Source organism: Mastacembelus armatus, chromosome 21 (assembly GCF_900324485.2).
Source record: "Mastacembelus armatus chromosome 21, fMasArm1.2, whole genome shotgun sequence".
Classification (NCBI taxonomy): Eukaryota; Metazoa; Chordata; class Actinopteri; order Synbranchiformes; family Mastacembelidae; genus Mastacembelus; species Mastacembelus armatus.
Genome location: NC_046653.1, coordinates 10,971,569 through 11,043,657, shown reverse-complemented (window position 1 = coordinate 11,043,657; position 72,089 = coordinate 10,971,569). Strand labels below are relative to the sequence as shown.

Below are 72,089 nucleotides of genomic sequence, written 5' to 3'. Positions count from 1 at the left end.
AACGCAGGCCAAAATAACTTGAAAACCTGAATAATGTAGTTTTTTCTCGATTACATAGTTTTTGTGAACGTTGAGATCCGAAATCAAAATCAAAATCAAAATCAAAATTCGATTAATTGCACAGCCCTAGGTTTACTCACTTAAACTTGAACATGATGAACTATTCTTGATCTTGTGTAAGGACAAAACCATTTAAAAAATTTTCTATTACTATTCTTGAGGGCCAGCTTTTCTAGGAGACATGCTGTCAATTTCTCTGGTGTACCACTGACAGGATGATGATACAATATCCATATAGCCTACAACTGCCCACATGGCACTGGATACACGCTTTTGTACTCGATTCAGAAAGTTGAAGCAAACACAGTGGGTGCAGTTTTGTTAGCCAATCTGCTAACATCAGCATTGATTTCTACAATATATTACTTTTTCTTCCATAGGTCCAGTTGTGGTATCAGGCAGGTTTAAGGTGCCCTTCTCTGTCAGAAACATCCTGACTTGACCAGTGGCTTGTGACTTCTCACCCTCATCTCCATAGTAACAATAGGACCAGGAGTGAGGGGGCTAACCCTTAACCTAATGTGTGGGTGTGGGTGTGGATGTGAGTGCCCATGTGTGTATTTGTGGGACTGGGGGATGGGACTGATGGGATTCCACTCATACACCATTGGGAATAGCAGTCAAGCTCCAAAGCTTGTTTAGGCTTTAACACCCATTACGCAGTCACCCTTTAAACTAAACAACATACACACACAAACTCATTGCACCATCTCCCTCAGCTGCCACCCTGACTCCATCCATCAACCAACCATCTGAGCCACCTCTGTCCATATCCAAAATGGACATAGACTGTCCATATCTGTATGAGCAGGATAAAGGCAAGGCCAAGGATGATACTAATGTGAGATCACTCAGGAGTAATTAGGGGAACACGGTAATGTATAGAAAGTACATATGAGGGACATGCTAAATTATTTTGATATGAGTGGGACTGCAAAGTGGGATTACTGGATCATCACATTATATCAATAACATGATCGTAAAAAGATGTTTTATGATTCTGAATTAATATCAACATGCCTAGCAAATAGCAAATAGCAAGTTATTTGATTTCCACTGCTGGCACTACAAAGATGCATATTCTGCCATTCACAGTTTAACCACAAAATAAGTTTTTCATTGAAAATCTTATCTTGCAGCTGTCATCACCATCCGCTGTTCATTTCATGAGACCAATCTGTTTCCCTGTGTTTTGATTGGATTATTCTTGTTTATAGTTTATTTTTAGTACCACTCCAATGTTTCAAAGAAGTGGAACAAATAAATATAGTTTCAGAGGCTTTTCAATGTTGACAAAAAACTCATCAACACAGTACACCTTGGCATGAAAATGGTCTAAGATTTTGAATACTGACTGTGGGCAGCTTCATTGCACACCATTCAGAATCCAATTGTGCCTTGTGTCTACTAGAGAAAAACTGGCAACTGGGAAACATGCAAAAAAGAATAGAAACAGATGAATGCATATAGGCTTGTATACACACATCTGTGCAAACTTGTGCACACAGACACACGCACAAAACACCACAATTCCCAAAACATTCCAGGAGGCAAAGAGAACAACCATCTAGCTTTAACTACGTCTTAAATGACAGTGCACTCGTGTGTGTGTGTGTGTGTGTGTGTGTGTGAGGAAGGCTTCATTATGTGGTAAGGCTGAAATTAATTAAGTTCTCTTCACATGAACTTCAGAGAAAAAGCAAGAGGAAGATGAGAAAGAATGCATAAAGAGCAACAGAGGAAAAAAGATGTTTGCAAATGTTCACTTGACAATTTGCATTGAAAAAGGTTGAGAAGGCAGAGAGATCTCTCTCACACAAACACACACATAAATACTCAGAGAGAGACAAATGTGTCCAGAGGAGAGAAGAAAAAAAAAACTTGATAAATAAAAACTTGAGAAGATGAATTGTTTGTGTGTCTGTGTAGCTGTGTGGGTGCATGTACTATATGTGTCAGGCCTTCATTTAGTATTTATGAAGTGAGGGGGTAATGTGGAGGTAATGACTGAGAGCTTGTTGTTTACTGCCAGAAATCTGCACTTTACAAGGCTAATGAATGTGAATGAATGTGCATGCACGTCTGGATGTGTGTGCACTGTATGTGAGTGTATCTTTATCTAAGAAGAACCACAGGAAAAAGAGGCTTTCTCACACTGTGTTATTGTAAAGGTGTGGAAGGAATGAATTTTTTTGAAAGTGATGACATTTAGGTCAAATTTACTTCTTGGAAAAAACTTGGATTTAGGGTTAAGGTTAAGTCCTTGTGTGTGCATGTGTGTGTTTGTGTACATTCCTAGTTCACTATAATACAAAAGAAAGGTTCACAGGATCATTGCAGGGATTGATAACAGGCTGTTTCCTTTTTGGAACCCCTACTTAATTATCACACACACGCACACACACACACACACACACGCATGGGAATGACTGGGCAAGGTAATGTCTAGCACCGGAGATGAAAGCAGGTGGCGTTTTTGCTCCAGCGGGTTGCCATGGTAACCTTGGGCGTCACCAAAGCAACCTCCAGGTAAATACAGGTAAGGGAGAAGATCAAGGGTTGAGACCATTGTGAGTCACTGCTTTCACGGAAATTAGACAAGCAGAGTCTACACGGCAAAGCCCCACAATATCACAAATGTTTTTCACAGTTGAGCGGGCTGTTTTTTCCTATCGGTCATGTAATTATAAAATAATTAGAAGCACAAGTGTAAATCCCAAGGAGCTAAATATCTTATGACAAAACTGTGTGTGCTCAGAAAGGGAACTAGCCAACTTGGGCAGGAGACAGGGTACACTCTGGACACATCACCAGTCTATCACAGGGCTTAACACAGCCACACCTACAGGCACCAACTGACCTAAACTGTCTTTGGACCGTTTTAAGAAGCCTGAGTACCCAGACAAAACTCACCACATCAGTGTTGCTTTAATGGTCAAAAATGATTAAAATGTAAGTTATACACTAAATATGAGTTGGATGAATAGATAAATAAGCTCCATGAATATGTAACAGAACCTTGGGTTTGTTACTAAGGTGAAAATGAGAAAGCTTGTAATCAATAGGCCTCCACATCCCACCCCATCACCAACACTGCAACACTGCAAAAACAATGCACTCCATAACACATACCTGCAACTTCTGTCCAGCCAAGGTCTGTAAAAATTCATGGATCGCTAAGTCATCCATCAGTCATTGCTAGCTATTGATTTACCAACATTTTAATGCGTCTGTTATTTGCAGTCTTGAATATTTGCCTGCCATTAAATCTGTTTCTATTTCTGCATGCTGTGCTGACGTAAAGCATTGCAAAGCACTGTATTGAGGTACCTACATGCAGGATATTTGCTTCAATGCATTACTCTAGAATATGATCTGGCAACACTGCATTGTGCAAAAATGAGACCGTCACTGTGTAAATATTACAAATATTCTCCTCCATTCAAAATGGTTTTCCCATTTGTCCAGGGCCTTTGTTTGGCAGTAAATGTGGGGGGATGACATATGGCACAAAGACAGCTAAAACAGAAAAAAAGGCTCACTTTGAAGTGTTTTCCCTGTGAGCACAAAAACAATTACACAAACTGGGAATTCAAATGTTTGTAGAATCTCTAAGATTGTAGAGACCTCTACCAAGACTGCTTAATCCAAGAAATGTGTTAAAAATTAAAAAAAAATGTATTAAAGTCATCAGAATACACAAATTAAGTGACAATTGTGGCATTTCTGTCTTAAAAGCTGGTGCAGTGCTTCATGAGAATAGAGAAAACACATTTACTTGCCATGTTAGGAAATACTAATTACTTTATCCCTACACCATGGCCTAATATGCCACTAGATTTAGCTGAAATGGGATAGGACAAACAAACAGGGCAAAAAACAAAACCTCCTTGGCAGATGTAACATGAACAGACTACAGAAGGTGTGCAGTGTCAGCCATTACTAAAGACATGGAATAATCTGGAAAATAATCACATGACTCACCAGTGTAACATCAGGAATAACTGATTCATTCTGTTTTACTTTAATACCCCCTCATGTGTGACAAATTGTTTACTGCAGTCTAAATCTGCTGAAAATACATGTGGTTCTGCACAATCTGTATTTTGCTCTCTAGCTCAAACAACAATGCAAGAATTAGGAGGAGGACTGGATAAAAAAAACAGAACTAACTATGTTCTATGGAATCAGATTTTCTAAACTATAAATATAACCAGTCTCATCATATGAACATCATGTTTGACTTACAGAGATTCATTTCTGATCAACCCCTCATCCTAGTCTGCAAAAAAACCTTATTTATTTTCACACAAACATACCGCAGTCAAATTATTCACTTTACCTGAGATTTTTACATAGTTAAAACAACATTTTATTTCTGCAACAGCTGATTTGCAAGTTCAGCTGAGGGACTAGGGTTGGTAAAGTCATCAACTGGTAACAGGCTCCACATTTCTCCTTTGAAGTAAAAGAGTAAATATTAAAACCAGCAACTCAGCCCTTGACCCAGAAATTATTCAGCACAGAAAACAGCACTAAATAGATAAGATGAAAAATTCCTATGAAAATCTGAGTGGGTATTTTACTTTACTACCTCTTGGAAAATTATCACTCACTGAGAATTTAATTTTTAATAGAGATTGGCAAAAGGAAATGATTGGTCTTGGTAAACTCAGTGGTCAAAGCACAAAGTCAGAGGAGTGAAGCTCAAAGAGCAGAGACAGCCGAGGCAAAAGCTCTTACTGCTGAGTCAGCATGTCTGTCTTTCCTTACATTTCCATAGCAACACATTCATTCTCATCTATGACCCTTAACACCTGATGTAGACTGTTCTGTTTGACCTGTTTGACTCTGTCAATAACTGTGTGTGTGGTAGTACTGCACGAGTGTGGTACTCAAACAGATTTGCAAGAGCATTGTGCAGGGGCATGCATGTGTACACGCACACACAAACACACATGCACTGTTAGAGGAGATTAATTCACACTTTCATCACCAGGCCTTAGTCCCAAGGGAGCCTGGAGGAGACGTGGTCAAAGTGACTGCAGGGCATTGCAGAGGGTAATGGGTTATCGGTGTGTGTGTGTGTGTGTGTGTGTGTGTGTGTGCATGTTCATTGGCAATAAAGGATAAGTCCACAGTGGAGTGCTCTCCCCATGGGGTCCTAAAACACAGACTGCCCACCACTAAGAATTGAGTGTGCAATGTGTGCATTGTTGTGTTTTTTGTATGAGTGTGTGTGCGATCACATGCATGCTTTCCCCCCTGTAAGGTTAACACAACAACAAAAACAGAGTAACTAATTAATCAATTAGTGAATAAATGATTTACAGTGAAAAAAATGTTCCATATTTTTCAGTGTAAAAATCTAATTAAATTAAGACGTCACTTTGGTCTCTAGAAAGTTATCACAACCATTTGTCTAAAACCTATAGCTTCTACTGTTAACACCATGTTGTGTGTGTGTGTGTGTTTTCTTCATGTAGCACACATTAAAGTGCCCTGTAGGGACAGGTAAAGTTTATTGAGTGTATTGAAATTGAGTGTTTCGTGTTAGTGAAAATGTCACTGAGCGTTTGAATTTCAGTTTATCGCCATAAATGAATGAGAGACTGCTCACTGCGGCTGCACTTCATCATACCAAAGCTCCATTGCTTCAGTCAATGGCCAGCATGTCTTATAAGTCTTGTTGTACTGAACAGGAGGGTGTAAAAGGTGACGGCAGTATCTTCTTTAGCCTGATCAGTCTTTCCGTCCCTCTTATTGGGGGACATCACTAAACTGCTGAGGGCGAACATGAACATACCTGTCCACCACTAACCCCGTGCACTCCGGCATTGAAAAATCCCAAGAAACGTACAACACAAGCTTCCCTTAGACAAATACAGTATATCCAGCTTAACAAGTCATAGCATGAAAAACTGAGCCTGGAAATCTTGTCTTTCTTCAAAGAAACAAGTAAAAAAAAAAAAGTGGGGTGAGGTAACAACCATTGTTTCTTCGTCCTTTACTTCAGATGAATCCAGTAGGTATATTACCACCTGGCTATGTGCAGGAATTGAGCACTTTCTTCTGCACAGTTTCTATTCGATTACATACCAGTCTTTTAAAAAAATACTATTGGTTCACATTGGTTGACAGTTGTTCTCTGTAGCTATATATTTTGCATCTCATGGTACCAAAGATTCAAGGAAACATCTTAAATTGGTGAAACGGCAGTAAAACTAGGCTTTTCTGTTACCCAGTGACGGCCAGAAAATGCCAGAATTCCAGCTGGAGCTTGGTGTTGATAAAAACACATGTTCAGCCTCATTGCTACATTACAGCCACATTCTTCAACACATCTGTCACAAGATAATGGACTGGATGCCCTGCACTGCGAGTAAACAAGGCTGTCCATTCCTCTCTCAGGTAGCTTGAGTTATGACGCCTCAAAATGCTGAAGCCTGTGTGGGCTTCATGTGCACTGTGGCAACACCAGTAACACGGGCTGGTGACCCTCTCAGCCTGTCCTCATGTCTCTCCTCCCTCACCATAGGTTCAGTGCACTTATGCCTCAGTGGCATCACAGGACAGACAAACCTCATAATGATGTCAAAGTAGTATATCACATCAGGGAATATCACAGGCACAGCTGGTGATAAATCATCAAAAACAATCAATAGACAACAATATGCATCAGTGGATAAATATCTGTGTGATTGGCAACAAGACCACATCGATGCGCTTCTGCCGTCCCATTTAATTAAATATTACGGCCGTAAGGAAACAACGTTGTCCTTCTTCCTTCTCCCTCACACCATGTGGCATAACTTGGACTGCGCTGCCAAGTGTTTTTTTTCCCCTCATCCTCAAACAATCTATGCTGTAATCAGTCTCCCTGCGTGACAATGCAGAGCACGGTCTACAAATGTGCGTGTGTGTGTAACCATACAACAGCGGTGAATACACTGTGTCCTATTTCCAGCGAGCGCCGGAGATAAACTGTGAAATTCGTCAGTGTCCCCAAAAGCTTCTTCCACCAAAACCTGCTGCCAAACCGGACAGCGGCGCAGACTGGAGACCGAGGTTGAAGTTGCTTTTAGGCTGTTTTGGAAACTGTCTCTTGACCGTTCCCAAAATATTTTAGTTAGTGTTTGTGCTTCAAGTATTTAGAAAAAGGAAAACAACATTTGAACATAGTGTGAGTGTTGAGCTCTACATAGAGAGACACAGGCTCATATCGTGGATGGTGGGAAAGTAACCAACCTTAACAGGGGAGCTCCGGGTGGCCACAGGGAGCTCTCTGATCGCACTGCCCGGGGAAGAAGCGGATATCCCGGCTGCGTAGCCCTGCAGCGAGCCCCCGGCTAGGGACTGCTTGCCGCCTGTTCCTACTCCTCCTCCGCCGCCTCGTTGGGGCCGCTGCTTGATACCGTCCAGGAGGCGAACCAGGAGGATATTAGCCGGCAGGTCGTCCACTCCGCAGTCCACCAGGATGCGGCACTCCGGGCAGCGGAGCTCGTTCCGGGAGCTGACAATGTTCTCCAGGCAGCGGCGGCAGAAGGTGTGCTGGCACGGCAGCACCTTGGCCGTGGTGTCCAGGCGCTCCAGGCACACCGAGCACTCCAGCAAATCCAGCAGCGACGAAGACTCGTCCATGTCGGAGGAGAGGGTGAGCATCTGGGCTTCAGTGTCCGTGGAGACGCCGCGGCGACTGGTTCGTGTACCGGAGAAATGAACCGGGGGCACAGAACATTCTGGGAGGCGGACCGGCGGGAAGCAGCCGACGCACGGACACCCCACCACGGAGTCCCCACGGGCCGTGCAGTTACCCCCGTGTTCTGAATACTCTCCGCCGCTCGGTAACTCTCCACGTCTCCGTCAGCGTGTCCCTGGGTCTCGCTTTCTCTCACTGAGTGTGCGTGTCTCTCCCTCTCTCCCGCAGCTGTGCAGAAAGCGGTGAGGTCACGCTCTCATCATCACCATCCGCGCGCCGATCACAAATGCACGCGCGCTCACGCACCAGAGACAGATTGACAGAGAGAGAGAGAGAGAGAGAGAGAGAGAGAGAGACGAGCTTACACCTCTACAGAGTCTGGTTAGAAAAGAAACGCTGCGCTGGTGTCGATCCTTTCTAACAAACCTCCTGTCACTGTTGAAAGGTTTTCTCCCTTTTGACTGGAAGATACTTTGAAGCCATAGCCACAAGTCTGAACCTATTCTGTGTCAAAGTTGTTTATAACGACTCTAAAATGAGCTATTTAAATTTAAAACTCTTGCAGTACACTACAGACTAAAACACACCAAAAGGCCAAAGCAAATCCAAAATGTCTCACAGATAGAACTGTGTCTTTTAAAGGGTTAAAATGTGAACCACTTAGCTTGCGTGTACAGAAAGCACCAAATCCAACTTCAAACTTGTACAAATTCATGTGGTGTCTCACTTGACAGGCGCAGATACCCTTTGTGTTATTACCTCATCAAATACAGCCAGTTGAAAATTGGTGATGGGCACAGTGGTTTCTGGCGACGCCTGGTGGCCACAGCTGACCTTTTTGTTTGTTTGTGTTTTGTTCCACTTGGCCTCCTGAAATTTCCCCTGGGTTGTAGACAATTTACACTTATCAGTGATGTAGATGGTAAACAGGTAAATTCACATAATATTATTCAAAACAATTTACAAAACATATGTTAGTAATAAAGGGATATATTTTGATTGATGATTATTGTGGTCAAGGCAAACTATATATATATATACACACACACATATATACTGCAGGAACTGTGTACAGCATGTTGTAATTACACGATACTATTAGTAGCCATAGCTTACTTGTATGTTTATTAACATGCAGATGTAGCAGGATTATGGAATAGTTGGATAAAGGTAAAAGTCACATTTCAAATGAATTATCACTTGAGGACAATACTCTTATGTGGTATCTGATGGACAGACAAAGAACAAGGAAATAAATGTGTGTGTGTGTGTGTGTGTGTGTGTGTGTGTGTGTTGTTTCTCAGCCATGACGCCAGGCTTGCTTTGCCTGTGCACCTGTTCAGACCTGCTCTACGCTCACATTCAGCCCCAGAGGGGTAGGGAATGATTAAGGCAAATGTGTGTGTGTTTGTCCCCGTGTGTAAGTGTGTGTATGTGACACAGTGACGCCTTCCTGGGTGAGGGGTGGGCCCACTATTTACCACCCACGATCACAAGCACAGGGTGGACTGGGGGGGGGGGGGGTATGTTGTACAACAATGATTATTTGGAATAAGATTTCAAAACAAAGTACTTACGCCACAGTATAGCAATAGCCTTTTTGTTTTATAATGACAATATTGTGCTATTGTGCTACATATACTTTAAGACTGAATGAAGGTTGAGACAAAAACAAGGCATAGTTAAAATACATGTAACACTGTAAAATGTAGCCTGAACTGAGACTGAAGTAGTAAGTAATTTACCTCTTTAGTACTTGTACTGTATATGGTACGTACATGTGTACGTACACATAGCAGCAACTCAGCAAAAACTGAATCTTTTCTAGTGGCTACAGATGAAAAAACAGGTCATAATACAGCAGGTTCCTAAAGTCCAGATAAAGATGTAGAGCCAATTCCTACTCATAACTGGAAAACACCCCACATCAGCTGAAAGAGAAGTCTTTTGCACCAATAATGGGCTAACTTGAACATTTCTGCACTTCTCAGCTCAGCAGTTACAGGAAGCTACTCTTGAATTTCATCTGCAGAGACCTGCCATTTCTTATTGGTCTATTTGAATCCCCATGGCTGCATAACATTGCAATGCTACAGCACATCAGCCACTACAATGCAATGTGTGTGTGTTGCTGTTGTCAAACCCTAATTTTGAATGCCTCACTAGCGCAGCAGCCCACAAGAGCTGGCAACAAGCCCAAACTCATGGTGTGTCTCTCTCTCTTTATCATACCCACTCATGTCCTCTGCCCAGTGTGTTTCATCTTCTTAATACAATTTTCCACAGCCAATGAATCAGAATTAGAGGAGAACTACAGGGAGAAACGAACAAAAATGATTATTGGATGAAAATCCCTCCAATCTATTTAAGCAGCATAGTCGGGGCTCCTTGTAGGACCAAGTGCTGTCAATAACAGACAAAAGGTGGATGCTTAAGTAGCAGACATGCCTGTTAGGGATGGAAACTAGCTTCTAGGACATCCATCCGTCCGTCCATCCATCCATCCATCCATCCATCCATCTACAGCCACTTATTCCTGCTTTCATATGAGGGTTAAATAGCTCTATGTGCAGAATAAAAGAATATATATTTGCAGTGAGGATCCTCATTAGGATCCTATTTGCTAAATTAGGCTTTTACATATATTTCATTCATATAATAATACACCAAAGTATTGGAATTGCATTGAGTTTTGTGTCTCAAATCTCAGTTTATCCTTGTGTTATATGTTTTCTTATCAAATTTTCATTCACCTTTCAGCAATTTGTTTTGTTGTGGCATAGCTGTGGAACTGCTCCCATTAAAGGTAACTTTTCCTAATTTATTCCCCTTAAAAATGTTCTATTGCATTTTTGTTTTTCATCCTAAGGATCCTAAGGTGAGTAGTAGCCAGTTTGCTAAATGCTTTGCAAGGTAAGTTAGGTAGGTCTCTAATGTGCTTTCAATGGGCCTTTTGTGTTTTATGCTGTGTATTATATTTTGTCTGGTACAGTACAACAATGTTTAGTTTAATAGTTGCCATAAAAAAAAACAAGCACAACTTTTATTATTGCAATGCAATTATTTTGTAATTAAATGTCATCCTTTGCCAAAACCTTTTGATGAACTATGAAAATAAACTTGAATTATTTTGACCTGGCTTCATTTAGTAAGTAATGACACTGTACCTTTCTCACTGCTATTTCCCTACAGGGTTCACTAAAGTTTTATATATTCCCATATCATCCTGGTCTTTATCAATACTAATTCTCTTTTGTTGCATTATTTCTCAGCAAACACAAGTGTGTGCCCATCCGTCTGCTCTGGAGAAAGATTAAAAAAATATTTGTTGAAATGTAAAGAATATTTAGTGTTTGTGTGAGTATGGAGCTTCTCTGTGCACCTTTACCATGCACCTCTCTCATTGACCAATGTCCTTCGTTTGTGTAAAAGTAGGTTAGCTGACATGGCAGTTACCATGGCAACCAGCTCTTTGCTTCCTTGCCGAAGAATAGTTCTCACAGACGGTGTACATGCGGGGATAATCACAGATACACTGACAAGGTCAAAGAGCCAGTCGTAGGCTCTAGTAGTTGTTCTTCTTCAAAACGCAGGCAAAACTCCTAAAAAAGAACTACCATGAGTAATATTTTAAATAGAATTACACCAAAACATGTGCCCAATGTAACGCTAGTTTGTACAAAGTGTTGTGTACCAGCGATGTGATGCATATGACTTGTAGTTTTTTCATATCTTATTTGTTCACTGGGAAGAAATGAACAGAAATAGCCAGCTACTGTATTTTTCTAGTTGATTTTTACATATATTGCTTATTATTGGTTTTACTGTTGAAAAGTACATCATCAGCCCATAGGAGTGAGTGTGAGTGTGTGAGGTTGTTTGTCTCTATGTGGCCCTGTGATGGACTGGTGACCTGTCCAGGGTGGACCCCTGCCTTTCACCCAAAGAGAGCTGGGATAGGCTCCAGCTGATCCCTGTGACCCTGGTTAAAGAATAAGCAGGTATAGAAAATGGATGGATGGATGGATGGAAGTACATAATCATTAAACCATATCTTCTTCTCCTCCAGGAGGGCACATAAAAGCAGGGGGAGGTTTGTTTTTAATAATTTTAACTTCATTAGACCAAAAAAAACAAAAAAAAACAAATTAGGCCTCCACTGACTGCTGTCATCTCTGAGCTTTGGCACTTTGATGTGGATAAAACAGAATAGAGAGTCTGTAATGGCTCCTGTTCACTGAATCTTTAACTATGATCTTCTACATTAATGCATGCAGACCTTAAACATTAAAAACTAACATACTGTCCAACATCATGACTCATAAACTTATTTGTATAACATTGTTTAATAAAAGGAAAGCCACAAAAGTGCAAACAAAACAGGTTGGCAGTAAAAGAAGACAATATATTCGGTAAACTAGAAATATTACTCACAATAAAGCTACTTCCCACGTCATGATACTTGTAGCACTGAGAAAAAAAACAGACATTGCAGTGAGTGATCATACATACTGATATGTTTCAATACGGCAACCAGTTGCGAAGCAACACTCTACAGATGGGTCGTGAATTTAAATAAAGTCAAAATACAGCAGCTTTTTTGGTAGCATAAATGTTACTAGTTTTCTTAGCCTATATGTTTTGTCTTCCTTATCAGATGTTCTGATATTTGATCACTGCATTTCATGCTCAAAGATTCACATTTTCCAACAGGGAAATTTTATTTCTTGCCATATCAGATTACCCATTATCTGATCTCTCGTTTAATCTCATTTGTAACATTGTATATCTCAGCTTGTCTGACTTTATTGTTTCATATATTATATATGCTGTATTATCTCAACATCTCTTATCTCACAACACCACATTTCATCTTACAAAGCTTGCATGTGTTTTTGTGATACCACATTCATTCTGGTAAATACAGGTTTGGCTTAATATGTGTTTTTGTCCGGTGTGTGACAGACCAGCCATCATTCTCTCAGCAGAACTCATCAGTCTTCTTGTTATCCTCACCTCATCCTCTCTTTATCCTCTTTTCTGATCTAATCTCTTCTCCTCTCATCCTCCTTTTCAGTCAGGAAGCCCCTGGATCGACATCAATGGGCCCCTGAAAGAGGGAGACAGACAGAGAGAGTGAAGGAAGAAAGAAAAAGAACGAGAAATAGAAAAGACGACAGAATGAGACAGGGACAAGAAAGTGAAAGAAGAGAGTGTGACCAAGAAAGAGAGAGATGGTGATAAGGAGAAAGAGAATAAGAGGGATAGAGAGAAAGACGGAACGGCAGAGACAGAGAGGGAAAGTGACTAATTACAGGACTCCCAGTGTTTTCAAAGCGTCTCTTTTATCTCACCCTTCCTGAGAAAAAGGAGAAGCAGCGGAAAGGGAGAGGACGAGGAGGAGGAGGAAGACTAAAGTCCAGCTTTAGTCCCACTCAGACAACAGGCACCAGTCATCCACATCACACACAGACACAGACAAACTAATTTATGGCTTCCAGTTCTTAAAAAGTTGTGTGTGCATGCAATAAATAGTAGTACAGAAGTAGTTGAGGTTTAGTAGTTGTAGTTTAGTCTAGTAGTAGTTGTAGCAATAGAAACAGTACTACCAGAAGGTGTCCCATTAGCAGCTGTGAAAAATAACTTACTAAATTTACTCCAAAAATGTACTTAAGTATAATTTTGACAGTAAGTCTTTCAATTTCACCTCAATAACTCCTGTTGTAGCAGAGTACGGGACTCTTTACTTTTACTACATTAATGTGACAATGTATTAATGTGAAAATCTTTATTAAAAAACATATGAGTTGTACAGATTAAATGGCCCAACAGTAAATCAAAATGTGTCTTACAGCTTACGGATAATAAAGGTATAACACTATAGCTCTGACAGCGACCATTTACTTTTGCAACTTTAAGTACATTTAATTAAACTAAAGTACTTGTACTTCTACTAAGATAATAGTTCCAGTCCAGGAGTTGTACTTGTGATATTGCATTGACTTAAACAGCCTACTATAAGTAGCACAGCAGTCTGATGGTAGTAGCAGTATTTGTGTATAAAGACTCCAGTGCTGTTTGTTGTGTATTAACAGAACACGTGCCTTATATAGCTTTAATAAACATTACTTAGCATGGGTAGTGTGATGTTTGACAGGAAGCACAAGCAAGGTGGTGCAAGCATAATGATTTGCATTAATCAGGTGCTTTTATTATGAGGATAGAGGACAGATGCTTTGCCACCACCACTAGATGGCGGGGTTGAGTTGTAGCCTGCAGCATTTTAATTGACTCCACAGAAAAGTCAGTGTACCTGGGACACGGTAATGTGTTTCTCATTCAGGGCGGAGAAATCTTTAGTTTTTTTTCTCATTAAGGAGGAGCCTGCAGATACACCGACATGCACCAAAGTGGAGGCTGACACACACAACTCCGGCTGTGTGGAGTGAAAACTCTCAGACAGCCAGTCCCCCCTCGGCGATGCTGATCAGACACCACGATAGAGATTGATCACCGATCGCGCAGGACCGATCGCCCGCCAGGTGATCCCGCAGTGCAGCGGAGAAGCCAGCCCAGTGTGCCCCCTACTCCGAGCTCCAGGTAAGACGTGGGAGCAGCTCCGCTCTCAGGAATGCAAAGACAGATTGCTGCAAGACTTCGGGGGAAATTCCTGAGCTGCACTTATTATGCCAAACAAACATGTGCTTTCTGTAATTTTACCTCTGAGAAAAATAAGCAGGAATTGTTACACTTTTTTTGCTTTGGGAACTATAGTCTTTGGAAGAGACACAGTAGTGACGCAAAGAACATACATCTAACATAGCTTGTGGGTGCTGTTTTCTGTCAAAATGTTCTAAAATGTCCCCAGAAATCTTTTCTGCATTCAACTTTATCTAACAGACTGATTCTACATCTGCAATCTGTATATCAAGTTTGATGTCAAGTGCATGAGACTGGAGGATTACATCTCCAGAGTTATTATATATATGTATGCCATCCACATATTGCATTCTGAGTACAGTCTATGTAAAAAGTATATCTCCAGATGTGAAGTATGTGACAGGTACTATACGTGTTGGTGCAGAGTTTTTAGCCCAAGGTGGTAGACAAATGAGATACTTTCTCATTTCTCACATCACTAGCTTTGTATTTGACGCCTCAGTTGCTTTGTGACGAGGCTATGACTTTGAATGCTAAGCATGCAGACCGCGACGCTGACATTATGCTGTGGTGGTGATTTTGGTCAACGTGAGCTGTGTTAGAAATGCAGTAGGCAGTACACAGGGGATTCAGGTTGTTCATTTCTTAACAGTCAGTATGCCTTTCATGTGTCTTATCAGCCTTATCATATGTTAGTGATTTGACCTGTGACACTATTTTCAGCTGTGTGTGTTTCAGCAAGTGACCTTGCACACCTTTCTCGTCTGTCTGCATAATTGTTTTCTTGGTGCCGCCTGACTGTCCCGGGCCCCAGGGCCCCCGGGGGAAGTCCTGCCCGCAGACAGGCAGCTCGGCCCGGCTGGGGACATGCCGGGTCCTGCCGAGCCTCTGAAGTCTGCTGGCTGGCTTTGAACTATAGCTGCTGGAGGTGGAAATCAATCCGTCTCTATCCCTCCTCTCTGTTTCCCTTTCTCACTCTTTCTACCTCTCTATCTGCGTCTGTCTAATTCCCCCTGAAGCCCCCAGTGCAGCCCACCTCCACCACCACTGGATCTTTCATGTTCACAGGTAGAAAGGCAAAGGAGACACAGAGAAGAAACAGAGGAGGGAGAGTAACTCATCTTCAAAAGAAGCTAATATGGTTTCTGAGGATTAAAGGGATGAAGGCAGAAAAACTCACAAAGCCAGTGCCTGTAGTTGTGATCATCCTACACTAGACTGAAGCAAATAGATAATTTGTTTACTTACTCGCCACTCTGCTGCTTCCTGCTGTTCTGCATTGGCATTCGCACAATAACCCTATTCATTTTGGAGTGATATCATAGGACAGAGAATGGATTCGTGTGTGCGTGTGTGCTTCTATTGTGAAAGTAATTGTTGAGATTTATGTTAGATGTCACAGCTGATTCCAATCCTCACAGCATATCCACTCCCCACCCCCCCCACTCTCCCGTGGAGAAATTTATAGAGCTCAGGAGGCCTGTTAGGGTTGAATGTTTCAAAATGCTTCACACCACTAAGATGAAATTCTACTAAACACATCATTCAGAGTTTACTTATGAAAGTGAAGTTATTTCAGCTCATTAGGTTACTGCATGTAATTTATGGCAGAGCCTTTTGTGGAGGCTTTTATCCAAACTGCCTTGCCAGAACCAGGACCATGTGCAGCTCAACAGCTCTAGTATTTTTGTACATTTGGTGTAATGTAAAGAACTGCAATAATTATCCAAAGGATGTAAGGTATTTTGACGTATAAGGATACTGAAGTAACCCAACAGATGATCATTCTAAGGAAGCTAAAATGTTGCTGTCAACTCAATCCCTACAGGAATCTTGATATTTATTTTATTTATTTTGATATCTTTAGAAATGGTGCAAGACTTTTTTTTCAGATACTTCTACTTCAGTTTGATAGTTTTCGGGTTTGATTTAGTTCAAATGCCATATTACAACAAAAATGTCTGTTTATAAAATATGCATTTAATAATTTAATAGAAAAAACGTTTCAAAGGGAGGAAGAAAATAGACAGTGGCCAAAGTAACTGACAAACATGTAGCGTCAATAAGCAAAATCAGAAAGATATGTTAAAGCGTTCTGTGCAGTAGTTATGTAAAATGCAACCTGAGTTGAACTACAGTCTTTAATGTTTTGTTACACTGAGCGTCTGCATGTGCTCAACACTGACACTATGTATAGCTCAAACTAATGCGCATTGTTCTTAAGTGAGGAAACAATGGGCTTTTCCTTCAATATTCCCTAACTGAGAGTGTTCTTAATCAATTACTCTCTGAGCTGTCTCCCTGGGCTCCATCACTAATTACTGCTCTATTACTCACAGACACCAGGACAGGACAAGGTAACAGATTAAGATAGCACAGTGGATCTCCAGCACTCCTGCAGGGCCTTCCAGGAGGTTCCTGGCAAAATGAGAGATAGCTGCATTTCATTATATTTTAATTTACGTGCAATAATCCTAGCAAAGCAAGATAAAAGGAATAAGCTTTTCTAATCATAGGTTTCACTCTCACCACTATTATTTCCCCATGCTCAGCACAGTTCAACAAACCAATGCTAAATTAACATTTGAAACCGCTCTATGTTTGCCCCAGGGAGAAAGTTTAATCAAATAGGGGTTTGCGGTCTAATTTGTGTCTACTTAAGAGTCCTGCATATGGGGAACCTACTTTAGTCAGCCATCAATTTCATCTATACAGTGTCTGTGGAGGGAGATCTGGCATTAATGTCTGACACTGTGGGAAAACAGAAATACCCAGTGAGCTCTTCAAAGCTATAGTTCATATCATACACACAAACATATGAGAGTTTGTACCACATTGTTGTGGGCCAGTAGAGGAATTCTTGCATATGGTTGTGGGTTTCGTCCCAAAGTGGGGCACTTATGGTTTGGTCAGTGAGACATATGGCAGATGGGAAGGTGATGAGGGATCATGTTGGTCGGGGCAGCAGTGCAGATGTGAGATCTGAGGGAACGGTGCGATCTGTACCAATGCTGAAATGATGCCCTTCTCGTGTTGCTAATAGTGGCAGGTGAAAATACACATTACCAGAATCAGGCTCTAATGCCACTGTTTACAAATTTCAGCCCTTTAAGTAAGCACTTAAATTCTTATCTCTTTACTATTTCAGTAGATTGACTAGGATTTGAGTCTTGAAGATTCCCCCGTCCTCACAACCAAATCTTTCCTACACGAAAAGCTGCTGCTTAGACAATAGGAATTATTCCTTTGCAAAAACATTCACAAATCCCACAGATTTGTTTAAAGATGATGAAAACACACCTACAGGATATTACTGTAATGGTCACAAACGGAAAAAGAGATTAAATACAGCTGAATTCTTGTTTGCTGATCACAGGAACAAATGCTCTGACCATGGAAATGCCATACAAGGTACAAAAATATATTCATGATTATATATAAACACCTCAGCTGGGAGAACTGCATTTTTCTGCCATGGCTTTACTGTAGGTATGAGTTAAAGGAAAGCAGTAAGACATACAGATGAATTCCAGGTCACAGATTAGGCTTCCCACCTACAACTGCTGCAAAACAAACAGAGACAGCGACGGAGAGGGAGATGTTCTGCTCCAGCAGAGCCAAAGAGGGGAACAAGGAATTGGGGAGAGGAGACGATGAAAGACAGATCACCGGCAGGCAGAGAATCAAAGCGCCTCCTGACTGACTGAAGCTGGGCTAGGTGTGTGTTACAAGACTGTGTGTGTGTGTGTGTATGTATGTGTGACTTCTTTTCATGTGCCCTAAGAGTTTGTTTTTCCTGCACACCAAGTGGGAAGCTGACAGTAAGTCTGTAATTAAAGCAATCAGAAGATAAAGAGAGATGAAGAAACATAACACACAGACTCACATAGACGTGCACACACGAAAGGACGCACGTTCATACAAAATGTAATTTTACTGCTCTGTCCATTAATGTAACTATTAGAGTTATTGAATTTGTCTTTTAATGTTGCCTTCAACAAAAGTAAATTATCTAAAGATGTTCTACCTGATGTCTTTCCATGAGGTGTGTCATCAAATCTTTTTTTTTTTCTATTACTGGCACATATTTAAATGAATCACAGTCTTCATACTGCTGAGGATATTTGAGCTTTTTCAACTCTTTGTGCGCCCCAGTTACAGTAGTATTCCAGTTGTTTTTGTCGGTAGAAATTCAAGTTGTTGGGAAGCATGTTTTGACACTGGTGAAAATATAGTTCATGCTGATAAGCCATGATGCTGCAGATGGATGGGATTGGAGGAAATGGATTTTAAGGAGACGAGAGTTAAGAGACCAAGGCCAGATGTCGTTTGAGGTTTGCGTCTGTCTCCAACGTTGGAAATCACTTTGATCATGGGTTTACTTTCACGTCAAACTTAGAGAGAGTACCCATGTTGCAAATTATACGTATTTATTTATGGCTCATTTAGTTCCTGATAACTGAACCATGATGGCTAGTGTGTTCAGTGAGCTTGACTTCCTTTAGCACTGATAAAGACCTGTAAATCTGGAAAAGAAAGGATATTGGGAATGAACGGTGTCAACAGTGCGTTGTGTGCAGGCCGTGCAAAAATCTGATTACGATTAATGTGTCTTACAACGATTTAACTCTTTTTCCAGTTAGTGATTTCTGTTGAACCTTTTTTTTTAGGATCTGATTCAGGTGAAGGTGAAAGTGATTGGTCTAATTTGACTGACAGGCCTGCCACCACCCCTCAATTTATTCTCCAGCTGCTTCCAAATTATAGAAAGGAAGTGAAATGCCAGCAGCACATTCCTTCTTCATAATTCACTTAAGAAAGAGACAGTAGGGACACTTAAAACTGGATTGGTCAAATTCTTGAACACACACTTGGAGGTACTACTGAGAGCCCGAGTACAATTATCGGCCTACTTGAACTGAGGTTGGGTTTTGATGCCTTTGAAGCAAATTGCAAACTAATTAGAAGCACAGATAGATGGTTATGGCTACTGTGCACTTAATAACATAGTATCACACTGAATTAAATTGTTTGATTAATATAATAATGTACAAAGAGCTTCTCTGTTTATAATATTGTTATAATTCATAAGAATTAGTGTCAGCAGTCACTTTATTAATGTTTCCACTGCGTTTAAGGCATTTAACATACACTTATCTGAGCAGAAAACCAGACATAAGGGTAGGTTTGGTGATTCCTTCCCAGATGCATTTTTATGACATTTCTCTAATTTCTCTTCTCATCCCAAAGACACTGAATAAATGAAATCCACTGACATCTTGAAAAAAAAAATCATCATATGTGGCAGCAGCAGGACTCAAACAATCCTGACCACTAATTGTATTTGACGGGAACAAAACCATTGGATGGCCTGCCTGCCAGTCTACCTACTTCCTACTTGTGTGCACTCTGCCCGTGCGCTAAACGTGCAAGCCAAGAATCTGCCACAAGGCGTTGCAGGCAGATGTGTTACCGCTCTAGCTATGGCACCAACAGCAGCTTTTGTTCACAAACAGAAAACGGCGTTTGAGAAAAGGAGTGAAAAGACGATGGAGGCTGCAAGAACTAAAACCAGACTTAATAGTAGTGTGTATTTTTAATGATGGTGGTGATGTGATCCTTTTCTCAATGTGAGGCAGTGTGCGTTCATGTGTTCTGGAGAAGTGGCTTTGTACAGAACTCAGAAGTGTGAGATTTCTTAGGTTGTCTCCTTTCAAAACCAGGCATCCTCTGGCTGTTACATTCTCCAAGATTGCCAGCTATACCTTTAAAGCAGACCAAAACAGAGGCACAGTCATGCAGTGTAAAGTTAAATATAATACATTTACATTTAACTTTTTTTTTTTTACTTTAGTTAAATAATTAATGCTAAAATTAGTCTTGAGGTGAGCTGGTGAAGGTAGATTGAAAGTGTCAGAGAATTAGTCTTTAACTTACATGATATCTCAGCATTTATTTAAATTTCTATAGTGCGAGCCAAGTGCATAGCGGCACTTTTTGCTAGTAGTTTATATTTATTAGTTACAAAGAGTCAAGAATACTCTGCTCTGGTATGGGTAGGCCGGATGTAGCGGGAACTTTAAATATACATTGTGTTTAAGTTCCCAAAGGAAATGATCTCCTATGTGCAGTGGTAATGGTGAGGTTGATATGTGTATTTACTTACTGTTTGTTTGGCTGGAAACTACAGGGTTTGATGTGTTGTCAGCACACACACACTCACAGGCACACACACACAGAAATGTAGTATTTAAGACAGTCTGACTATGTAACGTGTGTGAGATCTTTCTTGAATTTAGTAAATTGAGTCCTCATCTGTGAGGGCATAAAATTGTTAGCTTTTTGGAGCTAGAGCTCTGCAGCAGAACACCAATTTACTTCGGAGCGAGTTCGTGGTCTGGATTTAGAGGGCTGCTGCATGTGTTAGAGTCCAACAAGCAGATATCTGGATCATATATGGGGCTAAACTAGTCATTTTATTACATGTAGGACATCTGATTGTATGTTTGATGGATATGATTTGTTTGATTACCTATTTGGCCTCAAATTGATCAGTACTGCACTAATTCTGCATGAGCAAACTTTACCTTGAACTTATGCTAATGTTAGTTGTGTCATTATAATTATTACTATGCTGGTGTGACTGACAATTTAGGTATTTAGCCAATGACACACTAAAGCCTTGTATTGTTATATAATGTATATAATGATGAAAACTATCAAATATTGCCAAAGAGAATCAGCTAGTCATAGCTTCAATCAAACAGTTTCAGTATTAGCAGTCCAGTGCTAAATGCAGTTTTATTTGTATAACAAGAAGTTAGATAGCATGTATATATTATATCATTTAAAATATCAGATGGAGGGCAGGTTAAGAGATTCATTGAAAGAAAGAAATAAGTAAGATGAGAAGGTGAAAGATTTTGATTCAAAACAGGTTCTCCTTTTAGGAGTACCAGAACCAGGATGGCAGGATGGCAGAAATCCTTGGCTACTGATTTATTTGTGATCTGATATTAAATGCTCTGCAAGAGCCCACAAACCATTCTCCAACCTCGTTGCTCGTCTTCTACATTGGTTTGCTTACTGGCTGGGCTCCCTGGCTACTGACTGGCCTATTATTTAATTGCCATAATGAATATGTTTCATGATGTCAAACACTGATGGTGAAAAACTATTTCCCACACACACTGGTACTGAACGACAGAGGTAGGAGAACATAAAAGGATGCATAGAAAGAGACATACTGTATGTGACATATTTCCCAGTGAAATGAAATGAGCATAGAGACACATATCAAGAGCAATGTAACGTCAACACTGTTACATTATTATTTGTTCTAGTAAAACAACACAACATACAGTGTCAAAGTTGGCAACAACTATGTGTCTCTAGTGACCTTAACTGGCTGAATGGAGACCATTACCATTATGCCTCACAGAGCAAGGATCTGTTTTTTCCAAACATATAATTTCAGTTTTTTATGTTGCATATCACTCCATTTGTGACATAGTGCTTCTGGCTGGGATATTGTCCTCTGGAGTTAGCAACAACAGAGACTGCATTGGCTAGGCAATTATGTATCCCACCCTGGCGAGCAAAAGGAGAAAAATGAGGTAACCACAACATAATCATTCAGTAAATGTCTTATTAAAGACCAAAGCATATTTGTCAGTGTAATTGTCATTCCAGAGATGTGACTGTTATTTTCAAGTAATGACCAATGATGAATAACTCGTTTCCCATAAGAAACAATTAACCAACCGCGACAAACATAAGCTTATTAGTGGACTCGGGGCAGTCTTGGTTTTCACAGTGTTAAATGCTCTATTTATAGAAAACAGCACACGGCATGATTGTACAGTAAGGGCTAAAGCACTACCACAAAGAACACAAACACAAGGATGAATAACAAGAGACTGAGTGGCAGTTACGGGAGGAAGCCTGCTCCGAGTGCCAAAAAATGAAGGAAGAGCATAAAGAGTGAGGCAGTGTCTGTCTAATGTATATGTTTGTTTGAACTGATCTATGGGAATTTCCATATGGCGACCCCTCCTTTCACCTACAGGCTCTAAACATCCTCAGACTGGGAGCTACATCTGTCATATTTGAAGTTCTGCTCTTGATTCATAAAAACATTACGGCATTATACTTAGCCTTGTTTCCAGGAATTGATGAAAGAGCATCTTTTTAAGCAGATTTGCTTTGTATGAGTTCGAACTGTCTTCCTGGTGCTATGTGGAATTTCCTTTTGCTGAAAACAGTGCAATAAAAGGCAACCATTTGAAAAACAGTCTAAAACTAATGGGGTGACTTCCCAGGGCAGCAAAATTGTTGACAAGCTTTTTTTTAGCAAGTACTGTACAATGATAAGGCTTTTAAAAGCTAAGTTGAAATACGGCTCCAGAAAAAGCATGCTGAGAAGGCTTTTTTTTTTTTTTCCTTAGTCACACAGCTGCTCTAAATTCACACATTTACTCTGGAAGTTGCCCAGTGTGACTGCGAGGTTCAACTGGTGCCACTAAGGGCTGCACTGACACTACCTGGTAATGACACAGCTAAAGACAAAAGCGTTATTTATCAGAGATTATGTGGTCGCTAGAAGACTAATACCCTCGGGGGGCAAAAGACTTGGGCTTACTTTCATCTCAGACCTGCCCTGACAGCGAGAGCTTGGGTTAGACAGAGAGAGAGTTGAAAGAGGTAGAACAGAGTGTCAGAAGAAACCGAGACGCTTCAAACGCAGCACTGATAGTGCGTGTGTGTGTGTGTATGTGTGTGCATCATTTTAACCCCATAATGAGTAGCCTAGAGGGGGTCCACAACTATTTGGCAGTTCTTAATTTCCTGATTTTGAAACAAGTGATATGTACTCTTTTATCTTTTCAGCAGCACACACACACACACGCACACACACACACACACACACACACACACACACACACACTAACTCACACATACAGACATGTATTCACACACTGGTTGTGGTGTTGCCACAAGAACTTTTAAGCAATTAAGCCTGTTTTGCACTCATAGGCCAACTATTTTTAGGCCATATATCTACGTGTTAATGTGTGTGTGATGTTTGTGTGTGTCGGCGTGTGTGGAGGCTGTAATTAAGCAAGCTTAAACCCTCGGGGTTGGGGAATTAGCCATGACTAAAGATCAGACGGTTTTTCACTCAAGTCGGCGACATGGAAGAGTGAAATCAGAGGTTTGGAGCCAGACAGACAGATTCTGACCTCAGATATCAGATAATGGCAGCTTCTTCCTCTTTTTCTCTCAAACACTCACACACCCAGTCTCACTTTGATGCACCCAACAGCTTCAGGTAGATTTAAAGTTCATCTGTCAATTAACTCAATTCAACTGATTTGACCTATAGACACATCAGTCAAAACAATAATACTTCATGTCAAAGCTACTACTTCTGATTTTCCCTCCACGATTGTTAAAGTTCACTTTTATTTATTTAGTTTTAGGTGACTCTAAGTGGGTATAATATCTACATACACATTTGCAGTTTACAGCCAAATGCACATTTCCTTCTTTTTGTCCTTCTGTCTTTCATGCATACAGAATATAGTAATTAAAACTCAAAGAGACTCCATGAAAAAATCTTTAATAACTGTAATTATGGGTGTGTTTGTGTATACCTTGCAGTATGTGTGATAGTGTTTTGAATTTTTAACTAATGGAGAGCACATAACTATTACTTAAAATCTCATTTAGAGGTCAGTATATATCGTGCTGAAATTATATCGTGTGTCGGAAGTTGAGAAGTAGGGATAATATAAAATATAGGTTTTTAATACATGCTTTCAGAGTACAGTGTTGAGTTTCACTGTGTGTTCTTGGTGTGACTGCCTGCATGTCCTACCTCCACGAACAACAACAACAAACCAAAGTATTTATCCATTCATCATTACATCGCCTGGCCCCAGATTACATCTCTGAATTACCCTCCACATATTAATCTGCACGCAGTCTGAGGACGCCAATCAGGAACCTCCAGGCTGCTCATTATACAATGTTGAGAACTAAAGTGGACAGAGATTTTTCTGTCAGGACATGACCCTCCTGAGTATCTTAAGTTGCAAACTCACTTCTAAAAACTCACTTTGACTGCAAGGCTCTCTTTACTTATATCTGTGGGAAGGTATATGCTTTTTTACTGTCATTTTTTTTTTTCTTTTTATGCCTGCCCTTAAAACACTTTATAATTGCTGACTTGATGAGTGGTATTCAGTGAACTTTATCACTATTGTTATTATTAGTTGGTTAAAGAACTCCTCATTTGATTCCCCAGGCTTTTTTACACACTAATGCAGTGGTGGTCATAAGTTCAAAATAAATAAATGTGACCATGTTGATTAGAAGAAAAACATAAATGTGCAGAATATTTAAACACTGAGCAGCTCCACAGTTTCTGTGGAAGCTTTTATGCTTCAGGAAGCTGACAGAAGCAGCATTCATTCGCCACGCTCTTATCTGTACTGCTGCCCCGTCACAGACCACACACACTGATTTTCATCCTGCAGGATGTACATTTAAAAGCGGTGGCATTCTTGGGAAAGTCTGATGTGCAGTAAAAAAAAAAAAAAAACATAATTTAATATTTAGAAATATATGCAAGTTGCCTGCTAGGTATATTTTTACAGGCATCAAAAGAAAAACTGCTTAATGTTTGGTGTTTGTATGTCAAGCAAAGGTATAAATCAGTTTCTAAAGGGGCACATAGCAACATCTAAGTCATCTGCAGTTCTCTTAATTTTGTGCCAGTAATAGACAATAGGGTACTCAGTGTTTTATGATTAGATCATGTTTTTTTGTTTGGTTTGTTTATAAGTTGTTTGGAGCCTTTTGGGCGAGTGCACCTAGGTTCATTGCTTCTATTGGAACATGGCTTAATAGGTGACTCTTTGCTGAAGACCCTCGCCAACACATCTCTTTTCGATTACAATGACGACATTATTTACACACATTTTCTCACACACAAACAAATGCTGTATGGTCAGAAATTAAGCAGTTACACATTATCACATGGTATTATGGGTTAGGCCATACTAGAAGAAAAATACACCCATATTATGAAGTTATCAACAGCAGCAAATGTACTGCCAAACACCACTGTAGGTGTAAGCTCACAAGTAAAAAAACTGAACAAAGCACATTTTGACACATTCTTCCCTTCCAAGGCTTTTACACCTTTACAAGCTTAGTTTTCTTGCCAAAGTCATTAAGACAGTTTTCTGTAGTGGGACAAAAAAATTCTTTCAGCCTGGTTGCTAAAACAAACACAAAATCGTCTAATTGCTGTTTATAGTAATTAGACCTACTTCTGGATCACACCTACAGTGTGTGTGGAGGACTTGATATTGCCATTTAATACACGTATTTCCTAATCTTTAACTTCTGTTGATAATAAAAATAATAGATATTGCTGTGTGGTCCTTATGTAGAACAAGGTTGCTAGTAGGACATGAATTAGTTAATAGCAGCAAAAGGTTTGAAACTAGGTTTGGGAGCTGTTTTTACAGGAATTTTTAAAGTTTTTAAAAAATCTTTAGCCTCAAGGAAATAGACAGCTAATTAAATGTTATTAAGTGATATCACCGAACTTAGGAGAAGGAGAGGTTAGCCAACGGTGATGTGTGCTGGCAGTTATGAAGCAGAGGAATGCCATGGGCTGTTCTGTTGCTATTACATGTTTGTGGGTGGTGACGCGATGGTAACAGGACAGTGAACTCATCAGGACCACACAACATGCCCGCAGCATGACAGCTACTATTGGCAGAAATGCTTAGATTCATGAGGAGCCTGAATGCAGGAAACAAAATACAGTAAATACTGTATATTCACAATGACTGAATGATCATCTTATCTCTGTTGCTGTTATCTCTCCGTCCTTCAGGAAGAAGAAGCAAAAATGTCAGAGAGCAGAGGTCAGAAGAAATCCATCGTCCTGTCCTCGTTATTAGTATGTTTGGTTTTTATTCTTCTTTCTTTGTTTCCTGTCTTCCTCTTTAACTAGTCTTTAACTAGTATTCCACTTTTCCACCCAGATATACTTTATATTTTCTCTGGGTTTATTTCAATTCATCCCACTCATTTCCTTTTCTATTCCTTGTCCACATCTGCTGTGCTTCCGTCTTACTTTCCCCTCTTCATGGTCTCTTTAAAATGTAACACAGCAGTAGCATTTATCTAACATCATAATCATATCTCTGCTATTGGCCTTCAGAGACTCTTATTGGACCAACAGTATGGCTCACAGCCACAGTCAACTCTACACTTGGCACTACACCGTCCAGACATTAGCTATTATATGCCAGCACCTTGCACAACTCTGCGGCACTTGTACCAATTAGTCAACCTTAGAGCTTTCAGAGAGCAGATATCTTTATAATCTAACCGGGAATCTCAAGATTCACTGCTTGTTTTGATGTTGAAACCCACTGGCAGTGTTCCCAACAAGCTCCCTCACCTTACCCTCCCTCCCTCTGTTTTCTTCTCAGTCAGTATCTGTACATGCAGGCTGACACTAGAGTGCTCAGTCAAAGGGGAAGAAATATTTGAATTAAGCCACTGGTATCATGTCACTAAACCACCATTTAACGGCCTTAGAAGTAAACTGACACTAGTTTTAAAATCCCTCAAATCTATACAGTGACATAGACGACATGCACTAAAAAAACGAATCTCTCACATGATATTATGCCATTAATGTCATGCAGTTCATTTTTTTAAACTGTTGACAACTGTGTCAATGTAGTTAGGACTTAAATGTACACTGCTTACATCCTCACTCATGCACATGTGCAGAAGTGTATTTCGCTGGGGAGGTGGCACATTGATGAGGAAGGACGTTTGTTTTTCCCAGTTTAAGAAAACATGGCAGAGTAAGATTATTGCTTGCCAGTAAAGTTGCTGTACAGTGACCTATAAATGCACTGACACACATAGAGAAAATAGAGGATGTGTGGTGGAAACTCTATTTCTGGTCATCCATGAAAGAAGATCTCAGTTGTTACATTATGGCGCATGTAGGACACAGTAGCTTCGGAGTCTGACACATACAAAAGGCTAAAAATATAAATATCTTGTCCTCTGCTACTTTTGCTACTGTTGATTTTCTAATCAATTCATGGAATAAAAAAAGACAATATATAGTGTTAGAGCTTAATCGCTGGAGTGCTTTTTAAGAGAAGCAGTAACAGACTCTGTCTAACCAAACTGTGGAAAAAAGAAAAAAAAAATCACAGTTGCACAATGCTCCAGTGTTCATTCTTAATTAGATGCAACTATCAAACACATTTCAGATACTTTTTGATGAATCTGTGTTACTAAATAAAAACTGCAAGATCAAATGTAGTCTCGCTTGGTGCAATAAATCATTGTTCGTTCAAGTGTATTTACAGTAACTGCACTTCAGGTGTGTGCGGTAAAAGTCAGGTCGTCATTCATGAAGTTTTCAGTTTCATTTTGTGGTTTAAATTACAAACATATTATTTGGCCTCAGATGAGTTGGCTCCATACAAACTCTAAAACACATACACACACTGTCAGTGGACGCTTTTTTATATTTACTCAAACAGTGTCTTGTGTCTGCTGTCATGAGATGATTATGAGGAGGACAAGAAAGAGAGGGGGATGTTATTAAAACAATACAGAGAAGATGGAGAGATTTAGTCATGCACTCGATTATTTTGCCCTCATCATTTTCTGGACCGCAGATGAGTTTTAAAAGTCAGTTAGTTTGGAAAAGCAAAGTATGCTGGTAAATCTGTAATACCAGCTGCTACTTATTACAGTGAGCCACAATAACACAATACCACACACACACACACACACACACACGCATGCATGCATGCACGCAGGCACACCCACACCCACACACACACACACACACACAAAACAGATTCTAATACAATACATAGACACACACACAAGCAAATTATGGTATTGTGCAAGCTCTGTCATACACAGATACACACACACACACACATATATTTTGTCATTCCTTGTGTGGACTTTACATTGACTCTATTCATCTTGTGGAGACTTGCCATAGCCTAAACTATAACCACTATTTGCCTAACCCTAGCCTTAAACCAAGTTGTCACCCTAATTCAAAGGGTGACATGGTGGGAGGTCACGGGGAAGGCCAAGTCCAGACAGTGTAAAAGTAATACCAGACACCAACACACACACACAGACATTAACAATTATCTCCACTAATCTGAGTATCACAGACAAAGCAGTCAGCATATGTTTGTTTTCCTTGCTGTTTGATTTTTGCCAATTAAAATGATCATGATGATTCTCAACCAGTTGGTTTTACTGAATAAATCAGCCGACATCCAAAACAATCATTTTTTTTCTGCTGATGTTGGAGCTGTTGAATGTGGATTATAATGAAATTTTAAATATCTTAAACTTAATCCGGCAGATTGTCTGTGTTTTCCCAGTTTTATATCAGTTTTATATAAACAGAAAAATACATTAAAGGTGACTGGTGACAGCAAGCTCGTTTGCAGTCACCAGTCCACCAGTGACATCTGGATGAATGCACTTTCTTATGAATCAACTAATCAACTAATGAATCTAACTTCCTACATTTATGAATCAATAGGATGATTAAATTCAAGTGTCCCTGGTGCTTTACTTAAATCCTTTTCCCTAAACTTTGAAAGTACAAGTAATTTTTTTGTACATTGCATGCGCAGAAACATTTTTTTAAGGGGAGAATGAAGTCTAATCTTTGCATAAAAAAAAAACTAAATAATGAAAACCTGCAGGGAAGGTTTAAGAGAAGTAATTTCACCCAAATGAACTGCTGAGTTCAGTGCTCTTAGACTAAATAAACATTATTTCAGCCACAGCTGAGACTTTGTGTTAGGTATTTGTCTCTTTTTGACATTTAAACATGAAAGTATCAGTACATAGTAAACGGGTACATATTACAGATTTACATTAGCCTTACTGCAATGTGCTGGATCTGTTCCCATCATTAAGTTTTAGCTGGTTAGATCGCATACTGATCTGGCTCTGATCTCTTTTTCAGACCTCACTGTCGATCAGTAAGACGATTAACCCTCAGTTCCAGTGTTAGATGGAGCGTGTTACAGTATTTGCAGACTAGAGACTTTCCGTACTGTGAGACTATCAACAGTACTGTAAGAGCGTAATTGCTTTAGTATGACTTTAAATAATAATTTTTGTTCTCACACTTTGTTCAAAAGTCTTAGTTTTGTCTGTCTTCTCTCTCTGTCTGTCTCTGTCCCTTCAGGTGTGTTGCATGTTTGCTAGTGCAGAGTATTCCAGCTGTGGAGAGTATGAGTTCTTCAACCAGACCAGTAACAGCTGCCAGGCCTGCCCTCAGTGCCAGCCAGGACAAGAGCCCTATATGGTGAGACACAGATACACACACACACACGCACACACAAACACACGCCCTTATGAAGCTATGTGCCATTTTTGTTCAGACCACCCACAGTACACACCCAAACACACAGAAGTGCACAGTGAAAAGTTCCTAAATTCAAATGAACAACTTCTTTATGGCTTATTGCTCCTATTGACTTCAGTGTGAAAGCATGCATTACAGTGAATGACCTGCAGGAATCAGTGTTTTAGCAGTCAATCAGACAACCAAGGCAAATAGAGCTCAGGTAAATGCTTCAGTGGGCACCCTAGGGTGCCACACCCTCTTAAGACAGAGCACTGAAAGGTGAACAGAACGAATTATAGTAACTGAAAGTTATTCAGCTACAGCAAACTTGCAATAGTTGATACTCTTTAGTTTCAGCAGTTTCACTTTTATATGGCTATGTGTTGATTGAAGAATGATGTATTGACGATGAGCAGATTAGGGCTGGATCGATCTGTGCAAACATGGAGAAATTACTAGAATAAATGTGTCTTTTAGTCAGATTCATAGGCATTTAATTTTGTTACAACCAGAGTAATGCTTTTAAAAAGCATTGTATAGAACACACTGAACACTATATAAAACACTGAACATATCATCATCCCTTCAATAAAGCCTCTAAAAACTGCTCTCAAATAGACATGCTTCACTAATATTTATTAAGTATGATCAAATAATTAAAAACTAAATATGAGGTAAAAAGATCCCCCCAGGTATTATCTAAGATTTAAACATGGTGACCTGCAAACCTCAGAAAACCCAACACCTGCTCATAAGAAAACACAAATTCAGAAATCACTTAAGTGCAATAACCAAAAATGTAACTCTAGCAAATAATTTTGGTTCATGGAGGACCATGTCAATCACAGTAAGACGCTTGTAAGGGTTACTAATAGTGAACCCATACAGAACTGTTATCCAACTCTGCAGTTCCCTTCACCTTTGTGGGTTGTTTCAGGGTCTGTCAGCTCATGGTTTTCATTTTCGATCCTGCAAACCCAGCATGCATAAAAAATGTTCTCACTGTTTGTTTTTTTCCTCGCTTTCCCACATCCCACCTTCCTGACTTGGGTTTGCTAAGTTTCCATGTACTTCAGACAAGCATCCTAACAATGAGTTGTGTTTGAACTTGTGAAATCAAGTGGTGATCCACTTGTCTCTTTCTTTAACAAAGATGGCAATAAGGAGCACAGAGTTCTATCATAAAAAATAATTTAGTAATTTGGTGAGCAACAGACACATGAAAGAAAAAAAAAGTTTAAAAAGTGAGATGAGAGCCCGCTTTGCACTTTTACTCTCTGATCGTCTGGGTGCAACGGTCTGTAATTCATGCATGTTCTTCTATTTCCCTAAGCTATCCCTGCATATGTGCGTGTTTATTCACACCCTTTTTAATCGTGGGATAACTATAGGGTTTCTCCTAACAACAGAGACTTCAGAAAGTACGTGACCACACACACACACACATGCTGCATAATACATCACACAATGATGAAGATATTCAAAGCTGCTTTTAACGTGCATCTTGTATCCAGATTGTGTCAGATGTAGCTGGACTGCATTTTCATGCTAATTTACATGAACATAAACACTGAAGTCAGACTTATATTTCCAATGTCATAACTTTTGAGTGATGAGAGTGTTAGTGAGGAAACATTAAAGAATATGGTACTGAAGTTTCATGTCGGTTCGGCAAAATACATGAAAGCTGCTCGACATTAGGCTCGACATCCCTGGGGCGATCTTGTGGCCTGGTGGTTTGTACCACAACTTTCTCGGGCCGATTCTGCCTGAGACCTTTGTTGGGTGTTATCACCCCCCACTCTCTCGTCCTACATTTCCCTTTTTTCTCATTACTGTCAACTTTCAAGGTATTATACACATCCCAACCTCCTAGATATATGATACATAAGAATCAAAGAGGCGACAGATTAGCTTTGAAAAGAAAGAAATTTTCAAACAGCTTTGAGTTGACGAACAGAAGCAGAGCCACAGTGATCCTGTGTACAAAAGATCCAAAGCGAGCTTTAACCCAAAATGACAAGATCCTGCCGATAGCTGAAAACAGTTTTATATCAAGCAATCACACTGAGACTTACAGACGTCAAACAGAGGGAAAGGAATATTAGATTTCTTTAAGAGTCCGTCTACAGTAGCCCAAAGCTAAGAGGCATAGGCTTGTTTTAATAGACAGATGAAAGTAAGAGGGAAATGAAAGCTGAAAGAAAGAGAGCAAAAAAGAGAGTGAGAGTATGTTTTTGTATGTGTGTGTGGCCTGTTGTTAAGCCTCCCACTGAGAGGAATTACCATCCACAGGAGGTGATCGAGATGAGAGGACAGAATGATGAGTTGGTCATTTTAAACACTACCAGGCATGAAACGCTGTACACAGACACAAACGCGCATGTTGGTGTTTCTGTGGTACTCACTGACATAATGCACGTAACTGAATGCCTAACCTAAACCTAATTCTAACCTCAACCCCACAATCAAGTCTTAACCCACAAACCCTTCAACCAAAATGTCCTCACTCCCATGGTACAAAACTTCAACTGGTCCCCACAATGTCCATACAAATACAAGTACACATACACACACATGCGTGCGCACACAGGGATGTCTGTGATCAATCAGATTTTTTTTTTTTTTCATTTCAAAACAGTAATGACAGATGGAAACAGATGTGTTTGCAAATGCGTGGGGTGCATTTTTTTAATGTGTGTGTCTACAGCACAGTTATGAATCACTTCATTGATTTAAAGAGTGTTCAATCCATAAATTCATACCATAGCAAAATTTACTGTGGGACAGAAAATCTGCATCTTTATGTAAATACGCGTATGTGTGTGTTTTTCAGACCTGTGGCTATGGTGTGAAGGATGAGGACTTTGCCTGTGTGCCGTGTCCACAGGGGAAATTCTCCAAGGGCAAGTATGAGATCTGCAGGCGCCATAAAGACTGTGACGCCCTGTACAAAGCCACAGTGCGCATAGCGGGAACTCCAGACAGCGATGCAGAGTGTGGACCCTGCTTACCTGGGTAAACACACACACACACATCAAAAATCTGCTTGCAATATTTAATACATAAAAGCAGAAGAATTTAGTACACAATATGGTATACTCTTAAAATGCAGTTATTACTGTAACCACAAGGCAGAGCACTGGTTACCACTACAGCGTTTATATGAGCATTACATAAAAGAACCACATACAATAGGCGTCTGGTTACATGCTTCAGTTATTAGATGAGAGAGAGTGATAGCTATGTACTATGAATTTAGCAACATATCCAACTCTATTTGAATGTGCCTTCTGGGATTAATAAAGTTTATTTTATCTATGTGTTTTTTTATTACTGTCTGACTGATTATATACTAAATGCACAGTATATGTTGTACATACACAAACAGAGATGGACTGTAGAGTGTATTTACTATTCAAATCTTTACATGTCTCCATACACTTGGTGTAAAGTACCATGAACTGATGTGAACAGACCACCCTGCTGATTTCAGTTTAACACATCCCCTCAATTTGTATGCAAAAACACACAAAATGCTCAACTCATCCATTTTTACGACAGCTGCGGATGCAACCTCTGTCACTTAAAAATATTAAATCAATCAGGAACATTTAAATGTTACCAGGCCTTGATCTCCTGTTCCACACTTCTCTGTCCAATCATCCATCACTAGCCCTCCTAGTCTGTAGAAAATGACTTGCCATGTCAACACCAAACTGTTTCTTTGATACAATATTCGACATTAACATGGTTGATTGGACCTCCTGTTGGGAGATAGTTATTTTAAACAGATTTTTTTTTTTTCTGAATCATATTTCACATTATGATTAACTGTGTGGAATATATAATTAGGTATGTCTTGAAGGAATTGCCATAAATATGAGAGATTCATGATTTAGGGCTATTGGATCACCCCCACACTCCAACTGGGAGAGCTTAATGTTGAAATCTCCTCCTCCTGTCAACAGTCTGGCTGTTGTCCTGCTGCCTTCCAGTTTCCAGTTTTCTTGGCTCTCACTCATCCTTTCACAGGATGTTTTTGCTGTTGATTAGTCTGATTGTTACAGGAATGAGTGCGTTTATGAACACTGAGCTTGGTCATGTTTGCAGTCTCTATATGTTTGATGCAAATTGGAACACGCCTGGACAGTTTTTATAAAGTACAGTTAAAACCTGTAGCTCATCCTGCAGGAAAATGAAAATGATTATGGTATGACAGGCATGCTGGTTCCCTTCTAATAATTAGCAACAGCATCAATAATTACTTCCTGGTGTACTGTATAATTATCAGTGATATTATAGTTATGGGTAATAATGCATGACAGTGATGGGGACTTGGACACACAATGACTTGATGCTTGACTTGGACTTGTCCTCAGACTTGGATTCCAGCTTTGGGACTTGTGAACAATCTTTATGGTACTTTTTGTCTGATTAGCTGAATGTCACTCCCAAATTACTTGAATGTAAAACACGCATCACGGGATCACACACATAATGCGTCAAGCAAATCGAGCTGACTCCACAAACTGGGCATGCATTGAAAGTTAACTTAGTGCCAAGATGTGGAACAGAATAACAGATGTGGAATGAAATCAGGTAAACAGTTTCCGTACATCATTTACCTCATTTTGAAGCTGGGGAGTGTTTGTTTTTCACACTGCATTGCAAGAAACGGTGAAATACCAAACAACTAATCAATGTTAATACTATATGCCAATAGATAAAAGAGTGATGATAATACAGTACATGCTTCAGATTTCTTAGATATATCAGTGCAAGTTTATAAGCATGTAGTAGATGATAGTGCAGTCATTTCAACCATAAGAGATTTGAATTTCAAGGTGTTAACTCCACTTCTGAATATAATGTAACTCCATTATTTTGCTAAATTGTATTGTTTGAAATAAAATTGAATTAAGCTTCTGCAGAACATTTACAAATGTTTATTACGTTTGTTAATTTACAACAGTTTACCTTGTACACAGTAAGAATTAAGCAAATATTTTGTTCGTTGCAAATAAATGATCTCCATTAAACATTTGTACAGTGACAGAAATCCAAAATCCATCACCAAATGTCCCTTCAAATGTCCCTGCTTTCCACTTAAATCCTTAGAAATCCCCAAATAAATTCTTGTTGCTCTGTGATGCTTTAGCGTCTCTTAGCACAAGACTGAACTAGTTTCTCCAGCTACAGTATATGAAGACAGCAGTTAATTACCTGCATGTCACATACATTATATGTACATACTCATGTGCCTTGAAGCCTAAATGATTTAATACCACTGTCACTCATTCACAGACTCTGCTCCTTAATGCCGCTTCATAGCTCAGGGAGATATTTGTACCAATCCAGATTTAGTCCCTGCAGGGCATCAATTATTCATATTTCTTCTCTAAGTCAAACTTTTCACCTTATGCACCACATAGGAAAAGTACGTCTAGAACGTACGGAGGCCACATACTGGATTATACACAGCTGCCCAGCTTAATGACAGACATACGTTCAACTGCTAAAGGCACATTTTATTTAAAGTTCTTCTCTTTTCCTTTATAGTGGATTTCACTAATCTGTGTTTCGTTGTTTTTACCTTTCTTATGGCAAGAATCTGTTACAAAGGTTAAGTGATGTGTATTTAAACTTGTATCCACAGCTGGTTCATATCCATGTATTTATTGTCTCTCAGGTATTACATGCTGGAGACCAGACCCAGAAACCTCTATGGGATGGTTTGCCACTCCTGCCAGAATGCGCCACGTAACACCAAAGAATGTAAGAGCAACTCCTTCACACTTTCATTTCTTCACCCTCTTCCTTCTGTTTGCTTCTTTGAAACCTTTTTTCGCCAACATCTTCTTTTTATCCTCTTTCACTTACGAATCCCACCCAATACTTTTATTTTCACAGCTTTCTCTGTTCAAACACAGATCTGGTTTGTGGTGAATTAAAAGTTACCATCCATTTACATTTTCTGCCTAAATGAAATAAAAGGGGACAGGCTGTGAGAACCTAAAGCCGTCCTGGTAGCTGAACAGTTACAGCGAAGGCCACGTAACCACAACATCCACTGTTCGATCCCCCAAACCTTCCCCCTTCTCCCTCCCTGTTTCCTGTCTGCTTCTTCACTGTGGACTATCCAATAAAAACAAAAATGCCAAAAAACAGTCTAAAAAAGCAGATGAACAAGATTTAGTTTGGGGAAACAATTGGAGATCGGAGGTTGTGCTGAGTTCTCCCTGACCCTCTGGTCAGTGTCCTCCCCTGTATCTGTATACATAAGTTCAACATCCCCTCTCTGCTCCAGAGATGGGTTTGGCAACGTATCCATAACATCACTGATTACTCTTCATACCTGACTATGTGTACATGTGGACAAATTTTAGTTCAATGCTGTAAGGACATTTTGGCCAATTCCCACATCTTCAAAGAGCTGTTGGAAGGTGAACACTTGGTTTTAGGATTAGGTTTGGGATATGGTCAGGGTACAGGTTGAGGTTAGGAATTTAGTTTTGATGGCTATAGTTAGTGTATGGAGCTATGGAATGCATTACGTCAATGAGCGTCCTCATGAGTATACAAAGACGAACGTGTGTGTCTGTGTGTGTGCATTATGGCGCCAACTGTAGCTGCAACCACATCTCTGGATGATAATATTTACCAGAGGTTGTCTCCATTTTTTTGTTTTCTCATCAGTCTCAGCAGTTCATAAACATTTCTTCACACTTGAAACACAAAGCGTAATTGTTGTCAAATGACATATCCTGGTTTGGTCCTCTGTTTGTTAAGGGATTTGATCTTTGGTTTGAAGGTGCCTTTCAAAACCTCAAGCAAGTCAGGCAAAAAGTTTCTGATTTCTAATATTTTGCAGATTTTATATTTGCATTTGGTAACAATGCACAAAGGAATGCTACAATCATATGATTGTTTGATTATTCTGTATCTCTGAAAGCAGCAGAAAAAGTTACAATACCATGCCTTAGTTAAAAACTACTGTCAATACTTGTCAAGATGAGTGTTTATTGTAGAGCTAAAGCCACATATTTCCAGTGTCCTACTGTGGTCTCTGAGATCTTTGTCCAGATGTGACAAACAGATCTCATACATCCAAAAATTACGCAACGTCAACAGATTCGAAACACTGCCCTCACCAATACCACTATGGTAATGATATTTATGGGCCCATAATTGCTCAAAAGTCTCTTTGAATGTAATTGAGGAGTCCGGAAATGAATGGTGTTGTTATTGTGTCATATTTAATGAATGTGTTTTGAAAGATGAAAAACCCTAAAAGCAGCCCAGAGGAGAGGGAGTGAAGTAGGAGCAGTAACGTGTGTGTGTGTGTGTGTGTGTGTGTGTGTGTGTGTGTGTATGAATAAACACTTGATTTTCAACAGCATCCTAATTAGGTCTTCTAAGCATGGCGATGAGTAACTGAATGAAACAAGTACAAATGAAAATTATACAGTGACCAACAGAAGATGGTGAATTTGCCAAGTAATTTTGTTTCACACTGAGCTTTATCTTATCAGCTTTATGTATAATATGTATCATCTAACTTTCAGCTATACGCAGTTACAGCTTTCTAACTACCAACCAAAAAAAAAAAGACAAAACACATAAAATACATCACTTCCTAAGAAAGATTTCTCATGAGATTAAACAGACACTTTAACTATAGCTTGTGATGGACTGGTATTGGTTTATCAATCAATAATAGGTACTAAAATCGATCCAAACAAGTTGTTAATTTAGTACAGTATTATGAAAAAGTTTTGATTAGAAGATAAAATCACAAACAGCATTTTCTATTTCTCCTTGTCTATTAAATCAGGCTGTGGTACAGTTTAATTAAACCGCCTTTAAATGACAATTGAAAGATTAGGCCCCTGCTAAAGTAAATAGAAAAGGAGCTGAAAGCTGGGAGTTCCACATGCTCATAGTGAAGGCAGGCTGACACTCGCCTTGTAATCTGTAAATTACCCTGGCTCCTGCCTAGCTCTGTGTGTGCGATAATTAAAACTTCAGTGGGTATGAGAAAGAAAGATTATTAGCATGTTAGTGCTTGCACTGATGCTACTCTTTGGCAGGTAGATGGTTCTGAGCCTGTAGGCATCGCTCAGCTTCCACTGTCACATTGTGATTTTTATTGACTGTTGCTGCCATCTGAGCCTCTGCCTATCAGCTCAGCTGCTACTCAAAATCTGTTTCCACTCTCAACAGCACATTTTGAATTTCTATTTACCTACAGAGACCTTCAGCTGCATCTGATTTGATATCACAATTTCACACAGAGGACTATTATCAGAAGTTATCGCTGCTACAAGAGTTTTGCAATTCTCAACTCAATAAAGTGCTTTGATTCTTTTTTTTTTTTTTTTTAATATCTACACTGCTCTGTAATCTGCTTGTCACTGTTTGTTTGGACCTGAGTAACCAGATTGCCCTGCAGAATTATCATTTCACGGTGTGTATTTAGCCTGCAAGACATGATTAAGAGATGAAACCGCAAGATGCTAAACAGGATTCCAGTTCAGGCTCATATCCTTATCCGGAGAGTGTAAACAAATACCCTGAGTTAATGTCTGCAGCCACAGGGCACTGATGAGTGTGCATGTGTGTGTGATGACATGAGGCTGTGAGACCACCAGAAGCAGCAGGGCATATGCCAAAGAGGTCTACAGTATATGAACTTGGTGTAATAAAAGACTGATTAAAAGAGCTGATTTATGAGCTGCCAGGAGTTTACAGCTCCATTAGGAAGGAGGGGGGAAAAAAAGCTGAAGATGAATAACCTAGAAAGAGTGGGAGTGTGAGGTGATAGAAAGGAGGAAAGAGAAAAGAAAGAAATCTGGTCAAAAGATGCGTCTTTGTATCAAAACTGCTCAGTGAAACTGCGTTTATTGCAGCAGGGCAATAAAATATAGGAAAAACTGCTGTTAATGCTGCTGTTAGCTTGCTTTTCTGAGATGTTATTACTTGCAAAATGACAGGAAAGAGGGAAACAGCTAGCTTAGCTCTGTCAAAAGGTAACAACATCCAGCCAAAAGCAGCTCTAAAGCTCTCTAATTTACATGTTACAGCTTGTACATGTGTTAAAACATGCACATCAGACAACTAATCTTAATCACTAGCTCCATATTTACTGCAATAACAATATTATTTTTTTTCATTTAACGTGTGGCAAGAAAGCAATTAACCAGATTTCCCAAAAGAAAATTAGCCCTTGTTGCTATTGGGCCAAAAATGATCTGCTGGATTGTCCAAAGAACACAAACTGCGTGGAAATTTTTATGTTGAAAGTTTGTATGTTATTCCAGTCAGTACTCAGTGGTGTGTTTTTGCTTAAAATTAATGACTGAATAAACAGCAGGACTTTTTTTTTTTTCCACCAGGACATTTACAATTAATGAACCAGGACTCAAATATCGACTGTGTCCGTGTGGTGTGTATCTTTCACAGGCATGCAAACCAGTGGGCCGAAAGATAAACCTGACCCTCGCAGCACTACTATGTTCCCTCATCCAGATAAAAGTATATACAAATACACACATTCAAAAATATACAGACAACACACATCCATATGTAGGCATGCACAAAAATGTTATTATTACACATTTGCCTCCATGTTGCAGGTTCAAATGGACAGGGTCACCTAGCAACAGCTCTCATTATTGCCATGTCTACCATCTTCATCATGGCCATCGCCATCGTCCTCATCATCATGTTTTACATCCTGAAGGCCAAACCGAGTGGTCACGGTGAGACACATACACAGACACATAATCTCATCCTGAAGACTGGAGTTTGTGTTTAATGACGATGCACGTGTGTGTGTGTGTCTGCAGCATGTTGCTCCGGACAGGTTGTGAAGGCCGTGGAGGCTCAGACCAACAAACAGGAAGACAAAAAAGATGTCCCTGGTGAGACATAAGACACACACAGACACATGCACATACACATGCACTGAATAATTAATGAGCTTGCACAGTTTTCAAGCTTCTTAAAGGATCCTGTTTGGTGTCTATGACAATCTGGCTTAATTCTAATCCCATAATTGAGAGTCACCAGCAGTTTGTTTATATGGTTATAAGCCTCACTCTGGTTTTGATTATGTTGTAGAGGAGATGAAAACATAAGTAATCTTGTTATTCATGTTTTTGCATAAATGATCCTAACAATATCTATGTTTTTGGTCATATGCGTGGATGCAGACACACTTTTGACTTTGACTCTACTGCAGCATATTTATGGCTTCTCAAAACCAGGATTAAGATCTTTGGTCCAGGTTTTGGATAACTAACTAACTAACTAACTTACATACATACGTGCTTATTCCTTTTGGGATAAGTTATGATAATTAAGTGCATCAACACATAAACCACTTTAAATACTGGGATTCTCGTGAGCAGGTGACACACTTAGTGAGAGACTAAGTGCAACAGTACTTGACTTCCTCAAAAAGACCACACATAACAATAATAATAATAATAATAATAATTCTTAAAGCAAGAATACTTTGAGATATTTCATTTGTAATCCAAAACAAAAGAATATACTGAAATTGTTTCTTATAACCTGCAAATTATAAAAATAAACATAGAACCAAAGCAATGCATGGACATACAATCATTCAATGACATTACAGAGTGTTTATGAGAGTTTAGGAGCACACCATCTGTTCTTCTTCACTTACATTCTCAGTGTTTTCATATCTGTAAAAAATAAACAGGCCAGCTAACTGATCATTACCATGTTTCCATAAACTCCACTCACACATTGCACAGTTCCCAAAGAGGAGGCTGCAAAGTATGGACTCAATAACAGATGCATTTTTAACTGATCCAGCCTGAATACTGCAAAGAATTAGAAAGCTACGTAATTACAGTAAAAAGACAAACTATAATTACTTTTTAGACTATGAAATTAAATTCTGCCCTACAACTAATGCAATGCTGATCATGTCTATATTAAATATGCAGTCAAGCTTAAACAAATAGTGTTGGCACTCTGTGTCAATCTACAAAGTGTGTATGTATTTATAATTTCTAATCTTAATTCATGCAAATGCATTTAGTTTTTGTATGTGTAGACAGGCAGACCTGTGCTATGATGAGTAAATTATGGTGGAATTTGAAGCTTCCAAAGCTAAAGCCATACGTTGCTTTAGGCGCCGTTACTCCTGACAAAGATGCTCTGTTCGATTTAAGTCCCAGACTGACTGACTAATCACTCACATGTGTTGTGGATGAGAACACACACACGCACACACACACACACACACACACGCACAAACAGTTACAGTCCTCTATCTGTGGCCACAGACATGTTATGTGATATAATGAGGTCACAAACTTTATTATGTAACAGCTAAAAAGATAGAGTAGTTAAAGTATTTTTAAAATAAATATCAGCTTTTTTTAGTTACTGTTGAGTTATGAGTGTGTGCAAAGGCATTTGTTGGCATTTTGGATGACTGGCATGTATATGTGGGAGAGGAGCCGAATGCTCGGAGCTCTACCGGAGCTGGCTGTCACTCATGGATGCACTGAGTTAATAAGGCTGTGAGATGAAAGACGCAGACACTTAAACTTACACCCTCTCTCTTTCACACACACTTACACAGCGTTTCGTTTGTTGGACTTAGGTATTCGCTCATTACGCTGTCTAACCCAATCAGTATCGCTGATGCAAGTGTAATTTAACATAATAGTCACTGTAATCATTTTATATGTCATTCCGACTGCAGTTCCTCTGTTTGAGGTATAGATCTGTTTCGCCTCAGGAATCTATTTTCTTTTGTGCACAGTAACAAATGTCAACATCTGTTTAAAACAAACATAGATTTAATCCGGTCTTACTTACTGACAAAAGATCAAAGCCCCAAAATTAGATTTCAAATCTTTTCTCAATTTATATCTTTAAATACTCAGCACTGTGTTACTGCACTGCACCAGGCAGAACTCGCACTTCACTAAAAGGATAGATTATTGCATGCTGCTTAGGTGCTGAGGGAGACATTTTCCTATTTGTTTTTGTTTTTCTGTTGGTGAGATGTGCCTTTACTGTTTTTTTCATTTATTTGAATTTACAAGAAAAAGCACCTATAAACCTGTCCCTCTCTGTTTCTCTCTTAGACAATGTGGTGATATACTCAGAGAAAGATGAGTTTGACAAACTAAAAGCCCCTCCTCAGAAGACTGTGAAAAGGTGAGAGACACTCCAGCTTCACAAACTCATTACGTATCACATTGCTACTCTTTGAACCAACTACAAGTTGAAAGGATTCTCAGCAGTCGGTGGTTAAATCCAGACAGCTTAATTATCAGTGTGTAGGAGAAGAGCTGATACAAACAGCACAGAATGAACTATGAGTTCGAACGGAGGATATGATCCTATACTGATTACTACAGAGGCGCATGAATTTCACATTTGTGCTTGCAAGCGGGATATTCACGCTCGCGAACTGTTGAAAAGTGCAGGTCTATGATTTTCACCCTGTGTTTTTGCGCCCTCTAGTTTTGACATTGATGTAACGTAATGTGCTTTTATCATTGTTTCAGCATCTGCCCATAATTAAGCCACCACAAAACAAGTCACTGCAGTAGTAGTATCATTGCTGTTGGCTTTTTTTTTTTCTTCTGTATCCACATATACATCTGGGTGTGCGTATAAGGCATGTTAAAAGCAAGTTCAGTTGTTTTTTTTTGTTTTTTTTTTGTTTTTTTAATGAAGCAGAGAGCCATTATGTGGCTTTGCAGCAGGCAGAGAAGTGGGTTTGGGGGATGTGAGGTAGTATAGATGAGCCCTGAAGCCTAGCAAGATTGGATAGGGGTATTTATTCCAAGCATCACCTAAAACCACCAGCGTGATAGCACGTCTGGGCAGACAACAAAAGAACGACAGTTTTCTCACCTTTGTCTTTTTTGCATACGTCTCAGCCCCCCTGCTGCAGACAATACTGCTTTATAGGTGCCAGTAGAAAGGTGGACATTCATGATAGTACACAGTACAGCTTACAAAGCTACAGTGAGCCATTGTCCTCAAATGGTAGTTTGTAAGCTTACATAGTTTGATTGATACACTCTTCCAATATATGCAAGAGGTATAAATTATGGAGAACAGATGACACACACACACCTCAGCATCAATAGCAATAAACAGTGTGGTATAGCAGCATGCCAAAGGATGTGCTAAGTCACTGCTTTAGCTGCCAGAGTGGGTGTTGGATGTCTGGGAAACAATGCTATTTTGTGTGTGTGTGTGTGTGTGTGTTGAGGAAAAGAGTGCAGGACTGCGAAACAATGGCATTCTGTGAGCATCTCTGTTAACAAGGTGCTTTTGCAAGAAAATCCAGAACAGGCACAGAGAGGGAGAGGACGGGTAATAAACTGATATTACACAGTATCATGTTGTAAAACGCAGGGCTCTTTGAGTCAATCACAGGAACAGCTTAGAAACATCAGCAACTATGGCAACAACAACAGCATTCTTTCCCAGTTCATTTTCATTTGTCAAGGCTTCAGTTTACAAAGACACAAGTCCTTCTGTGGGAATTAGCACTCTCCCTTTCCCTTATGTAGTTTTACAGAAAAACAGTACACCTCAGGTTAGTGGAATTAGACTAATTTGAGCTTATATCAGGGATCTTAATCCAATTATTGGCAGGAGTCCGTATACATGAGTTCAAATGTGTTTGTGTTCGCAGTGAAAATGATGCGTCGTCAGAGAACGAGCAGCTGTTAAGCCGCAGCATTGACAGCGATGAGGAGGCGGCGTCTGAGAAACAAGGGTCAGCTGATACCAATAACCTCAACCCCAACATTTCCCTAATCAACCGGAGCAACAAACCCGACCTCTGCCTGCTCTCCCTGGGCCTACTGGATCGAGACCGTGTGTGCAATGGGATGTCCACCATCACAGCTGGCCAGGCCAACAACATGCCAAGTCCAACACTTACCACAGTCACCAACACAAACCACATCAACAATGTGAACATGATCAACAACAATAAAACTCCAGGGGTAGGGGAAAAAACTGTTAAAGATTTAACTGCAGTAAACAACAAAAAAACAACTAAACAACTAATAATAGTAATAATAATACTGTTAATGCATGATTATGAACAGATCTCCATCTCTGTATGATCTGGAAATCAGAGGGTGCTGTTGTTTATTTTCTACCACACAGATGCTACAGAGTCGAAGGAAGAAGATCCTAGATCTATATACCAAAGCCTGCAATGCAACGGAGGGTGAGTCTGTCACACAGGAAAATGTCCCTTTTACCAAGAATTGACTGTGCTAGTTCTGCAGCGACTATTCATTTCTTCTGGTGAAGATTGACTCTTTTTATAAACTTTGTTGAATTTAGAAACACACTATCATATCCTAGAAACTTTCTTCAGGATGTGAAATTACATCTGAAATAAGCCATAATCTCACTGCAGTAACTTATTTTTCTGTAAGTAGACAAATGATAAGACGAAATGACTAAAAATGACCAAACTTGAAAAGAAAGCTATTTACATTTATCCAGAAATTAAATTCATTTGTAAGGACTGCAGAGACTTCCTTCTGTTAACATTAAACATGCTACTTTTGTCCCTGTCCAGGCCTGAGCCCCACAGAGCTTCCCTTCGACTGTTTGGAGAAGGCCAGTCGCATGCTGAGCTCCTCCTACAGCAGCGACGCAGCTGTGGTGAAGACCTGGAGGCACCTGGCTGAGAGCTTTGGCCTGAAACGCGACGAGATCGGTGGAATGAGCGATGGCCTGCAGCTCTTTGAGAGGGTCAGCACAGCGGGCTACAGCATCCCCGACCTACTGACCCGCCTGGTGCAGATAGAGAGGCTCGATGCCGTGGAGTCGCTCTGCTCAGACGTGCTGGGCAGCAGTGAGATGGCAGCTGGACGACAGGGCATCAACAGTTTTCACAGCCAGTTGGTCTGCCCATCCCCATGCCCATCTCCCTCCCAGCGCTGCGCCAGCGTCTAAATATTTGGTGGCGCAGAAACTCGAATGCCTAACAGTATACATGTATGCAGGGACAGATACTGCTCTGACAAAGAGGACAGAACATATACAGCATACACATTATCCCTATCACATGAAGAATGTCAGTGGACCTTCTCAGGCACGATCTTTTTATCCCGTCATGGGTTTTCTCTATCAAGAAGCTAGAAATGGTTTGTATGACCTTAATTTTGTCTTCCCAACTGGCTCCAGACTGTGAGAAAGGCAAAAATCAGAGCCCATTAACTAAAATTATTTGCTGGATTACTAGTTCAGTTATTTTCTTATTGAAAGAATAAAATAATCTGAGATGCTTTCTATTCGATTAGTTTATTGTCTTTCTCAGACTCTAAAGAATTTTTTGCAGAAAAAAAAAAAGCTGGATTAACTGTGCGCTGGACGCAACATAATAACAGCCTTTATGATCTTTTTCTTACTCAAACTTTGAAAGCAGTTTAACAATTCACATACAAGATACAATGGCGTGCAGAAGTTCCAATTAAGTGTCTTTCTTGTAGACACACAGGTATAAGAGAGTTATAACAGATTTTAAACTAGTGCCCTCTCATTGAACTTTCTGCTTCATCTCACTGTTGACATAGTGAGATATTTTTGTCTATATAAAGGAACGACCTGATCTGACTGCAGCATCAGTCAACATTCATGACTGTGCCTTCGGCTATTCTGTCAGCTTCCAGGAAAGACTGCTGATACAAGCTCCCTGCTTTAAATGCAATGCCTGGCTGGAAAAGCTCAAACATCAGCTTTCATCTGTTAAACAGGGCTTGTGAACTTTGGACATCTGTGAACACCCCTGTGCCTGATTCATGATGTCACCAGGAAACACAACAGCAGATATAACACCCAACAGTATTTTTGTTTTTAAAGAATTGCAAAAAGAAAGTTGGTGTTTTTAATTTGAACATTTTAACTAAAATTGCTTTTTAATGTCAATTTTGGGTTGATTTTGTCACTGGGCCTTATTAATCACTTAGAATATGTGTTTTTATTTCCCATACCCTGCGTTCTCTGCCTAAACACAGAGAAGTGTAAATCCACTTTTCACTACTTTAATACAGACCAACAATCTCCGCAACTGCTTCCTTAGCAGTGACCCTCCCTGTGACCTCCCCGCTCATAATCTTTCCTCTCCCCTCTTGCTCCCCTTTCGCCCGAGTGCTGCGGTCTAGTGCTGCCGCCAGCCCTAATTATTTGGCGTGTGGCTCTCCGGACCCCTAATGGGCTGAGAAGTGATGTGGTTTACAGAACGGGTGCAAAGTGCCTGTGATTTCCACCACCCAATTAAGCATTTAGGGCCACTTAACCACTGGAAGGCCAGTGGAAAAGTTGTAAAAGCATGCATTAACAAGAGAGATGCCAGGGCAGAGGCATGACTAACTGCCCCCAGGATTGCCACACTGTGAGTGGTGCAAGAATGCAGCCGGCCGTGGTGGAAGTAGCTCTATGGTCGTCCTATAACGTCTGATCTTGCTCAGTTTTTTGGGGTTGGCTCAGTCATGCTCAGACAGGATTTAAGCTCCCGTCTCCCCTGTGGCTCCAACATAGCAAATGAGAACAATATGTAGTTGTGAGTGATGTCCACTTCTGAAAAGCAGCCAAAGCCACTTAAGTGTTCTTTGTACAGAGACTGAGGGTGGCTCTGATAAGCATCAGGTTAAATTTTGTGATGAAATGCTTATCAGAATCTGAATCATATCACCTGCTGGAACTTCTGTTTCTAATCCTATTTTACTTTGCAAACTCAGGGGCTGGACTCCGGGACTTTAAATTAATTCCTGTGCATGTTTATGAAGCATCTATTCATATTTTCTCTTCTTTTAAGATGTAAAGGTGAATAAAAAAAAGCTCAAATTAAACATTGTGCATTCTCAGAGCAAGGTTATCTTCATTAAATCCAGTTCACTCCAAAACAGGTATAGCAATGATGTTTTATGCTGTTGAACTTTTGTAAATAATCTAGTTGCTGGATTGAACTGAACTCAAAGGGACACAGATAAAATCTTGTCTAACATATATTATGCCAATAGGATGCTATATTGAAGCCAAACATGGATTATTCACAGTACCTCAGTAGCACATGCAGTATAGTGAACCATTAACAAACACATCACAGAAACAAAGTATAACTGTATATATAACTTATTATTGTACATAATGTATACTTTAATAAAGATGGCTTTAAAAAATGGCTTTGGTAATAGAATTTGACTTTTATTTTTTCAGTACATGTTTATGGACTTGGCTTTGATGCAGTTATGTTGTATATTTTGTGCTGCTATACTTTTACTAATTTGCACTAGACAGAAAACACAGCTTGAGGCTAAATACAGTACCATGAGCTTTACAGGTATTTGTACTTCAGCCGATGTATTTCTTGACCTCATGATGGCCAGACAAAAAGTCAGGTAATACTAGAATAACTTCACCCTGATGCAAATGTCTCTACCAAATTTATTGGAAATCCATACAATAATTTTAAATACAAAAGCAAAAATGTCAAGGTCAACAAAATATGAAAATCGGAGTGTCCGCTCAAATTTTAGTCACTTATAAAAATAATTAAGATATATTTGGTATATTTGACCCTTAACAAAAATAACCTCTTTTTATCTTTAAAGTCTTTCTATTCAGTCATCAGTACTGATCATACATGCTCCATAATCCTGTTGGAGGTATACAGCGTAGTAAATGATCTCATAGTGGTCCAGTCCAGACTGTTATTTGTCAGCCTACAGCACACACTGACAGGGATTGGTTAATGGCTTAGAAACACCAAATGGAAAATCACTAATCACAATGTTTTCCAGTTCATTCAAAACTCCAACAGTTAATTATAGGTCATTAAATGTGACATTAACTAGATGCTTCATCAAATGAAAGACGATTTCATAGGAAAAAGATTGTAGAACAAGATTAGTAGACTATAATTTCATTCAGGCATCAGTTCTCGCCCTCAAATGCACTTTCATCTTTTCCACTGGCTTGCTACTACAAGTCAAGAAGCCAAACCACCTCTACTTTTTAAATTAAACATAACTTATTTCTCCTTATTGTATAGCATTATTTGGATGGTTTATATATAAATAGTGCTTTTATTATTATTCACTGTTGGCAAAGTATTTTTAAATACTTTATTTCTGCATCATAATCTTATTTTATAGGATTAGTAAATGATGCAACCTGACCTGCATTAACACAAAACAGCTTTCTCAACATGGGGGAGTTTTTATTTGTATTGCACCCACTCATCTTTTTATTCTAAAAAGCTTTTTACTCCACCAGCATGACATAAGGCACTACAGTTGTCACTTCTGCACACCTCTCTTTCATCAGGCTTTCAGCATGTGTGAGTGTGTGTTTGTGCCAAGATTCCCAAGACCTTAGCTAAACGATTAGGTGTGTGTGCTGGCTGGGGATCTTAAGTCTGATTCATAGAACGTCTGTCTGGCAGTGGTAAATGCCAGTGATGCTGCTGTGGGGCATCAGTTCAACACTGAGGCCTTTCTCTCATCATGTTTCAAACTATCAGAATTGCCCAAAAATAACCATTGCACTCGGAGAACCCTGTGCATTGTGAGTAGGGACACACGTGTGTATCTTCAGGGCCTGTTGTTGTATGTTACATGCTTGGCTTGGCTTGATTTTAAATGACGAGGATGAAGCTACACTGAACCTCTTCAGGGCAAGGAGTGCCAAGCATAAGACTTATTAAACCTCTCCCTATCTGCAACACGACTGTATGCACACGCACCTCCCTGCCAGCCACCCACAAACAACTGAAGTACAAATTGTGGCCAGAACTATATCAGGTGTATTTTCACTGACTTGTTCGCAGCAAAACTTTTGTCTGTCTCGAGTTTAAGATGAGCTTGTTCATTATTAGCAGTGCACCTTCATTTACAGCATTATCTTTAAATATGGGGATAGTAATCAGCCACAAAGAGTCAAAGTAATAAGTAATGCACAGTATCATGTTAAATGGTGGACCTTAGAGATGTAGGTAGATGACTTTGATAGACAGATTAGCCATTTCTCTATGTGCCTAGTGCTAAGCTAAAATAAAGTTATGCTCAGTCTCACTCAGCACTAAATGCACCGGTTTGGATATTCTAATCCAACTTTCAGATGCAAAGCAAAAAATAAATAAATAAATTGAATTTCTCAAAATCATAAAAAAACAGAAATATCTTTGCAAGAAATTTCCCTTTTTGCTAGAATCAGTTAAGACTGTTCACTAAGAAGAAAACTAGAGAATTATAAAGAAAATGTTTGAAAAGGAACATGTCACGTCTGCTTGCACAAGTTGATATTTTTGAAAAATAATTTTGCTGCATTTTGGGGCAATTACATTTAGTATGTTGTAAAGTCAGACAGACAGAGATGAATGAGAGACACATATAAGGAAAATCTCAGCCAAGATTTAGGCCTCAATACAAAAAAACAGAACCTGCCTCAAATGCATTAAATATTATTATGACATTATTAATTAAAACATTATTCAGTTATAACATTTAATACTAGAAAACAGTACCTTTTTAATGATAGAAGCAAAGAAGTGAAAAGCAACTAGAATTTGAAGAATGGTCCAACCCCTAACAGCTGCTTCCACTCATAGCTCCTTAAAATGCAACCTCATTTTCAGCCAGGTATATTACCACAACCTACATTTGCTTACTGTGTATTTCTGCATATTGCGACTGGTGGTAACAATATACATTTGGTGGTCAGCCACATGAAATTGCTGATTGACTCCACTTTATGGTTGCGCTGAAGTGGAACCGCTAATGTTTCCTCCTGCTAGCCTCCTCCCACCTACCAAATAACATTTTAATGAGGTTTACCAGCCAGACCAGAACAGGGCAACTCTTTAGAGTAATTTTCCAAATCTTTGGTCCACTGAAAAAACCTCAAACATAAATCAAGATCAGTATGAAGCTGTGTACGTGATGCTGTGCAGGGCAGATTGGCAGAGTTCAGCATGTTAGGGAGCACAGAGCAGACCCTGGTATGCTGACTGCAGAACAAACCAGACTTAACTGAAGTCATGAAACTAAATAAATCGACCACTGACAGTATATATATGCAATAATTAAATTCCTTCAGCTTGATTTCATGTGGATTACAAAACATATAAATCCTGCCAAGCTTTAAAAATAAAAAATACATAAAATCCTCCATCTCTACTCGCTCAGTGTGTTTCAAAATACACTGTTTCAAGTCATCAGCTTAGAGTCTCAGACAGGCAGTTTGCTGTAATTTGGTCAAAGTGTGACACTTTCTCTACACCCAGTGACCACTTCATAATGACATTTGGTTGTTCAACAGCTCTGCAAGCCTCCTGCAAGCTTATAACATACAATTTTTGTTAGAGAAATGTTAAATTACCCCTGGTTTATTCAAACTTACAGTACAAGGACACACACACACAAAAAAAAAAAAAATCAATAGTGCACAACTCAGCAAATCCCCACATTTAATAGTTTTTTTTTTTTTTTTAAATCTTTAAAGCCAATGTTTTAAAAATTCTACCTTTTACAATGTCCACAGAGAAAAGATTTGCTTAAGGTTATGGTGAAGGTTTGTCAGGATGAATAAACTAAAACACTTAATAATTAAAAGTTAATGTTTTGCAAAAACTGGGTATAAAGTTGAGACCTGTCAAATCTGAACGTAATTTGAAAAGTTATCACCTTCAACCACGTCCACTGGCAACAAATTCCATTTGCTGACAAAGACCAAATATAGTTAAAATCTCAAATGACTCCTCACATATATACATTTTTTGATCAAATCCAAAATATTTATTTTACATGTGATTACTAGTGGTGGTGGTGACTGCATCATGCTGAGAGGTGTTTCTAAATGAAATGTAAAATCTTTGTAACTGACATGCATTCAGACTATTTTTCCACCTGCAGGGATTAAAACCACAGTATATCATCAGGTCATCTTTAAACAGTGCTAGGCTGGGACTCGCATGCAAAGGAATCGTGATTTATAAGGGGAAGTGTAGACAAATCTGTACCTGAATCAATGTGCTGCTGGGTGAACACGGTTTTACTGTATGTCCTGGACTTAAGTGTTCATTACAAGAAGACTGGATTATGTGATGTTATTAGATCTATTTGTTAAGATGGTAAATTCTCCAGCTATTTCCAGACTCCAGACTGTTGTTTGCTTACACTCTGCTCACAGTTCCAAGTTAGACAGTCAAAGCAACAAATGAGGTAGAAGTAGCAATGAGCTGAGCTGACCTGACTCTACAGTTGAAACTACCAGTAGCTTTAAAAAAGTTTAAACTTATTAAAGATGTTTTCCTTTGACTGAAGACTGTCCTGGAGGTCATGGTCCAGCAGTGAACCCAGGACATGTAATGTGGGTTACCTGGTGAAAAATGGCTGCCACAAAATGAGTGAGTGTCTACAGTTGCTCCTTACAAAATTTGTTACACTGTTGATTATAAAGACTGTCATATCATCCAGATGCAACAAAATTCACAAAGGAAGAAATGTAAATGCCTTAGCAAAATCTGACTAACACCACCTCCTCTGCTTGTGGCTACAAGCAGATGTGAAGGGTGTCCACCTTCTCATTTCTATATCTGTGAAGTGGTAATTTAGTTTCAGTGCAGCTCATTAGTGGAGATTTACTACTTATTTACAACAGTGCAATAATTTTTAACATGACACTAAAAGTAAATTGTTTTCCATTCACTTTGTATATAAACAGAATATTTAACATTGTTCTTACATGTGTTCTGGTGCCTGCCATGTAATAACCGAATCTGTTAGAAACCAAAGTAATTTGGGGTAATAAAACTGCTTCATTAAATAGAAAACAATAAGCTAGAGCCTAGTTCAGCACCAACATGGCCTGTATAATACAGAGTCCTCCAAACAGATCAAAACAAAGACAGCTAAGAGGAGTACTGGAATTGTTTAAAGGATTCATAGTGTTGTAAATTTGTCCAACTTTCATACTTGATCCTTTCCATGATGGTTTGCCTGTACAACAATGCTCATTTTTACATTTTTGTACAATAGCATCATGTGTCCTGTTTCCCACCAGTGGAACTATTAGTACCTGTAATGTATGGGGCAGATGCAAACAATTTCCAAGTGTCCTTGATCACTAATGGAAATAATTCACCTGCTTCAAACATTTTAAATAGATTACATTTATTGTGGCAGCACATCTTGTTTTAAACATCTTTGTTCTTGCTCTAACAGAAGTGGTTTAAAGCCTCAAGGTTAAACAGTGTCACACTACAGCATCAACTTAAAACAAAACTGCTTTCAATTTTATCTCACATTTTACTTCAATTTAGCAATAAATGCATGTGCACATGCACACAAAACTGTTAAACAGAAATATTAGTTAATTGAATGATTCAAAAAAATTATAATAAACAGATTTGTGGCCCCAAATCAACCACGAGAGAGACAAGTTACTTAAAAATATTAAAAACATATAAAGATTTGTCTTTTTCTTTGTTTGGTCTTTATTTTAAGCCAATGAGCTTCTAATTTTCACTTTTGATTATAAATTAATATAATTACAGTTACTGATTTTATTTACTTCGATGTTTTCTATTGTTTTGTGTGTCCTACCCTGCAGTTAAATGTAATGACTTGTCAGAATCCTCTAAAATGAGATGATGCATCTCCATGAGACTCATGAGTTCAGTTTATGCAGTGCACCAATACACTGCAGTCAACATTCGACAATAAACATAAATATGTAACCTAAGGACACAATATTTAACTTTTTATTAAACTTAGCTTTGTACCCTGACCTGAACAGCAGTTTTGCAAACTAACAAAAAATGCAGTTAATTTAGGAATTCAGACACTCGAGTGCCCATAAAAGAAAATAAATAAATGGGTACACCCAGTTCAAATCCAGATGACCAAAGCATTTCCGAGTAGGTTTCAATGAGTACTTCTTAAATGAGCTGCAACTGTTCCAGTGCCTCCAAGGTTGTCAATCAGCCCACAGAACTCCACCAGTGAAACCCATACTGAGACCATTATTCCCATCAACCCACCCATGCTCTGGAACAAACAAATAAGACACACTTATGCAAAACATGTGCATTCCAGCATTTCATATGCAGTCCAGTCTTAATGTTCTTCAGTTCTTTTTGTTTATTGCCATTAAAAAACTTCACAGTCACAGAGTCCATTTAGTCCACTGGAAAACATGCCACTCATTTTACACCACAGAGAAAAGTAAATGAGAGAGACACAAAAACAAAAGGACCACAAAATCTATATCACTGCTGAAGAAGTACTTCTGTCAAACAAATTAAAAAATGTATTACTCTAAAATAATGCGTCTGAATAAGTAATTTGAGGTAGCACAGGATAGAACTGAGTAGATTATTTCTGGAGTAGTGAAATACGGGTTATTTTTGTGGAAAAGCCTGACTTTTTAAGGAGACCTTGAATCCAACATAAGTTGGAACATTTGTGAATGAATGTATATGTGTTATTTAAGGTTGTGGAGGATGGACCTGAGATTGAGGCAGAGGAACGTGCGTGTGTGGTTGGTTTTGTGATAAAGCTCTTGTAACTGTAGGTGGAGAGAGGACAGCTCAAACAGACGATGGTTCTTCCTGGACAAAATAAGATAAAAACGAGACAACCACTTGTCAGACATTCAAAAAAACCTTTTCTCGAGAGTCAACTACTCTTGGCTACTACTACACCAGTGTACTAACCAGCAGTATTTATGCATTTGGATAGGTAAACTGTTCTTGTCTGAACAGAAATAAGTTGGACCTTATCAATAGAAGTTGTCAGTCTTGGTCGTAAAGATCAAACCAATGTATTCAGAAACACTTGACCATTTGACTAGGCTAGCAAACATACAAGAAATTAGGTCCAATAAATACACATAACAAAACCTCTTCAGATGCAAAATAAAGTTTGAAAAAGGGGAAGATGTTGATTTGATCTGACTGTACATGCAAGATCAAACATAGGACCAGAATTTTGGACAAAGTTTAAACAATGAAAATGTCGTCCAATGCCAAACTGGTTTTAGCTGCTTCTAATTGTACAGTGGACGATCCCCAACAGGTGTCACAAAAAGATCTGAGCAGTGGTAAGATGATTAAGTGTAGGAGAGCACTAGAACAGTATTTATTTGTAGATTTTTTTCGCAATGCTAAACGCATGGCTCCAGGGAAAACACATGGCCATTCATTTGCTTCAAGATTAAATGGAAGAACCTTAACCATCTAATTGTTTATCTAGTGCCACAAATCCGGTCAATATTTCTCTAGGCCCAATATTTTAGTTTATGACAACATATCTACAAAACTAATGACATTTCCATCAGTGTCAGCTGTACATTGTGGTCAGTGCTAATTAGCATATGAGGATGTTAAGTATTTATGTCTGATACTGCTTGTGCTTTGTTATGTCTGGTGCTGTACTTTGTTTGTTTTGGTTTATATGTGTGCTGTATTTTTCACCGTCACAGGTCTGCACAGACAGAAGTAACTGCATAAGCATATGGCTTATGGCTTAGTATTCACTACACTGTCATATATTAAACCTTGTTCAGTGTGTGAAACTCTCAGCATGGAGATCCCTGTTTTTACCTGATGCTGGAGAGCTTCTGCAGAAGCATGGAGAACTTCTCCAGTGATGGGAGCTCCAGACGAGGGTGTTTAAGAAGCTGGGAGGCTGTTCGGAAAAACCCCTCACAGCTACACGCCACCAAAAAGGGATTTAGGTAGCCTACGAGCACACAAGCAAAGAAATCAGGATATCAAAACAATTTCTACGTTGAACACATTTTTTTCCAATGCCAAAACATATGAAGAGAAGTTAACTTCATTGTGCCATACGTTTTAGGTTTGTATAGAAATTAAAACTACATGGACATGCAAACAAATCATGAACACACTTTATCAAACTTAGTGAGAAATGGATGCTGCAACATGCTGGTTGTAGAGATTCTATGATGATCATAGATTATGATGATGATCATATTTGGAAGAGCTTCCATCTTGTCAGAGTTAACTGTGACCTTCCCTTCATCAAACCAAAACCTCACACACGGAGACATGAAACAGAAAAAGTACAATAGCAGTCCACACAGATGTGATTTTTTTTTTTTTAGATTAATAACAGCAAATGTCGACCCTATGAAGTCCCAAAATTAGTTGGTTCCTTGTAAACATTTGTTACTGCTAAAGTCACATTCCAGTTCCTTAAAAAAAAATAAAAATCCACTGTTTTAAACCATGCACAAGGGCAAGGGAATACAATCTCAGCCACTGAGGGACTTTTTTTTTGGCTGGTACAGAGGTTTTACTGGCATCAAATCACAGTAGAGGATTGGACGAGGAAGAATAGGATCAAGTTCAGATAATAAAGGATAAGATAGGTAGAATCTGATAACATGAGCGGGATAAAGCAGGAAACGATAGTTTGGTCAGTCTTTTTCCAACGATAACATCACCGCCCCCTCAAGATTATAAAACCACTAAAGATAAGTCAGGTTACTGACACGCTAAATAGTTTCTGTACATTTTGTTTTTCATTTAGGTTCTTTTAATATCAGCACATGGAAAATATTTTGTGTAATATCTGCTGATATTGGCCAAACAAATGATGTACCTGCAGCTGAACATAGATACAGATGGAGACCAACATAAACACATTCTTCATATGTCTAAAAGCATACAACATACAATAGGTGCTGTGAGACACATCATTCAGTAAGGAATGAGGGTGCAAAGTCCATGTCTCAAGTGATCAGGTCTTAAACAGCCATTAAAACATTCCGTGACTGTGGCGTGCATGGAAAGCATTATTGTGCCCACTGTTTACCACATATCGGTCAAATCCAGAAACACACTAAGTATGTTACTAAGTATGTTGCATGTGAAGAGGTGGTCAACTGTGTTCGTGTGATAGCCACAAGTCCTATGTACCTGTGACCACAGACATCCTATACTGGATGTGTGTTTTCTGTACAATCGGAGCTTTTGTTTTGTTTTATTGGTGAACTTCAGGTGTTAGCCTCGCTTCCCCTCTTCCTCATCCTGTTCCTGTCTCCTCTCATTACTGCTTGTAAAAACACATTAATTAGCAAGTCATGCTAGAGTCGCAGTCCCCCTGAAACACACAACTGTGCAAGCGCACACACACAGACAGACACAGACGCAGTTCTGGCCCCAGTCACCTCTAGCATGTGGTTCTGCTGTGTATTAGCATACAGCAGTCTTAAATGACATGGCTCATAACCCTGCCAAACTCGCCCTTCCATGAAAACACACTGCAGCTGTTTTGTCCTCCCTTTCCACTGCCGTCAGAGCCAGAAGGCGGTGGAGGTCTAAGGTTTCGTGCCCACAACTTCCTAAGCTAATGCATGACCAGTGCTGGATTTAGGAGAGCAAACCATTAGTTTTCACACATTTTTATGTAGGTATGATATGAAACGATATTGCAGAAGAAGCTGGTATAAATTGGTGACAGTGTTTGTAAATACAGCCAATAATAATACAGACTTTCAAGTCACAAGTTAGGTCTCAGGGCAGGTTGAACAAGACTACTCCTTTTATCTCCTCCATTAATGTTAATTCACCAAAACGTGGCTATAGCAGTGTTGAGATCTGCTCAGATTATGTCGGTAACAGCTTGTTAGTAACAGTTAATTTCTCTTACTTTTAGGTTTGTAGCTGTATCCTTTTCCAAATTTATCTTTATTTAATAGTTTAAGGATCATGGTGCAATTATCTTGACCAAAATAATCATGGTAAATACTCTTAGTCCCACAAATACTGAAGTAAGATGACTAACTGACAAAGCAAAAACCATTAGATTGATTGAGGTGATGGTGGTCTACTTACGAGAAGGCTCAATAAGCTGCATAAGGATGTCTATAGGCCGGTGTAGACCTCCACGGCCGGCCTGTAACACTGACAGTAGCACACACAGTCCTCCATGGTGGATGAACAGGCCTCGGCTCTCCACAGTCATGAGCTCAGTGTGGAGGTTGTCCAGAGCCTGGGCAACTACATCAGCTGAGAGACATATATGCCATACATACAGAGATACTTGATTGTGTTTTAAAGTGACTGTTTAACCCATTGACATTCATTAGTATTTCTGCCTTTCAGTGAAGTCATAAAACATTAGGATAATGATGTAACATACTGTAAACCATGTAACTTTATATTGAAAATAACTAGTGACAAATCTCACCTTTGTACTCTACAGTGTGTTCTTATTTTTTTACTTTTTCAGAAAGCCATCTTCCACCTGACTTTCTCAGACTGCCCCATATTTTGGTTCAAATACCTGCCATTTTTCTGCAGCCCACTTCTCCAGTCCAAAATCCATCATGCTTTTTGAATTGTAACATGCTGTGTGAATACCTCAGATAATTGTAAGAATATCTGAAGTTCTAAGAAAAGAAATTACAATGTCCAAAAGTGCTGGATTTATACAACCTGACATAGGATAAAAGCCTCCTATTATATTTTGGACTAAGTCTAAAATCCTAGCAGATATGAGGGGGAAGAAGCATCTCTCCATTACACTAAATCTGGTTAAATGCCAGTATAGACAAGGGGAGAAAGCAAACCTGGTAAGCAGATTGACAGAAAAGAGTCTATATAGAGACATAGTGAAGGAGCCTTCGAGCATTATGAGCAGATGGAAGGTCAGTTCAGAGGAAAGGTTGTCAGCATATGTAGACTGCATCCACTACATTCCCTTAGATTTATAGTGTGGGAGGCAAGGGAGCAAAAATTGGATGCAGCTAAAAGCTTCATGCCCTTTTGAAATATGTGTATCAGAACCAGACTAAAGCCATGCCAGTGGTTTTGTGAGGCTGATGGTCTTTGTAGAGAAAATATTTTAACACAGACAAAAGCAGAGATCCAAAATTTGTTTCTGATCATGTTACTAGTCATTGTGGAAGTGGTATGGCAGCGTCTGTAATGCTCCTAACATGCTCTTGATAACATCAGTAAGATGCGTATGTTAAGCAGGTTAATAATGTTCCTATCTACAACATTCTGACCTGCAGTGCAGCATAGTGTTTTTCCCCAATACTTTTGTCACTTGTTTGGAAAAGAACTCCAAATACATACAATTATGTTATGAATGTAGTTACTAGATATTCTCAAAAATCTCTGTCATTCAATATGGGGTCTTTGCTGTGTGCTTGCTTCTAATGTTTGCAAGACTTCCCTTAATTTCAGTTAGTAATTACTACATGTGTTTAGTCTAATCAAAATAGGAGACAATTCTTAAAAGGCACCCGTTTCCCAAAATATTTCATCAATATCCCACACGAGTGGGAGGTGATTTTCAAAAATGTCAGATATACAAATATCTATTTGAAACTGCATATGTAAGATAGAGAATCTATATTTAAAGCTGTAATAAAAAGAATTTGTAACCGTTATTACTATTTATTAAGTTAATTTTATTTTAGTATAACAGTTGTCAACAGACAATAGCATGATTTAGGACTGAACTATTGGTTAATTAACTGAACAGGAAATGGTTCGAAAATTTCCAAACATTACATCAAAGATACTGTATGTACATGTGTGTTCAGTAATCATACCTTGTGTGACGGTGCGGAGGATGATGAGGGTGGAGAGGATACGTGTCTGAGGACAAGGACTCCGGTAAAGGGGCCAACTCCTGAATGATCCAGCTGACTCACTGCAGGACTTAGGCAGGTCTGGATTTTCAAACTGCTGAACTGTTGACCGGGATGCAGGCTTTGACACTTCCTCTCCTATCCGCCGCAGAGTGGCAGATAGCGATACATGCTGTCCAAAAATACACATGCACACCTCGGCTATTGCATAGAATACACAACTTGGCTGCAGTCAGTAACTGCTTATTACTATCAAAAACAGGAATCATATATACAATGATCTTTGTCAAACTATGGGTTAAAAAAATACAGGGACAGGAAGCCTAATTTCTAAGATTTATGCATTTTCAAAGCAATGAAATGCTGGTGGTTTTCAAAGTCTCTACATCCCTCTCCACCCATTATTTCCTCTCCCTAAAGGCTTTGTAAGGACCACCAGATTTTTTAATCTTCCTTCTTCCATTTATGTATTCTGGTACAATAGTGAATGATTTTGCCTTTAAAGTGAGCACATACTGTAACAATAAGGAATCATGTGATTCCAGTGGAACATCAGGACTGTCACTGTGCAGATATGACACAGTCTGCCTAACAAACATGGAGAGACAAAGCTCCCTGCAGCAGAGTGGAGAAGAGGACCACAGCATAGAAACCAGAGGATATGGGTAGAGACTTGGCGGCTATGGGTGGGGAGGAATAGAAGTTTGGACAATGAGAATAAAATTGTCCTCTCACCCATCTCCCCTTCAACAAGAAACAGCTGACAAAAAATATTTGTTATGTGAGGCCCTTGAGGGGCTTGTGACACACATCCTTATCTAAACCACAAAACAGGGACAGCCTGTTCTAATGTCTAGATTCTGTTCAACACACAGAGACATGCAGAGGACTTCAGATAACCACGCTTCTGAATTGAACTCCAAAAGAAACTTGACAGGACTTCAAAACATTAAAGCCCGAGATGGAAGATGTAGCAATAAAGTGGATATCCCCTTCCTGAAGTGGACGTGTACAGTACTTCTCTGATGTGAGGCTGTTTGTTGATGGAAATTAACAGTGTTTTGTTGTAGAATGTAAGCTCATACCTCCGTGTTGTTATTTCTGACAGCCTATATAACCTATTAACAAAGAAAGTGGATGCTGCTGAAAAACTATTTTTTCAAGGATAAATTGGCTCTATTTCTAATTGACGCACCCTCTGGCAGACGTGTTGGAGATCAGAAGGTCTCATGAAATAGAATAGTGTAAGACTGTGCTTAAATTTTGGCACAGTGATCTCAGACAGAACTATAGATCACCTGATACCATCTGCCCCAGAGATAACTTTCTGGCACGCCATCACTACAAAAGAAACGACTGTCAAGTTAACAGGGACATTAACTGAACATCACACAAACACTACTCTGATTACCTCAATTTCTATTTGCATGCATTCTAAAATCCAGATGGTAAAAGTCAAAAAAAAAAAAAAAAGAAAGTGAAATCTTTTATTTATTTATTGTTGTCTACTCCATTAATTACCTTTACCTGAGTATTATTGTCCATTTGCCTCAAAGCCCAGTGAATGAGGCGAAGGAGGTTTAGGAGGACCTCTGGTTCTGATAAAGGAGTGTGATGAAGCTGATCTGCTAATAACGGCAGCACCTACGAAATCAAAGATTTATAACTTTGATTGTCGGCATCTTTGACTTAAAATACAGTTACAAGAAATTCCAAAGAAGTTGTAGTGAACATGCTACCTTGAGACATCTCTCGCTGAGCACAACCTCCACAGGCAGACACTGGCCTACACTTTTCACTTCATTTCCAACTACTGATGAAAACGTCTGTCCATCAAGTACCCAGTCCAATAGAAGAGCCAGGAGCTTTAATGAGGTGGGACTGTAGCTACCCTGAGAGAAAGAAGGTAAAATTACCAACAACATTGCAAAGCCTATACAAACTAGTGACTGCAGTTAATTTTTTATTAGACCTGTAACAGCTACTGTGTTCACATCTTGGTATGAAAGACAAAGAAGTTAAGATTTCAAGAAACATGACTAAATATTAAAACTGTAACATTTGGAAAAGTTAACATTGCAACAAGACTGTGATTTCAGTGGGGAGCCTAAATATGTTAAAGTATGGAAATGTATGGTAATGGAATCATAGTTTGGCTCAGTCTATGTTCTCTGAATAGAGAAAGATAAAAGTTCATCCTTTAAATGACAAGTGCAACTACACCATGCTAAGTATACTCATCATCACCAACAGCAACATAACATAAACTCACAAATTGATTTATAATGCCAGCTGGCATGAGTGTGTGGTTTGTGGAGTGTTTTTAGCATTTCCAGCCTGGATGTGTAAAAGAGTGTGTCCACGTTTCTACTAAAGAATGTGTAGTGTGTTTTTTCGATGAACAGAAAAATAGAAAAAGGGCTGCCATTGTAGTACTTGTACAACTGTAAAACAAACACACAGATTTGTTGAAGTACCTTTTTGTGAGGTTTTGCAGAAGCAGCAGTTGTCTCCTTTTTGAATAGTTTTATAGGCTCGAGGCTCTTCACACTCCCTTTCTGACTGCCTTTTGATGCTGTGCTGTGTTCATATTTCCTCTGAAAAGCCAGTTACTTAGTGAATGTAGTTGTGAAAAAATATGTTTTCTCTAACCTATCAGGTAAAAAAAAACATGTTTACGTTCAATAATTTCCCAGCGACAAGATAAAAAGGTTTAAGACTATTGTAGCACACTAAATGCTGATTCTTAGAATAATTCTATATAAAACTTCCGTAACTCCAGTTATTATAAAACATGAAGAATATTAATTTTTGTGTTATTACCTGTAGGTTCTCAAGACGAGCCTGCAACCTCTTAGACTGACTCTCCAACTTCTCATTCTGTTCACTGAGCTCATTCAGCTGTTGATGTAAAAAACACTAAGTGTGAAACTTTTATGCAACACCAATAGAAAAAAAAAGTGTTTTCTTATATGCAGGTTTTTCTTTGAGTCTTGCTTTTGAAGCAGAGTTTCATTCAACAGCAACAAAACCTAGCTGCCAACAGAGATATATCAATGTTATCTTTGCAGTTTCAAAATGCAAGATAATTATGTTGTAGTGCCCTCTTGTGGCCTATGGCAGTAATTGCTTGGTATGAGCCTGCTTGACTTTTAGCCATGATGAAATGAAGATTTGATCAGTGAGTTTTCATTTTAGCATTTGATTTTTAAACTGATTATAAACAAAACACACTTGCACTGAATGTTCGGACCACTAGGATTTTACAAATTGAGCTCCAAAGTTTAGACAGATAACAAAAGTAAAGCTTTTAACCAATTCAATTTCCCTAAACATTTTGTCCTAGGTCTTGTGGTAAAATAATGTTAGAATATTGTACATCATTTTCAGACCATTCAGATGCCAACAAGAACACAAAAATATAGCTGTCATTAGATAATCATTTACCAAGATGAATGAAATGCAAGCAGAAAAAGATTGTTTGTATGTCAACACTTCTAACCTGTTTCTTCATGTTGTCATTTAGCTCCTTAATGGTGTCAAAGCTGTTTTTGAGCCTCTTGTTCTCTTTGCTCCTCTCTCGAAGAAGATCCTGCAGGTGGCTCAGCTGCTGCTGGTGTTTCTGGTAACACATACATACAAATTAACACATACTGAAGGGTGTTATGAATTAATTTTGCTATTAAAAAAAATTTATGAAAGCGAGTGTGCCATTAATCTCAGATATGACTGGATGTCCTTTAAAAAGGAGAGAAACGTAGTTAACTTGATTAGTTTAATTGGCCTGATTATTTGATTTGGGTAGCATCACAGGCTTACAGTGGGTACGGAAAGTATTCAGACCCCTTTAAATTTTTCACTCTTTGTGTCATTGCAGCCATTTGCCAAAATCAAAAAAGTTCATTTTATTTCTCATTAATGTACACTCAGCACCCCATCTTGACAGAAAAAAACAGAAATGTAGAAATTTTTGCAAATTTATTAAAAAAGAAAAACTGAAATATCTCATGGTCATAAGTATTCAGACCCTGTGCTCAGTATTGAGTAGAAGCACCCTTTTGAGCTAGTACAGCCATGAGTCTTCTTGGGAATGATGCAACAAGTTTTTCACACCTGGATTTGGGGATCCTCTGCCATTCTTCCTTGCAGATCCTCTCCAGTTCTGTCAGGTTGGATGGTGAACGTTGGTGGACAGCCATTTTCAGGTCTCTCCAGAGATGCTCAATTGGGTTTAGGTCAGGACTCTGGCTGGACCAGTCAAGAACGGTCACAGAGTTGTTCCGATGCCACTCCTTTGTTATTTTAGCTGTGTGCTTAGGGTCATTGTCCTGTTGAAAGGTGAACCTTCGGCCCAGTCTGAGGTCCTGAGCACTCTGGAAGAGGTTTTCTTCCAGGATATCTCTGTACTTGGCCGCATTCATCTTTCCTTCAATTGCAACCAGTCGTCCTGTCCCTGCAGCTGAAAAACACCCCCACAACATGATGCTCCCATCACCATGTTTCACTGTAGGGATTGTATTGGGCAGGTGATGAGCAGTGCCTGGTTTTCTCCACACATACTGCTTAGAATTAAGGCCAAAAAGTTCAATCTTGGTCTCATCAGACCAGAGAATCTTATTCCTCATAGTCTGGGAGTCCTTCATGTGTTTTTTGGCAAACTCTATGCGGGCTTTCATATGTCTTGCACTGAGGAGATGCTTCCGTCGGGCCACTCTGCCATAAAGCCCCGACTGGTGGAGGGCTGCAGTGAAAGTTGACTTTGTGGAACTTTCTCCCATCTCCCTACTGCATCTCTGGAGCTCAGCCACAGTGATCTTTGGGTTCTTCTTTACCTCTCTCACCAAGGCTCTTCTCCCACGATTGCTCAGTTTGGCTGGACGGCCAGGTCTAGGAAGAGTTCAGGTCGTCCCAAACTTTCTCCATTTGAGGATTATGGAGGCCACTGTGCTCTTAGGAACCTTGAGTGCTGCAGAAATTCTTTTGTAACCTTGGCCAGATCTGTGCCTTGCCACAATTCTGTCTCTGAGCTCCTTGGGCAGTTCCTTCGACCTCATGATTCTCATTTGCTCTGACATGCACTGTGAGCTGTAAGGTCTTATATAGACAGGTGTGTGCCTTTCCTAATCAAGTCCAATCAGTTTATATAATTAAACACAGCTGGACTCCAATGAAGGAGCAGAACCATCTCAAGGAGGATCAGAAGAAATGGACAGCATGTGAGTTAAATATGAGTGTCACTGCAAAGGGTCTGAATACTTATGACCATGTGATATTTCAGTTTTTCTTTTTTAATAAATTTGCAAAAATTTCTACATTTCTGGTTTTTTCTGTCAAGATGGGGTGCTGAGTGTACATTAATGAGAAATAAAATGAACTTTTTTGATTTTGGCAAATGGCTGCAATGACACAAAGAGTGAAAAATTTAAAGGGGTCTGAATACTTTCCGTACCCACTGTAAATGCAGATTGGACTGACATTTCAAAGGCTTTCTGAAAATGTAGTTGAAATTAATTCACTTAAAAAAAAAAAAGAGCATGTATTCATTTATTCCATATTCTTGTAATGCTGCTTATAAAAAAACTAATTTAGCTGAGGTTCAGTGCAGACCGTTATTGAAGATATTCATGTGATACCACAGATTACATAGAGTACGCAAATAAGCATGTCTGACCTCCTCTAAAGCCAGCATGCGAGCATGGAGCATCTCCTCCAACCCAGTTATCCTCCCGAAAGCATCTTCCTGTTGTTTTAGCTTCCTTTCCCGCTCATGCAGCTCCAGCTCCCATTTATGCTGGCTTTGTCGCTCTTCCTGTATATACACACACATCAGTTTCACTATACTACACATAAGTAACATATACATATATATAGTAAACCATTCTATCTATAACCTAAACTAATGCACAACTCTAAAATTACAAACTACTCCTCATAATTACAAAACACCTGTATGGAGAACATACAAACTAACACAGAGAGAACCTTGTATCATAATGTTCACACATCTATAAATTGTCATCTAATGACAATATAGAACTGTACACAGGGTCTTTTTGTTTTACTGACAACTGTCATTGCAGCAGTTCTGCTCTCTCACCTTTAGCTGTCTGTAAATTGTCATCATCTCATGATAAACCTTTGTTAGTACTAAAGAAGAGGAGCGGCACGATTCTGGGAGATGGGGAGCCCACTCCAACTCTTTCTCTGCTTCGCTTTCACAAGACCCAGGGCTACCGTCCAGACAGGAAGGCAGGGTCACATCTAGACAAACAGAGATTACGTAAAGCCCAATCACCAGCTGTATTTATAACAGAAATTTTTAGGTAATGTCAGAACATCCACCAATAACAAGAAAGTGTTTATTTTATTAAGTTTATTTTTCAGGGATCACATGCAACAATATTACTTTCATGCAATACAGAACAGATGCATAATTAGCTCATTTCCTCTGCAGTCTCTGTGTATGCAAAGAAAAACATAATCCTAAGACTACACTGTGAGAACCATACTCTAAACCAGAAAGTACTGATGACTGATATATTGCTCGGACACATATACACACCTGTTTCTGTGAACAGCATATGAGAGTTCTGAAGTGGAGCAGCTATAGAGTCCCCATTCATATCCTCATTACTGCCATGCAGACTATGATCACCTCCAAACCTTAGAAAAGACATAACAGTAATCACACAAACCTGTCTAACTGTATTTGTAAAAGTTAGGACATAAGACTTACTGTGCAGGATGATTGGTAACTGCTTTGAACAGCTCATGTAATGCCTTGCTGTAGCATTTCAGCTCTCCGCTTGGCCGATTTGATCTGTGGGCCAAAATGAGCCTTTGTTCTGCTTATAAAAGAAAAGACGATTGTGAAGTGAATAGAGTAGGCAAAAGTACAAGGAAACAAGAGAATGTTTTATCAACACAGTAACTATGGACATTAATTTCATTACTTTTCTGGCATTAGATTTTGCAAACATGCTAACTTGTTTTGTAATCTGTCACACACATAAAAGCAAAGTAGAAGAAGAAGTAGGTACTGATGAATTTCATGGTAGAGACTACAATCCCCAACAGCTTAAGATGAAAAGCTGATGTTAGCAAATGCAGACGCTGTTCTGAATGTGAACACTGGGGTAATTGGTCGACTTAGCTGCACACCTGCCATGTAGTGAGCAAACTGATGTGCTTTATTATTTTAGTGTAACGGATGATGAAATAGCAATAGCTGGATATAGGCTATGTTTTTTTTTTTCCTCAAAGAAAACAACCAGATTCAGGTGAGAAAGTCAGCATGACTGCATTGCCAATAGAAACCCACCTCTTAAAAATACTTAGAATGATATTGTCAATATGGATTAATTGATTCCTCTTATTAGATCACAGAATCTGTGACTGGGTGTTAAGCTTGCTATTTGATTGCAGGCAATGGGCATAAGGTCCTGTATAAATGTCATTCCCCTGCCCCTAAAAGTCTGATCCTAGAATCGTCCCTGTTCACCCACCGTCACTGGTTCCTGAGGTAATGTCACCTGAAGGTGGCATCTGAAAAACAAGACAACGTGTTTTAGGACAAAGTACCTGCGACTTGATCAATTACAACCATGTCCGACTGATAGCTCCTTTCAGAGGTGATATATAAAGCTATGTCATTAAAGGCTGACTTTTCTGTCATGTCTATAAGAACAGCTAACAGAACTGAAACCAAAGTTGCAAGACATTATTATTACGTTAGTTCAGGCGTCCAGAGAGCAGCGTCAACATTTGGCTAAGTGACGATGAGCGAGTAGTAACGTAACTACAAACACTTTAGCATTAGCTAACGGTCTGTACTGCAACACAGCAGAGACGTTTGCTGTACTGAAGTCTGGTGCGATGCTTTTATTTAACACTAGATATGTTTCAATAGAGAGCGCAAATTATCTCGACCATGTAAGTAGCGTTAGCATTACACTAGGTTAGCATTAGCGTTAACTAACGTTACTTTTGGTCACAGCAGTCACGTTGGACCACTGATAGACACGCACCGCTTCAGCATGTTAACAGTGTTACCGTGGGGTGGGTGTCTCGTTAACGTTAGCTACGACTTTAAGTTGTCATTAAACTCAAACCTGTTTCCTCCTCTCCAGATATTTTTGCTTTAGCTTCTCCACGATATCAGCTACGTTAGTGTCGTTAAACCTGTAGTCCATCTTTACCGCAGCTGTGCATCCACAAATGATTAACACCTTTAGCTAGCTAACAATAGTGTCAGGCGAACACAAAGTAAAAGAAACCTCCGGCTGAAACTTTCACATTAAAAGTTTCGTATATAAATATAAGCTCATTTGTTCTGGGCGCAGTAACTGCGGCACATTGTTTTGAAAATTCACTCCTCACGTTTCCGACACTACGCTCCTTTTTTACGTTCGGTTAACTCAGCTCCAGCCAGCTGAGCTCGGTTCTGTTCACCATGGCAACAAAACAAAATCCAAATTTAGCGGTTAAACGAGCACGTGATATTAAAACGTTTTCGTCACGTGAGTAGCGGCCTCTAGTGGGACAGTAGTTTTCAGATAAATGAAAAGAAGCAGGACAGTGGACCTCGAGGACTGTAGATAGAGACCCCTTAAACAGACTGAATGAACACGATAAAAGGTGCTAGGCTATGAAACAAACAATACAATGTTGCAACTAGGAATTAAAGCACATCCTGCTATTTAAATTGTAATATTACAAACTTTATTTTGTTTACCTTTATTTAACTAGTGTTCTGAACATAGTTCACAGTATGTACACAGTACACAGTATTTTGGTAAAACCCTGTCATACTGTCATTTTGCAATAAGTGAATCTGGATTAATCTGACCCTTCTCCTCTTAAAACATGTAAAATAAGATTATGTACTTTACATTAGGCCCATTATGGACTGGTTCTGTCTTGTCGAATTCTATTGTGGTTATTTACTGTATTTACTTAAAGAATTAGTTCACCTCAAGGAGCTGTTGCATTTGTTTGAACAAAAGTCAATCAAAGTTTTGCTTTGGTCTCAGCACTGAGCTGAATTTTTTAAAGAAAAAGAACAAATTCATCAGATTTTGATATCGTTCAGAAAATATTTTTTTCTTTTTCTGAGGCTGATGGATGGAGTGTCTTCTCCATTCTGTCCCAGTGTAGTTACACAAATGAGCCAGTGTGTGTCAGTGCCTCATCAGAGATGCATAGAGTGTGTTTGCTGCCCTGCAAACTCTGTCACTTTAAACTACAAGTTTTTGTAATACAACAAAGGCTATAGAGTACTTATAGGGTATAGATCTCCATAAGAATATTACAGGATACTTAAACATATTAAACTTATTTACACATTTTATCAATAACACAGACACATTCTCATGAGCGACGGCGGTAAAATAAAAATTAAAGTGAACCTTTCTTTGGGATTTCTACACATTAACCTTTCTGCACCCTGAGTGCCTTACTAGCCCACAGCATTGCCTTTAGCCATTATATATGGCAAGCAGTGCCAGGTTTGTGCTAGACTTGACTAGTCTACAACTAGGCTTTAAGATTGATGTCCTCTTTCTATGTTTGGCTAATTAGCAGCCACTACCATTAATACACATTCTCAGGATTTAATCACTTTGTCCCTGCAGGCTTTCGCTTGATGTGAAGAGAAATTATCCAGCAAGCATTGTAACACTGATCTTCATTAGAGAGAGGTATTTGCTTTGTCCACTTTGCATGGAAATGACTGCTCCGTTATGTTAATTGTTCATAAACTTTCATCATTTAGAGTTTATGTCCATTTGTGCCAACATGAATATTGGCCCATTAACTGTTTGTGCACCTGTGTGTAGGTTTTCATAGGTCCTGTATTGAAATTATGAGTCAGGTCAAAAGTCAGGGTAATTATTAAATTTTAAATCAAGTATATATGCCGTATAGTCAATGTAAGGTCTTCACTGATATAGTAATACCAAAGTGTAGTATTATCTTAGACTAAACAGCACTGTATGTGATGTCTATCCTTTTTCTCTGCAGCTACATATTGTAACTAAAACATCTCTCAGGGACTGAGAGAATCTGGAGAGACACTCATAAAGAGCAAACACAGCATTGTTTGACTCTACACCACAGCCATGCCTGTGTTCCCACTTTGTAATTTGACAAAAGCAATCCACAGATAATGATAAGATAAGATAATTGGCCTTGATTGTCACTGAACAGTGGGGCATTCATATCAAGTGCAATTCTCATCTTTATTGTTTATAGACCCCGGAGGCACCAGTTTTTAGCATGCAGCTCAAATTCATTTTGTTGTGTTTCTCTGTACTATATATGTGTGTGTGTGTGTGTGTAAAATGTTACAGAAACAGCAGACAGTCTAAAGGGATGTGGGCAGCAGTTATCGTCTACGCCTTATGTTTTCTGACAAACAGCACAAACACACAAGCCAGCCCATGGGACACAACTAGACAAAAGCAATCAAATCCTATCATTGAATTAGCAGCATATTGCTATGTTGTACTGCAAAAGCAATTATCGCCGGTCTCGTGATACAAAGTCATGCACATACACATGCAAGCGCGCTCACACTCAATTAAGGCAGCGATGGCAGTGTTCTGCTGTGAAAATGATTGCTTTTCAATTGGCATGACTCTTTGAGTCCACAGAGCAGTATTATGTATGCTAATGCAAGCTGTAAAGACGGATCTGGGGTTAAGGGGGGGCCCTGAGCAATTACACTACCTCAGAGCCTGGACAAGACACAGAATCTCTGGGCATGCAAGATACTTTTACAAGCTTTTTCATATTAAAAATATATATTTTAAACATCACAGGGATAACCCTGTCAAAAATGTGAAGCCTAACGTATAACTTTGGGTTAGGGGGTGAGGGAGGGCATTATGATTTTGAATGAGGTTCTTGTTTCATCTCTAAGATAGTTTTTTACATTCACATTTTCTCAGATGCCCTGTGATGAACTGGTGACCTGTCCAGGGTGTACCCCTGCCTTCCACCCAAAGAGAGCTGGGATAGGCTCCAGCAGATCACTGTGACCCTGGTTAAGGAATAAGCAGGTATAGATGATGGATGGATGAATTTTCTCAGATGTCAGTTAAAGCAGTAACCCTAAAGACTGGAATGGAGACTGCAGTGTTTTGTTCAGAGAAAGCTCAAGAAGATGGACAGTACACTGTCACTGAGGAGGATGAGCTGGTAGTGTTACAATATTAGGTTTGATAAAACAGTAATTATCTATATAAAGTTTTTAAAGATATAAAACATGATCTAATTAAAACAAAATACAGCTCACAGTTGTGGAATAAGGTTTTTGTTCTGCTCAGCCTTAAACCCTAAATCCTAAACTTTGGGCCCTCTAAAGCGACGAGCCTGAAAAACAGTAAGATGTGTAACTCTATTATGGTATGGACTGTACTGTATGTGTAATTTAAATGGTCAAAAAAAAACTTATGAAGCATTTGATTTGACATTTGATTAGATGGCACTATTACCATTTCAGAGCCCCTTTCCTTATGAATGAATCACAAGGTTCATTAAAAAGCACTTACAGATAATTATTATGGTTAAAACATGAAAGACAATGCAATGGGTGCAAAAATGTGATAGGCTCAACACTGGTACACCAGACACTAAAGGATCACTTATATACAAATTGGGTTCAAATTGTTACTGTTTTTATTTAGTCTATAATGTGCTCGTTCCAAAATTCATCAAAACGCTCAAGTTCTCCAGTCTAGTACTACAGCTTAGGTAATCAGAACTACTCATGCAATCAGCAGTAGCCACCAAAGCCCTGCAGGATTTATCCTCATAATAACTTCTAGTGCTTAAGAGCCTTTAATAGCTTTGTCAGGTTATATTTATTAGATTAATTTCTACAGATTTAATTGATACATGAATATTTTATTGTTTACTTCTTACATACTGTACAAGGCCTTTGGGGCCTTAGGAAACCGGGAGGAGTAAGTAAATCCATTTCATGGGAAGTCCCTTGAAACCCACTTTTTTGTAATGGAAATGTATGAAAATGTTTTAATTATTTAATGGATTCATATTTTAACTAGCCTTTTAGATTAGTCTAATTATTCTGGTGCTGAAATATAAATGCAATTTACTGATTGTGATAACTGAGAATAACACTGGCTGAAGTGGATTTCATAATATGTGGAAAAGAGTAAGTCTCCTGGTAATGCACGAAAAGCCACATGATGTTGAAAGAGACATGCTTTCATTTCTTTCTGTCTTTCTAGGTCTGCAATCCTCCTGGGCTCTTTCTTGTTATCTCTCTCTTATTTTGTCAGCTTTGCTATCTGTCACTGGATGCAAATACTGATACAGATACTAATGAAAATTACAATAATGTAAGATAATAATACTACAGATAATATTCAAAGAAAAGGTCTCTCTCTGGGTTGACTGACTTATTTGCACAAGCAGCTGAGGGACCTGAGTCAGTACTTTTTTTTATAGAAAGCATGCATTTCAATGAGACGCCTAAGATGAGAGTGGACATTCATTATGGATATTATGGAATACAGCATTTGTGACAGCTTGATTCATACAAAGGGCTACAAGTCAAGATATCTCAGCTTCTTGCATATATCTGGTGCTCTCTCTTTAAAAATCCCATTAATTGCTACATTAACTGCTGTCTTTATGAAAAGAGCAATGCTGAATCTCTGGAGTACCACTTTAATGTCCAAGAATACTTCACATGATAGTTTCTAATGCTTCATACAAAAGAATGACACCATTTCTATGCAAATAGTAAAAGTGTCTTCATGTGTTGTTATTTTAATTCAAATCTCTATAAGGAAAGGTAGCCTGTTGAATGTGGTAGTCTATATTTTGTTTTCTTTTTCTTTCAGAAATGTTCTAAACGTGTTTTAAACTTTGTGCACAATACATGTAGAGCATATTTACCACCTACTGTATATAACCACCTTGGGCTAGTATGGATAAGGCTGATTTCCTAATTGTTTTCTTCTTGTCATGGTACTTTTACGGAACAAATCCTTGAAGTGATGTACGTGCAATCACTCAACGAAACACTGGTCATGACTGGAAGTTGACTGACCCCTTCAGAACTTTGAAATTGTCACTTTAGTTGCGTCAAAGCCTTCATTTTTAATGCCAGCGGCCCTCTTCTGCTGGCTGGATGAATTGACCCACTGTTAAGCAGATAGCTGCCTGAGTCAGCCTCTAGAGGAGCTGAATACATTAACACAGTCTCTAATAGTGAGGTCTGACCTCAACTCCTACTCACAATACACACAACATTCCTTCAAGTGTGTGTGTATGAACAGAGTTTTGAAGGCCGGTCTGGATTCCAGTATTTTTTATATTCTGATGTTAAAAAAGCCGCTGTTTGTGGTACAACACATCATAAAATTAGATAAGTAGATTATCTTTAAATTCGACCAGTTAATTAATAATAATAATAATAATAATAATAATAATTAATAATAACCATTAATACATTTTATGGTGGTTGCTGTATTATCAACCATATTGCATTTAATCGTCCTATCAGAAGCA

At 39.1% G+C, this 72,089-nt stretch overlaps 3 protein-coding genes across 5 annotated transcripts in view; 1 reads left to right on the top strand and 2 right to left on the bottom strand.

Moving 5' to 3' along the window:
• LOC113123310 (E3 ubiquitin-protein ligase SH3RF3) overlaps nt 1-8,050 on the bottom strand; it is a 76,745-nt gene extending 68,695 nt beyond the window's left edge. For both annotated transcript variants that reach the window (XM_026295239.2, XM_026295240.2), the window contains exon 1: nt 7,309-8,050. In XM_026295239.2, coding sequence (XP_026151024.1) covers nt 7,309-7,722 — 414 coding nt within the window. In that variant the 5' untranslated portion in view covers nt 7,723-8,050. The remainder of the gene's footprint in view (nt 1-7,308) is intronic.
• Nucleotides 8,051-14,180: 6,130 nt separating this feature from the next.
• On the top strand, nt 14,181-47,097 carry edar (ectodysplasin A receptor). 2 transcript variants are annotated; one of them, XM_026296533.2, is made up of 12 exons: nt 14,181-14,359; nt 26,334-26,399; nt 29,712-29,831; nt 32,710-32,891; nt 35,566-35,651; nt 39,339-39,410; nt 39,512-39,637; nt 39,725-39,799; nt 42,014-42,086; nt 43,585-43,900; nt 44,067-44,130; nt 44,491-47,097. In XM_026296533.2, the coding sequence occupies exons 2-12, from the start codon at nt 26,349-26,351 to the stop codon at nt 44,868-44,870; spliced, it is 1,545 nt and encodes a 514-aa protein (XP_026152318.1). In that variant the 5' UTR covers nt 14,181-14,359; nt 26,334-26,348; the 3' UTR covers nt 44,871-47,097. The 2 variants fall into 2 exon arrangements, with proteins under 2 accessions (XP_026152318.1, XP_026152319.1); XM_026296534.2 differs by lacking the exon at nt 14,181-14,359 and adding an exon at nt 17,931-18,137.
• Nucleotides 47,098-53,036: 5,939 nt separating this feature from the next.
• On the bottom strand, nt 53,037-66,907 carry ccdc138 (coiled-coil domain containing 138). The gene is made up of 15 exons (XM_026294520.1): nt 66,659-66,907; nt 66,053-66,092; nt 65,284-65,392; nt 65,110-65,210; nt 64,645-64,808; nt 64,219-64,356; nt 62,050-62,169; nt 61,371-61,448; nt 61,025-61,144; nt 60,287-60,439; nt 60,075-60,191; nt 58,509-58,719; nt 56,779-56,952; nt 54,520-54,658; nt 53,037-53,526 (listed from the first exon to the last, which is right to left on the bottom strand). The coding sequence occupies exons 1-15, from the start codon at nt 66,737-66,739 to the stop codon at nt 53,400-53,402; spliced, it is 1,872 nt and encodes a 623-aa protein (XP_026150305.1). The 5' UTR covers nt 66,740-66,907; the 3' UTR covers nt 53,037-53,399.
• Nucleotides 66,908-72,089: the final 5,182 nt, after the last annotated feature.

What these genes read in the sequence shown, in the direction of transcription:
- edar (XM_026296533.2), top strand. Translation starts at nt 26,349, where the DNA reads ATGTCAGAGAGCAGAGGTCAGAAGAAATCCATCGTCCTGTCCTCGTTA. An exon ending in GGCCAAACCGAGTGGTCACG is followed by an intron (nt 39,638 to 39,724) that starts GTGAGACACATA and finishes GTGTGTCTGCAG; the next exon opens with CATGTTGCTCCGGACAGGTT. An exon ending in ACAACAATAAAACTCCAGGG is followed by an intron (nt 43,901 to 44,066) that starts GTAGGGGAAAAA and finishes TCTACCACACAG; the next exon opens with ATGCTACAGAGTCGAAGGAA.
- ccdc138 (XM_026294520.1), bottom strand. Translation starts at nt 66,739, where the DNA reads ATGGACTACAGGTTTAACGACACTAACGTAGCTGATATCGTGGAGAAG. An exon ending in CAATTTACAGACAGCTAAAG is followed by an intron (nt 64,357 to 64,644) that starts GTGAGAGAGCAG and finishes GTGTATATACAG; the next exon opens with GAAGAGCGACAAAGCCAGCA. An exon ending in AAATGGACAATAATACTCAG is followed by an intron (nt 58,720 to 60,074) that starts GTAAAGGTAATT and finishes ATTTTTGGACAG; the next exon opens with CATGTATCGCTATCTGCCAC.